We start from the raw sequence: 71,595 nt of genomic DNA, 5'->3' as shown, positions 1-71,595 counted from the left end.
GCTACTTCTGGCTTACAACCTTGGCGACAGTGTCAGCGCTGAATGTTTGATACCTAAATGAAGAAGTGCTGGTGGAAGTGGTACCTGGAGAGATGGGAATCCCCCAGCTCCCCCATGTGAGTGGGGAGGGCTGAAGGCAGGAGCAGCTCATGCTGCCACCCCAGGAAAAATATGCCTGTTTAATCCCTACCAAGCAAATTATAAAGCTTTTAAAGATCAACCTCCCCCTCTTCAACAGAACATTCAAAGCTACAGGAAGAATTGAGATGAACTAATGTCTGCCTTACAGCATCAGATCCATTTGGGCAACCACACATCAGGGCTCCTATTCGAAGGATTTGTCCCTTTGGTAAAAATGTAAACTGGTAGTTTACAGATACAGAGGAAGTTCTGCTGGTAAAGGGTTTCCAGGAAAGCTCCCCAAGCTCGGGCAGAGCCAGGCCCAGGCAGTTATCGGGGAAACGCTGGTTTCCTCCGGCTATTTATTTGAATGTATGTTCAAACGGGCAGTGGAGCTGGATGAGACACAGAGCAACGCCCTGAGATAAAGGAGGAAATCCCTTTCAGGTTCACAGAAATAGATCTGGGGGGGAATGTCATTCCGAAAAGAAAACAAAGTTTGCAAAGACTTATCGTGTGCATTTGCTCCACTTACTAAAAAGCCTCTTTTCCCGGTGGTAGTGAACAAATCTATCAGCCTAGTATCTGGAAATGCCAGAAGAAAGAGATTGTTCATATAAACACATACATTTCCAGGGGAAGTTTACTCTTCCTATAGCCAGAGGATGTTTACTTTTCTAGCGAAAGAGTATGTTATAAACCTTTCTTCCCTTCTACTTCATCACCGTTTCTCTGGCACTTAGGAGCAGACATTCCTCATTTCAAACATGAGGTTTAGCAGGTCAAGCAAAGGGGGAGCCGCAGTTGTGCATGCAAGAAAAAATAAATATGGGGAATTAAATGACTAAACAAAGAGCCTGAGTTAGAGCTTAGGGATGAGACATTCCCCAAGCGGGGCAGTGACACAGGCGGGCAATGTGATGGCTGAGGTCTGTCAGCTCCGAGAGCACGAACCCAGGGCTCAGCTCCACAAGTCGGACCTGTGACACTCCTAATGTCACAGGGGCCACAGCCTGAGATCCTCCTCCCTCCCTCCCTCTGCCATGGCTCAGGAAGCACTTTGGAACCGCAGGGAATGTGACCGGCGTGTGGTGTGCTCGGTTTGCTGATTCGCTGCAAGCAGGCTTTAGAGATCAAAAATCAATACCAACGATCTTGACTTTGGCTTAACAAAGTCCTAATGAAGTTTAATGGATGCCATTAGGTAAATCGCAAGCGCCAGCGCTATCCATCATTGCGCCGAAGTGGAGATACTTTAAAACGCATTTTAAAGTTCCTCATGTAAGTACAGTAAGAATAAAGTGTATCTCGTTATTTTTATGACCACTTAACAAGCTTCTGCAGTTTTCAGATAAGCACCCACAAACAAGAAACCACCTCTCTCCTCATCGGATACAATTCCACTGCCTTCAGATGAATCACGCCTGATTAACTGCAGGGTGAACTGGGCCATCTAAGCAGCAAAGACCCACGTTCAGGGTGAAAACGCGGCTTTGGGAAACCAGGCAAAAGCTGCAACCCTAATGTGTATGGAAATAATTCCGAGACCCTCTATTTGGACAAGCTTAAAAATATTTTTTTACCTTCCGGCTACTGAATAAAGACGAAGACAAAGAGTTTTTGATTAAGGTCTTGTTCCTGCAAAAAGTGAAGAGGACAGGAGAACCCCCTCAAGGCTGGGCTTTGTAAAGCCCAGTATGTGCTTCAGGAACAGCATATGGTTCTGTGCAGAAAGGCAAGCTGAACAGGACAGGAATCCAGGTCCATCCCTCGTAACTCAAATAAACAGGTTAAAACAGAGCTGAGCAGATACTGAGGACACCACGTCTACCTGTATCCGTGCAGGTGCTGGCTGGCAAACACTAAACTGTCCAGGAGTGTTTGCTGTTGGTGTGAGAACAACCCTCTGGGGGGGAAAAAAGCATCTCAGCAACACAGCAGGAAAAGCCAGTCGTGCACTTTGGGTTTCACCATGGAAATTGCTGCAGGTTGCTGGATAAAAACTGAGTTTCTTCCATCTTTGTGGAATGAAGAAGCGTCCAGTTAACTGAACCTACGTGTATTTTCCAGAAGAGACTTTAAAATGAGGAATTAGGTATCATCTTGTGTGCATTCCTTCCTCTTCCCCCAAAACTGAGAAAAGTAATCTCTGAGGGAAGAATTTAATCAAAGCCAGCTGCTAATTACTTTCCTGACACCAGGGGAAAAGAATGTTAGCATCAGAAAGATCTGGCAGATTTTCATGATTAATATTTGATAAATCTGTAATTGGATCGTTTGATTTTGCAGTCTCCTTTGAATAGAGGTAGAAACTTTATTGAAATTAATCTTTATGAATTCAGGCCACAAACTTCAGGGGATGATAACTCATTGATTGATTTGAGTATCTTGAAGTGCTAAACCCAGAGAGAAAATAAATCGGGATTGCCTAAGGACAAGTCAATAGAGACTGAATGTAATCCAGAGTGTTTTCCTATTAGAAGAAATAAATTACATTCTGTAAAGAGTTTAAGTTGAATTTCTCCAGCCTTTTTTTTTGCCAAAGTTCAGAGATTCAGCATGAATATTTATTTTTAAAGCAAATTAGAATTAAGTGTGTTAACATTGAATTCATAAAATAGCTGAGTAGTATGCAATAATGAGCAAATTGTAACATCACAGTTAACTAACGCATCATATTGTTTAGAATTAGATATAAAAATTTCCTCTTGATCCTAATAAAATATAGCAGAAATTCTATTATATGCAATAAGAACATTGTAGGGCTGAGTATTATTACTATGAACAACAGAAATTATTTCTTGCACTGATTTTTAGCTATTGAGTTGTGTATTGAAACCTTTAAAACTGGTTTAAAGCAAAGAGCCTGGTTTGCAATGGAAGTAAAGGCCATGTGCACGTTCACTGGGGGATCCGAACATACAGTCTCTTATTTTGAAGGCGAGAGATTAAAGTTCTGATTCCATAACCAGCTGCTTTGAACAGACAGCAAAGAAAAGGTAAAAAAATAAGAAAGAAGAATCTTAATCCTAATATTCCAATGTGGCTTGTGTGCGTTTCTCCCCTTATTGCAGCAGCAAAGAGCAATACAGCTCTTTTATATCAGCTTTAAAGGAGATTCGGGGTTGAGTACCTCTCCCCTGATATTTTTAATTCAGCATTTAAATAGTTGCATTAGTATGCACAGCACTTTCCACCTATGCAAGTAGGGAGGTTTCTGCCTCAAAGAGCTCATGATCTAAATTAAATCACAATATTGAAAAAAATCTACCTGAAAACATCACCGAGTCTTAAGGTAGCTACGAAGATTTCTCCCCGTTTCCAGTGATGCCAAGATTTAGGAGAAGGCAAGAAACAAAGAGTGACCATGAAGACAAAGATGACGAGGCTGTTCCAGACTCAGAAAACAGGTAAATAGCTTTGTTAGAAAAGCTGGAAAGCGTATGGGAAGCCATGGATTTGGTAGATATGGCATGACGGCAAAAGTGTTTGAAGTAGATGGGGAAAAAGGCAAACACAAGGATGAAAAGTAAAGAGTATAAGATGAGCCTTCCTACAAACACACTTCAGGACAGAGCGGGAGAAATGTGTCATGTTTTGGGTGATACTAAAAACAAAGAAGAAAGGATGGCAATTTGAACCCAGGTTATGGAGCTGCAAAGATGCAAAATATTCTGGAGATATAAAGGGGAAACCAGCACAATTCTGCAAACAAAGGGAGAGCATGTGGGGGGCTCTACATGTGTGGCTTGGGAATCAGGTCTGAGCCTCACTGACATTGTGTATATATTCAATGTACATTTTGAGAGCAGTGACTGATCTATTCAGCAAAACCCATAGGGCTCAACACCAAACCAGAGGTATATTTTTATATTGTTTTTCTTGGAGGAACAAGGACCCGTCCACAAGCACAGGCTGGAGCTTTCGGCGCACATCTGCCTTTGCATTCATAACCCCTGCAGTTAATTAACTTCATGTAGCAGCACGTACAGAAATTAACAGATATTTAAGAGCTCTGCCCAAGGGATTGCCTCATGGCTTAGAATGGAAAAGTTTATTTTAATGAAAAGCCGTATTTGTCAGCAAACCTCACCCCAGATCCCAATGAGTCGGCGCAAGGTGGAAAAACGAAGCTTTTTCACAACAAAATAGTAAAAATATAAAAGCCTTTGAGTAGTTGAAGAAAGGTTTTATTCGTATTTTGTAAAACAGTCATTTGAGGAAATTACGTATCACTCTTGGCGGATGAGAAGTGGCGTTGATGCTCCCACTGCATTGTCCTCAACACCACCCCCCCGCCTTCTTTTATTTATTGTCGACTTTATTGTATCTCCCGGCCGCGGGTGCAGTGGGGCGGGGGGGGGGGGTGTAGTGGCCGCCCGGTTCACGCTACGAGACTGACTCCTGGTGCACCCCACCGGTACTGCACCGCCGGCCCGGCCGGCGCCCGCGGTGACACCACGACCCGAGGAGCCCCGCCGCGACCAGACAAGGAGAAACGCCGACTGCAGAGAAACAAACAAACACCGACTGCGGAGAAACAAACACCGACTGCGGAGAAACGAAACAAACACCGACTGCGGGGAAGCAGCGGCAGCCGCGGCGGGGCCGCCACACGCCCACGGCCCCGAGCAATCGAGCGCCGAACGACTCGCCCCGCCTGTCTCCGTCTGACTCCCAGCACAGAATCCCAGAATGTCAGGGGTTGAAGGGCCCTGGAAAGCTCATCCAGTGCAATCCCCCCATGGAGCAGGAACACCCAGATGAGGTTACACAGGAAGGTGTCCAGGCGGGTTGGAATGTCTGCACAGAAGGAGACTCCACAACCTCCCTGGGCAGCCTGGGCCAAACAAGTTTCTTCTCAAATTTAAGTGGAACCTGCTGTGTTCCAGTTTGTACCCATTGCCCCTTGTCCTATCACTGGTTGTCACCGAGAAGAGCCTGGCTCCATCCTCCTGACACTCCCCCTTTAGATATCTGTGAACATGAATGAGTCCCCCCTCAGTGTCCTCTTGTCCAGCTCCAGAGCCCCAGCTCCCTCAGCCTTTCCTCACACGGGAGATGCTCCACTCCCTGCAGCATCTTGGTGGCTGCGCTGGACTCTCTCCAGCAGTTCCCTGTCCTGCTGGAACTGAGGGGCCACAACTGGACACAGTGCTGGCTCATGGTCACCCTGCTGTCCCCAGCACCCCCAGGTCCCTTTCCCCTACGCTGCTCTCTAACAGGTCATTCCCCAATTTACACTGGAACCTGGGGTTGTTCCTGCCCAGACACAAGACTCTGCACTTGCCCTTGTTATATTTCATTAAATTTTTCCCCGCCCAGCTCTCCAGCCTGTCCAGGTCTCTGATGGCAGCACAGCTTCCAGTGTCACCACTGCTCCCAGTTCAGTGTCACCAGCAAACTGGCCGACGGTGCACACGCTAATCGACGTGTCGGTGGATCGGCTCGCTGGGCCTGGGGATGGGCGGGCTGTGCGGCGGTGCGCGGGTGAGCTGGGGGCCGCCGCCATTTTGCAGGAAGAGGTGAGCGGGCGGCGGTGGTTTCGTTGCTCCCGGTTGTTCCCTCGGGGGCGGTTCCGTTGTCCTCCTCGCTCCCCTCCCGTCACCGGCCGGGCCTGGAACGAGCGGGCAGCGCTGCGGTGTCCTGTGCGAGCGTTGCCGGGGAAACGGGGGGCGGCGGTGAGGGGCGATGGGCCCCGCCGGGCCGGGTGAGGTGAGGTGAGGGGCGGGCGCGTCCGCCGGTGCCTCGGAGGCCAGTGCGTTCGCTTCTCTTGCAGGGGCAGCCGGGCCTCTCGGCGGGACGGAGCCCACCGCCTGCCATGGCCAATGTGAGTAACGCACATCCCGGGGCAGGGGGGCTGCGAACCCGTGAGGAGCCGAAGCGGCGCCACCCAGGGAGGAAACTCCGTAACCTCATCTGGGTTCCTGCTCCGGCGGGGGTTGGGCTGGATGGGCTTGCGCGGTCCCTTCCAACCCCTGGATATTCTGTGAAAACTTGTCTGTGTCATGCGGGATGCTTGCGGTTTATTACCGTTTTAAAGCTGCCTTTAAATCAGCGTGCTCATGGGGGGTCATTGATAAAAACCTCAGTTGTATTGAAGAGAAGCTGCCAAATTAATGTATACTATGATTAAGTTACAAAAGACATACCCATCATTAACCAATTGACATGAACAATGCTTTCTGACCACCTGCAAAACGAGGGGATATTTTCAAGTTTTAGATCCTTCTGAACAGAGTTTTTATCTTAATCATAGTACTGTTTAATGACTTTTTTTGAAGTAACCTTGTTGCATACGTGTTTAGTGGTGAACACATACATAAACTGGTATAGAATCAAGAATACAGCACTTAAGGAAAATCCTTTTATGTCAGTTTCTTGAAAGTATTTCTTTCCCTCACCTGGAAAATAAAGCTTTATAAAAGTACACATGCCATGGCAGGTGAGATTTATATTTTCCAGTTTAATTTTTTTAAAGTTGCATGTCTAACCGTACATTTTGGATATATGATTGCTTATATTTCTGTTACGCGTGTTAAACGCGTCATTGATAAAAACCTGAGTTGTTTTGAAGAGAAGTTGCTAAATCAATGTAGACTCTGATTAAGTTACGAAAGATGTACCCATCATTAACCAATTGCTTTCTGACCACCTGCAATACGAGGAGATATTTTTCAAGTTTTAGGTACTTCTGCACAAGAGGGAGACAGAAGATTAAGTAACATTGTTTAGAAGCAGAGTGCTTAGCTTATATCTAACTAATAATTAATAGGTATATTGTAAGTAAGAAAGTAAGCAATTATAACTAACATCAGTTATTTCCTAGTATAGCTGTATGTCAAAATTTTCAAAAATTGTATTGCGTATGTAGTAATTATGTGAATATAAGCAACACAAGAGCATCCAGTCTTTGGAGCATTTACGGAGGACGATCCCCAGTGTTCCCCAACACTGATAAAATAAAGAATGCCGCTTAACAGTATCATTGACTCTGCTGTTAAGTTTATTTCTCAGTTTCAGTGTCAGGTTGTAATTTTATTAGAAGTCAGTAGACTTGTCATTTATCTGAGTTTTAGAAGCCAATTTCTGTGGTCATTATGGGAATAATCGAATTGAGAATTAATCATAAAATAGTTTGAGTTGGAAGGGACCTTCAAACAGGATCTGGGATTTCTTTTTTTTTTTGTTGTTATTTCATTTTAATGTCCTGAGTTAAGGTGAAACACTCAGGTTCACCAGGGTACTCTCAGACTGAAGAATAAAACACCCTTTATTGATTTAGCCTTGCTGTGGAGACATGAATAATTTATTGATTTCAGTGTGTTGGGGTTTTTTTCGCTTGTGTAATGCTAAGTATGTAAATATTTGTGTAAGTGAGCTCAGCCAACATATCTGTAATTAATGCTGACATCTCCATGTTAAGTGATCCTGATTATAAGGAAAAATGTTCTTTTCTTGTAAACAACTACAGCTGACGTGTAATTACATCTGGTTTATCTGTGCTGTAATCATTATGCAAAAATCAATTTCAGTAGTGCTTTTACATAATAGAGGGAAAAACATTCAGTTGGAATCAGCAAACTTTTGTTGTTGTTATTACGGGAACCTTTTAAATCTAGCAGAGTTTTAGAACTAGACAGCTTAAGGCCTTAACTGTAAATACTTAAGTCAGAAAATCAAATGTGCCTTTATGCATTTGAGTTTTCATGAGGTCGGTAGAACTTATTAGACATTGTACATTTATGCAAAGGTGGTGTGTAAGAAACTGATGCTTACTGGCTTAGGTTCTGATACTGTGAAGAGAGTTTTTATCTTAATCATACAAATAGTACCATTTAATCACTTTTTTTAAGTAACCTTGTTGCATACGTGTTTAGTGGTGAACACATACATAAAGTTGTGTAGAATCGAGAATACAGCACTTAAGGAAAATCCTTTTATGTCAGTTTTTTGAAAGTATTTATTTCCCTCACCTGGAAAATAAAGCTTTATGAAAGCACACAAGCCGTGGCAGGTGAGATTTATATTTTCCAGTTTAATTTTTAAAGTTACACTTCTAACTGTACATTTTGGGTGTATGATTGGTTATATTTCTGTATGCGTGTGTAAATGCATCATGAAAGTTGTCAATCTGTTTCTAAAGTATGAAAAATAGATCAGATGTTTCGGTTTAATCATATCACCTGGATATTTCTTTTTTAAAAACAAAACAAACATATCAAGAAAAACCCAGTAACAGTTGTTCACATTACTACATAGGATAATATCGTTTGGCCTCAGAGTTAATCTTCACGGTGAGAAGCTACCAGCTCTTTGGAGCTCTGTTGTTGAGACCGTTTGTGTGCTGAGGGAAATAGCATTGCATCATTTTCTGGTTACTGTGTGACTGAATCAGTTTCTGATAAAATCATCTTCAGGAACTGAAAATTCTGTTGACAGTACAACTCTGTGGCGTGAAGCAGATTTTCTGCTGTATTGCAAGACCACAGAAGTCCTAAAGGTTTTATGGCGTATTGGCATTTTGATCACCTTCCTGGTATGTTGTAATACTTATTTGTAAATATATGAATGTACTGAGTTTGCAAATTGGCTGGACTAACTTAAGTTTTGCACGTGTTAAATGTTTATGGATTTTGAGAGCGAAAGAAAGAAGCTGAAGTTACTATACCTGCCTGGTTTGATGTGTGCGCCTCCTGCTATAGTTCAGAGTTGTTGGTAGGTGTAGTTTGCTGGCAAAGAAGTGTGTGTAAGCAGATGTGTACGCTTGCTTCTAGATGAAAGATGCAACATGTATCTACAGTGATGTTATCTTGTGTCTCCCTCCAGTCTTTTAAGAAGTAGGAATATAAGGATTTTACAGAAACACAGTTAATCATAATTAAGATTGTAATTTAATTATTGAGTGAGGATTTCTCTTGTGGTCCACAAAGCTGTACTGAAACTAGTATTTTTGCTAGCAGTATGTAATATTTAATTTGTTTTTTGTCTTCTCAGGTGCTCTGTAACAGAGCAAGATTGGTCACCTACCTACCAGGGTTTTATTCTTTAGTCAAGAGAGTTGTAAATCCCAAGGCTTTTTCTACAGCAGGTTCCTCTGGCTCAGATGAGTCTCATGTTGCCGCTACACCTCCTGATTTATGTAAGAAAAAGCAAATTTGTTTTCTTTGAATTCGTGTGCTGTCAGAACTTTGGACCCCATATAAATTTGGGAATTCTGAAGTCTGCTCGTTATGTCAGGGCCCTGACTTTAACTTGTGCATTGTGGTTACTTTGGTTATAGATGATTTTGATCAAATACAGATATTTATATGGGAGAGGTTTTTTTTTTCCTGTTGTTTCATTTGTTTGTTGTTTTGTTTTTCTTTCTGTTTAGATATGATGACTAAAGCAAGGCCTTGACTTTTGCAGGTCCAAGAACTGTATGGCCAGATGAAGTAATGGGTCCATTTGGTCCTCAGGACCAGAGATTCCAGTTGCCTGGTAATATTGGTTTTGACTGTCACCTCAATGGCACTGCTGCTCAGAAGAACAGCCAAGTGTCAGAAAGTCTGCCTGATCTATTAGCAGAGCCTTCAGCAAGTGAAAGGCATGAATTTGTCATGGCACAATACATAAATGAATTCCAGGTAAGAACAGTTTTTTCCTACTGATATTTCTTGTCTAAGAGAAATGTAATTAATCTTTCTTACTCCTGAAAAATGTGTCATTGATTTTTTTCTAGGTGATTTTGAAAAATGAAATTTGGCTGGGATGAGGGAGAGATTATATAGAACCAAGCTGAAGTTTTATTATTTTAGGAGAAAGACATACAGTCAAAAAAACACATGCCCTGAAATATTTCTAAGTGGTGCTTAGTGAAATGGCATTTTAGTAGTGACTTAATTATGTGGATACAGGAAAAAAAAATCTTTCAAAACTTGCTGTTTCCTAAGTCTCAGCACCTTTTTATCCAATAGAATTGGTAGTTTCTTCAGTATTTCATTTAATGCATCTGGACTTACATAGTTTGGATGGTGTTTAGATCTGTCTGCTTAGTTCTGACAACCAGTGGATCCACACAGGAGAGGCAGATCAATGTACCTCAACCTCATGTCTCACAATGATACTGTATTTTGGCGATGGCAGAGCTTGCAGTGAGTCAGATGCATTATTAACAACAAACAGCTTGATAATTGCTAGAGTGATTGCAACAAAATGTTCCGTGCTGCTGACTCAACTTTCCAGTCTTTCTGAGTTTGTGACATGGTCACACTTTGGAAGTCAACTAGCAAATCTCCATTGTAAAAATGCTGTATAGTGGGTTTTTTTTGAAAATGTGGCATTGTATTCCAAAATGCTCAGAAAACATAAGCTTCTGGTGAGCTCCCCAGATTCGGTTTTCAACTTCCATGAATCACACTTTCTGTTAAAAGCCTGACAGAAAATTCTAGTCTTGTTCATTTAATGCAAACTGGGTGCGTGTCTGCTCAGTACAGCTGTTGCTGTCCCAAATGGAAGAGAGAAACTGGAAAGAGCAGAGGCACTCCTCTCACCTTGGAGTACATGAGATTGGTGTATTAGTTTTATCTGAGTGGAGTAAACGGGCCTAGCAGCCTACCAGTATCAGAAAGTGGTGTTGATCTTTGGAAAATGGTCACAGTGTCTTGATGACAGCATCATCATTTTGGCACTGCTAAGTGTATGTACCATGTAAGTGGTGTTTAGCTGGATAGAATGGGAGTAGTAGACAAGAAATCACAATGAACTACCATCCTAGTAAGAGGAGCATCCTGTAGTTGTACAACAGCATGGTTTGTCAGGCTTAAAGTACCAATTGATCTCTCCCAGTGACTTTGCAATCGTGATGCAAGGTACATGTGGAAACATACGTGTTGAAACTGCAGTTAAAGTCAGTTGTTTATCTGTTGTGTTTTATTATTTTGCTGGGGGATTTTTTTTGCTATTCTTGAATGTTAATTTCTAGAGCAAAAAACTAGCCACGCTGTGTTTTCAGTGTCATAGTTTAGGGAAACTTTCAGATAAAACAGGTGTTAGGACTTAATTACAGTGTTGAGTTGTATATTTCTGTCTTGGAGAAACTTACTGAAATTCCTTGTAAATTATGGCATAGTTAGGGTTAGAAAAACTGTATTAAGGCATTCTACGCCTACCCCGTTTCCCTGAAAACAAGACCTACCCCAAAAATAAGCCTTAGCATGATTTTGTCAGGATTTTTGAGGATGCTTTAAATATAAGCCCTATTTCAAAAATAAGCCGTAGTTACAGTTAATTTTAAAAGTCAATTCGAATAGTGTCCAGGCAGCTATACATGTAAAAATGTAAGCATCTTTTGGAGCAAATATTGTGTAAGACCCTGTCTTACTTTCGGAGCAACATGGTACTACACAATAGTTGCTATCCCAAAGTTGTTACCACCTCTTGAGGGCATTTTAAGCTTAAATTTTAGATACCTAACTTAGAAGTGCTCCATGTGTAACATACCCACCAGAATCTGTTTTGTTGGGGTTTTTTGTTGTGTTTTGTTCGTTTTGGTGGTGGTGTTGCTGTTTTTTAAACTCTAGAACTAAAACAACAGTTACCATATAAAAGATACTGTTTGAAAACTGTTCTGCTTTTCAAGCTGTGACAGCTAACGCTGAAAATAACTGATAGTTCAGAGATCTAGAACTGTTGAGTTACTTCTCTTTTAAAGTTTTACTCTGGCTCAGGTAATGTGTGTATGTCTGAAATCTATTAATTGCTGTTGTATTGAATACCTAAGGCCATTGCTTCAGAATTATATTTTTCAAAAATTTCTGTATTGTTTAAGGCTTTGAGATAATACGGTTACTATAAAACATAAAGCTTAAAATTTCCATGTCATTTTAAGTAATAGGTTAAACCTATATATGTTCCACTTTGAAAACTGAGTTTTAAGTCTCATTACATATTATCTTTCTGGGAAACCGCTTGGGTCTATCAGTTGTCATGTAGTCACAAAAACATAGTCTGCTGTACAAAGTTATTCATGTTGTATATTAATTCATGGTAAAGTTACGATTTTCATCTTTCTCAGGGTGCTGATGTTCCACAGAAACAGCAAATAAATAATGCTGAAACTTACTTTGAAAATGCAAAGGTAGAATGTTCAGTACAAGCTTGTCCTGAACTGTTACGGAAAGGTATGTTTTCACTTTCTTTGACAGCTAAGAAATTAAAACTTTCTAAAATGTAAAAATATGCAAGTAAATGCTCTGATGTAATCAATGCCACAGAATGTGTCCTAGAGAAGGATAATCCAGACTTAATATTTTACAAGAGAAAAATACACACTGTAAAATAAAAACTGAAACTTTGTTGCTGTTATTATTTTGTATTTTGTATAAGATTCAATGCCATTTACAGTCAGATCAGCTGGGATGGGGAGTAACTTTCAGCTGCTTCTTTAGTACCAGGTAGATTCTGGAGCTAATTCAGTTTCCAAAAACCATTTAGTGACAAAATCAAATATTTTGGCACTGTTCTTTAGGAATATAGCAAATTGAAATTAAGCAACTACTGAAAGCATTGCTTTTGTATCTTTAATTTGTTCAAGAAGGAAATTATTGAAATGAAGTTGGAATAGCATTTTCTAATTTTAAGTGTGATATACTGAAAGAGGGACGAGGTTGAAATCCTGGTCTAGATGCTGAAGAGAGCAGACTTTTCAGAGAGTAAGAAAGAATGAACCTTTCAACTTCAGATTTTGAAAAGTGCTTTTTCCTCCCACACTGAAAACAAGGCTCCCTGAAGCCTCATTATGACTTTGATGCTTCACGTTTGTTCCTGTTTGTAATAACAGATGATGTAGAGAGAGAATTGTGATGGGTTTGGGTCTTTTCTGCCCCAGGAGAACTGTCACAACTCATGCCAGTAGTACGCTGCTAATACTGAGCCTGCTATCATGTTGTGGGAAGTAGATCTGAGCCTTTTCTACTGAAAGATTTCATGTAATGTGGTTTAGCCAGAAAATACGGGTCTTCACACCTCCATATGTGTGGAGATCTGTGGTGGTGTTCATTTCAAAATACTAGAATATCAGTATACTTGGGTTTATATCTTTGTGAAGAACGACACTTGCTTGCACATTTTGAAACCAGCATGCTGTTTGTGAAATACACACATATATCTTGGATTTAAATGAAATGAAGATTCTAAAGTAGAGTCAATACTTTGTCTAAAACTGAAAAATTGTAAGTAAAATGCAAGAGCAAACCGTAACATGCCCTTTTTTGTTTTTAGACTTCGAGTCAATGTTTCCAGAAGTCAGTGCCAACCGTTTGACGGTATTAACTGTCACCCAGAAGACTACAAATGATATGACTGTGTGGAGTCAAGAAGTGGAGGATGAGAGAGAAATGCTGTTAGAAAATGTAAGTAGCTGACAGTAGCAGCAGTTCATTTTTGTTTGTAGATGAATCTTCTGTGAACTATGTGTGTATTTCACAGTATCACAGTATGTTTGGGGTTGGAAGGGACCTCAAAAGATCATCTAGTCCAATCCTCCTGCTGGAGCAGGAGTATTTCGGTCCATTTCTAGCTCTGGTAGTAATACGCTGTATTTTTAGAGCACTTTTGAGCTAATACTATTTTCTCTTACTGATAAAATGGAGATAACTTTTTTCAAATTTGTATTTTATTACATTAAATGTTTCCTATAACTATTAAATTCTTTACAGTGAGGCAAGTCAAAAATATGCAAAAATATTAGAAAATGCTACAGTAAATTAATAAAGGTACTTGATTGTTGCCCTGTTGCAGTGAAAGGGCAGCAGCTGTTTTCTCACCTTATTTCAGCTTTAGTACAGTGCATTTTATAGGATTTCACTGCTCTCTCTGTTTTTCTGTGATATAATCGGGATTCCAGTATGGAGTCTGTCTGAGTGCATTTTTACTTGTAAAAAAGTAGTTGCTCTGGTTGTTTTTTTTCTCCATTCTGATAATGAGCACAGTTAATGCTTTTATCAGTTACATTTATTACAGTTTAATCATCCTCATTAACTTTGTCTTCCTGTTCTGTTGCCACTAGAGGTCTCTCTGAAAATCACTTTATTTCACATTCTTCATGTTTTTTTGGCTAAACTCCAGCAGGTGTCACTGTTCACCATCGCTGGTGTTCTTAGCACCTTGAAACGTTTCCGTGTAGTATTTGTTATATTTTTAAAACTAGTAAAAATAATCCTGTGGGATTTTCATCTGTATATTGAGGGTTATAATTATGTTTGAAAATAATCTGGTAATTGTCCTTTTCAGTCCTGTAAATTGCACATGTGGCCTGTATAAAGTGTAAGGGTTACCACAAAAAAAAAAAGGAAGAAGCAGTCTGAAGGATCAACATAAAATTACACACAAATTAAAATTCCCTTCATTTTAGTGTGTTCTTCTCTTTGAATTATTTATGGTCTGTTGGTCTTTGGCGTTGTAATCTGGTCTAATTACATGTTAATTGGCATTTTCTCCGTTGTGCACCTCCCTGTCAAGTCTAATATAGTCACTGTAGGGGTGTTAAGATGTTGGATGTAACCTCCTGGCCTAAAGGTTACTAACAGCAAATTCACAAGGAAATGGTTTGTTTGTTTGCTTCCTAAGTGGTTTGAAGTAACCTTAAAAGTACTAATTTAATGTGAGAGGCTTGTGCTGAAGTAATGAGGATTATTTGCAGCCAAATCTAAATGTTTACAGTAGTAAATCTCGAGTGTTTATTTAACTCGTTCTAACTGATGCTGAGGGGTTGTTACAACGCTGGATCAAAAGATGAACTGTGTCAGAAATATAATGCCTACAAAGCTGTTTTCAGATGGCTTACTGATATTTGTGACTTAATTTACACTTGAAACATAGTTAATCATCAGAACCGTCCAACCTCCAAATACAGAACATGTTACTGGAAAGGAGAAACTTCTCTTATTTTGGACCATTAAGGGACTGAAGCTGAGTAACTATAATAATATTTCTATAAATTTGAAACCTTGAGCTGCCAAGGGCACTAATTATAGAGAACAACCCAAATTTTATAAATGCAAGTAAATAAGGTATTACATTTATTCTGAAGCTAGAACTATTTCTTTTTTATGAGTTTAGGGATTTTCTTTTGTGTTTTGAGGAAGCTATGTGAATTCTGTTTGCATTTTACTCCCACTCAGCGTATTCGGCCGTGTAGATTTTTGCACTTGGGTATGTTTTTCTGAGTGTGTGGATGGTTTTAGAAGCATCATTTATCTTGGCGTTTGTGGGCTTGGGTTTTTTCCTTGCTCACCTTGGCAGGTTTCTTCTGTTTTCTGTGGGCCCTTGCTGGCCCTCATGAAATGGGTTGAAATTTGCTGGTCTAGGTGATTAAAAGCACACAAATGAGGTCTCCTGTTGATGATTTATCTGTGGAAAAAAATATGCTGTGTAATCCATAGGTAAAAAGTTTGCTACAGAAATAGAAGCAGATTCTTTAACTTTTATGGTTCATTAAGAACTACATGATACTGTCCTGCTGGCTAAGACCTTACAGCAAAACTATGTTTTTCATATATTTATAAAAACATATTTAATGCTACATTTAGTGTCAATTTCGTAGAGTTCAGGTGAGATCTGTAAACTTGTGGAAATAATACAAAAATACCTGAAGTAATGGTTGACTTCTTAAAGAGGATCACAGCTATGATTGTGATCTGCATGAATAATCAAAGCAATTATATTATTCCTTGTACAGGCTGTTAATCCATTACTGACTGGCACAAGGAACACTTAAAATCTCATATGATTGGAGTAGCCTGATGTATGACATTAATTTTAATCCTCTTGGTATGATTAACATTTTTATTGAAGGTATGCTGAATTTCTCATTTATTAATAGGGACCAAAAGAAATCTGTGCTTGTTCATTTTCAGAACATTTTATATGTGTTCTGATGTGTATATGTATGTAATAAAAATCTCATTCAATATCCTTTTTTCCCTTTGTTTTCTTTAAGTTCATTAATGGTGCCAAGGAGATTTGCTATGCAATTTGTTCTGAAGGCTATTGGGCCGACTTCATCGATCCATCCTCGGGACTGGCAGTAAGTCATGTGCTGTGTCCGAACTAGCAGTGGGATTTGTATTCTATGTGCGTTAAATCCAGCATTTCATATGGCCCAAAAGCTGTCACTGTAGGATAATTCTTTTCATAAATTAACATAGGATAGTAACTCTGAACTAGTTCTCGGACTGTGACAGCTGTCATGGCTCTTGGCATTTTGGAGAACATTGTTCAGCCCTGAAGTTGAGTTTTCGATAACTGTAAAAGTTTTCTGTGTGAAAGCTCTTGGTCACTGCACAAAATAGGCTGGTTAATGCCCCCCCAAGGTAACTTGATAAGTCCTGACACCATTTGTGTGGATGGAGGGTTTTAAACAATCTCTTCACTATAGTTAATGATTGTTACACAGAAAAAATGAATAGCTTGTTCCTGTTGAACAGCATTGGTATTCATTGTCAGATTACACCAGTTCTCTGGAGGAGCTGGCAGTTTCTTACCAAGACATCTGTGAAACATCAAGAGTCTTAAAACTTACAAGAGAATTGAGAAAGCTTCTGTCCAAGCATGAGCACACATGTGCTTTTGTCTGAGAACTAACTTTAAACTGCATCATAGTTGAACATAGTCATCGCAAAGCTCAGTTTTTATTTAAAAATGCTGTGTAAGGCAGTGATTTATTGTGTCAAGAGAGGCAAATAGATTTAAGGGGGGATGTTTATAAGGTGAACAGGCAGTTTAAGCTGCGTATAGTGCTTAAAAGCTTCCCAGGAATTCCATGCATTTAAGAAATAGTTATGGATTGAAAGTAGGGTTCTGTCTTTGGCCTCCAATTCAGCAGTAACGTCCTTACCAATAACCTGTTCATCAGGCGTAGGGATTTGGTCAGAAACTTTCTCCTGAGATAAAGTGACTGAAATACCCATTTCCAATTTACACACATTTTTGCTCTTCAAAGCATCTTTCTTTATAGGGGGCTTATTGAAAAGGTCCATGTCTTTTGCTGTTTTACAGTGTGGTTTTATCCTTAATTCCTGTAGAAATAGCAGAACCTTTCCAAAGCATTTGAGGGTGTTTTTTAATGTATGATTGATTAGACATTCAAACACACTGTCAGTGACAAAGGGGAATCTTTAAATATGGGTTACCAACATAAGCAGACGTGCTCTGCTTAGTTTCCTGTGTAGATTTCATGAATAAAACTGTGCATAAAATTTCTTCCGACAGATATAACTGGTACTTCTGGGCTTAGGTTTTGTTTTAAAAAGGGGTAGTTCTGACACTTTAAATGTTCTTGGACATCTTGACTTGACAGATTCTCTTTTGTTTCCACCTAGTTTTTTGGACCTTACACAAACAACACTCTGTTTGAAACAGATGAACGCTACCGCCACTTGGGATTTTCCATTGATGATCTTGGCTGCTGCAAAGTTATTCGTCATAACATCTGGGGTACTCATGTGGTTGTAGGAAGTATTTTCACTAATGCTGAACCTGACAGCCCTATCATGAGGAAACTAAGTGGAAACTAGCAGTCATCAGGGTTTCGCAAGTTCTTACAGCCTTTGCAATTCTTTTACTTGATGATTCTCTCTAAGCATTGTCAGGAAATGGTCCACTTTAAGGTAATCTAAGGTAATAAAGTAGCTATTATTTATTTTAGTCTTTGTGAATGTGTTCACCACATGTGACTTTGAATATTGACAACATTCAAACAGGTACTTTTATGTGCCATATGAATTTTAAGCTGTGATTTTCATCTTGAATGAGTTTAAACATACATGTACACAGCTATCTGCATATCCTTTTTTAATATGACCTTACAAGCCACACTTTTTAACCAGTTTGTCTTTCTGTGTCTAACAAATCTGTGCTCTTAGTATTAAAAATGCAGATGCCACTGAAGTTTCTCAGAATTTTGGCACTTTCTGGAATAAGTAGGTGGCAAAAAAAGTGGAATAAGTAACAAAATTGTTCTCCCAGAATATAGAACTTAATAAAAACTGCAGAAGTTAATGCTGGACTAATCATTAATTTGCTGTCCTAAAGTGAGAATAATGAGATGAGCTCTCAGCCATCTCTTAACTACAAGTAGGGGAAGTGTTCACTTGACTCTTACATCCAGAGACTCAGTAAATAAATAAGTCTTAAATTACTCTAGAACCAGTCATCTCTTAAGGTTCTTTGTCTTCATGTCGCTTGAGGTTTTATTTTCTCAGTGTTAGCTAAATATATTTAATTAGTTTATATATGTAAATGTAATTTAAAGTGGATTTTGTAACTTTCTTAGGTCATTAAATACATTGTGGAAAAAAAATAACAGGGCAATGCTTGGATATCATCATTGTTTTTCTGTACTTGGATGCAATTTAGACTTGTCTCTGTGGAATTTTGAAATGCCTACGCAAAGAGCAATTATGATCAATTATTGCAATTATGATAAATTATAAAAATATTTCAACAGGGAGGTTTCAGTAAACTAGTTGGTCTCGTCAGGTATCGTAAAAACAATCAGGTCAGTTGAAGTTACTGGAGGAAGAATAGTGGAGAAAATTCAAGGCACCTGGAAATACCAAAGCCTCACTACAGAGACTAAGTAATAAACTTGATTTTAATCTAATCGCAGTCAGTTATTGAGCCATTTGTTAATGCACCACTGCAGTAGCTGTGCCAGTTCATGCAACAACAGGAATCGTTCAGTCCTGACTCTTGTCTAAATGCAGTGCAGCTTTTGTTTGGGTCGTGGCTGCACAGGATGTTGATCTGCCAGCTTTAGCTTCCTGTCACACAGCTGGGGATTTTAATCCTTGCCCCTTTTTCCACTGTTAACTATTATGGGTTTAAAACTTGTTCTAGGTTTTGTAGATGACTTCTGTTCCTTACTCAGGGTCTAAGCCAGTTCTCACCAAAGTCTTTTTATTGATTTTAAGAGGTTTAGAACTTTACCAAGTGCCTCAAATCTCTTGTTAACAATTGCTGCGCGCCCATAACTCTGCTGGATCACGGAGGTGGAAGTGAGGAAGACTTTCCAGAGAAGTGAGTGCTGTCTGTGCTAAACTCACCCTAAGCCAGCAATTTGGATGTTATCTTGCTCACCTACCATCACCCTCATCCCTGTGAGCTCCAGCCTGCGCACATTCCGGGGTTGAAGTTGAAGTTAAGTGTGTGGCTGCTGATTTGTTCATCGTTCTGTCATGGAATTCGTGCTGTATTTCCAGAGCCCAGGTTCGTGACCTCCACTCTGCTGTCCAAGAAAGCTGTATTACTTCCAAGTCTTTTTCTTTCTCATCAAGAGGATTAAAAAAGCTTGAGAAGCTGCAGTGTGTCTCATCTCTTTGCAAAATACAATTATTTTGCAGAACACAAATTAGCTCATTTCATAAAAGAGGGTTAGTGTCTCACTGGACAGTAGATGACACTTACGGAGAACTTTGGGGAAATAAATTCTATGAAATGGTTTGCATGTATTTTAACTGTCTTGAAGACTCCTCATGCCGTCTTTTCTTCATGTGACTTTGCTGTACTTGACCTTACGGTGTTTTGGAAAGACTGGGAGCTGTCAGGCAGCTATTCAAATTAAGCTGAAGATGCAAATTTTTGAGTTCATGTTCTTTGAAATTTTGTCCTGTAAAGGACTCTTGCAGTGGCTTTTCAAATGACTTCAACCTGAGGCAAAAATCTCACAAGAAATAGTGGAGCTTTGCATTGACTTCACTAATACTAATGTTTCATGCCACAGTTTGGGGGGATGTATGATTTCCTGATGGTTTTTTCTAAATAAAATGTTCTCATACAGACTGATTCTCAAAAGACGCTAGAACTGTTCCAGTTCTAATTCCCTCGCATCTATATGGACTGTTAATTAACTTACTACTATGGAATAGAAGTTTTTGAAGGCAGTGTAACTGTACTTCTGATAATGAAAAGCAAAACAACTCTCAGTGTTACAAAATGAATTCCTTTCTAGGGTAAAGAAACAAACACTTGAGAAGAGCCATTTCTATTTAGTAAGATCACACCTGCTTCCTTAGCAAACATCACTTCTCTGTGGGAAGTACTATTTTCTTAATTAATGAGAGGCTATGCATTTCTAGATGGTATTAATTACCAAATATACCAGAATTTATTTTTTCCAATAAATTCCATAAAAATGTATTTGAAGTGGTGATGCTGTGCACCGCAAGAGCAATGCTCTTTGTGTAGTTAGATTTGTAGATTTGTAAGCATGTTAGTTTACATGCAGAATATGCTTAAAATGATGCAAGTCTAGATGTTATTCATAGCAGTCAAAAGGCCAAAGAAATGTTAGAGGTGAAATGTCTGTCATTTACACACCCTAATGTATGTGTAAGGAACTGAAGCTGAATGTCTTTTCACATAATTCCTGGCAATTCTCTTTCCACCCAAAGCCTCCTGGAGTTGAGATTCAGTGATCGCTTGTATTTGGACTCTGATAGAAATGTCAAGTAGCAAGTACCAAAAAAGTTCTGGTTTTCAGTGCCTCGAATGTTCATGTTTAAGCTGTGCTGGAGTAAGAGCTGGTTCTAAGAGTTGTGCAGTTGCCTAAATAGCACCAGCTGACTGGTGGGTAGGACAGGACGGTGTTTTAACAGAGTGAGGATTGTGTATGCAGAAGTCCATTCCCAGTCCTCTACTCAAGCACTTTGGTTCAGTTCAGTGGATTTATGGACTTATTCATGACACATCCTCGTGTAACAGTGCAGATTTTAGAACTGGGCTTTATAGTCAGCTGAGCTTAACTTGTAGCAGAGCAAATAAAGTGGTCTTTCTCTGATTCATTAACACTGTGCAGTCTGTCATGTGGAGGGAGCGAGTACAAATACTGTTAGTGATGTGGAGCTGAAATGTAATAGCAAAGTAATTGTATGACTTGCCTCATGCCTGGTCCTTTTAAAGCCTCTTTTTATTCAGAGTTGCTTATTTTTACTCAACATTCTCAAAGCTGTCATTCAAACTAGTGCTCATTGTGTGTATATTTATAGAGAAGAGGAGAAATAAGCCAGGTAATCGAGCAGCTCTTGTTTATAAGAGCATAAACAGTGAAGAACTCTGTTCTCCTTCCACTAGCATCCACCTGCCTGGGAAAAAACGGATAATCCAGAGGGTCGCAGGGATCTCTTGGGGGACAGAGCCCCTTTGCTTCGACTGCCGTCTTGGCTGTGGGCTCGTTCCCCTTTCTTGCTAATTGTGGTGTCATTCAACAAGAGATGCTCCGGTTCATAAACCCGCAGGAAAGCAGGGCTGTAACTTTAGACAGCTCCAGGCGGCTGATCCAGAAAGGTGAGGCCGCAGGACATAAACTATTTTGTCACGGTAACGTGCATAAAACTTTGTCTGTGAGCTCGTCTTACTCCAAAAGCTTCTGCCTGATCAGGCTAAACACATGGCAGGAATTGCATATATGGTGAAAAAGCACATAACTTTAGAATGACTTGGTGTGCAGAACATCTGTTGCTGCTGTTGCTCAAATAATTTGAAATAAGTGTGAAGTAGCAATACAGTTTTTATACTCGGAGTGATTTCTGTGATCCAAGGCTTCAGATAAGGAGGTTACTGTTATGTTATGAGATACACAGCATATATATTTCTGAAATAATCTACTTTAGATAACTTATGAAACCACAGTGTTGCCTCTTAAAAGTTGCCCATGTGACTGTGTATATTAAATTAATTCCTTCCCTTGCTATTGAGTCAATGTTTAGTGCACACTGATAAGAATTCTTACCTTTGATAGCGACTGAATGACAGCGATGCCCAGTTGGCATCACAGCAAGGATGTGGAAGGAGAATCAACTGTATCCATGTGAATTAACCGCGGAGGCCTGAAATACCTCAATCCAAAATGAAACATCCCATGTATGGATATTTTTACCTGTTCATTCTAGCAAAACAGGACGATTTCACACAAAATTTTTGACCATTTCTGGATTTGTTTTTCGATTTTTCTTACACAAAGCCAAAATCCATACACAGTTTCTGATGTTACTTCTGAATAACCCACATATTCATCAGTACTTAATTTGGTACTTGAGCTGTCCTTATGCACATGGAAGTTGTGGTCAGGAAGACGCTCTGGTTTGCGCTTCCCTTTTCAACAGCAGAATTTTACACTGATTTGTTACGACCCACTAGGAAATCTGTAGAGATAACACAAAGTTTAAACAAGTATCCTGTACACACTGAGCTTTGATTAGTCGTTAAATCAGGCTAACACTAGGACTGTGATGCAAGATAATGTAGCAGTGAATTATTTCCTAATGAAGAGAAGGCAGAACGTATTAGAGCTGCTGCTCTGGGACTGGCTTGCGTGTGCTGTTGTGGGGAAAACCCCTCACTAGTATATATTAATACTCACGAGGTGGTAATATTGGTTTGCTTTTTAGTATCAATGCTTCATTCTGTGTCGTTGTTCTAATTGGATGCATTTTTTTATTGTTTTAGCTTGCAAAAGCATCGCTTTGGAAGGTACTTGCTTGTCACTAGGCATGCTGTGACAGGGAACGTGATGGATGGTCCAAGAAAGTCTTATTTATGCAGTTACTGTGTCAGGAACAAGCACTGAGGTTGGTCAGAATTCCCAGCAGACTACATTAATTATTAATAAGATATTAACACAGAGTAAAATTCCTGCGCTTTAAGTTATTACCTTTCCTTTTCGAGCATAACTTCATGACTTTAGGGTGGTGAAGTACTGAATTTTGACCCTGCTATTATTGTCCAAAGAGCTTCCACCAGCCATCAAGACCTCAGCTGCACCTGAGCGCTAATTCCTGCCACTGATACACCCTGGCCTTTTTTCTTCTTTAAGCTTTTAAGGGCAGTTGGCCAGCTGCTTTAAATTAATTCATTGAAGCCAGCAGACCTGCTCTAATTTCCACCAAATAAAGGTACAGCTCATTGTACTTTAATGCATCAGGGAGGGTTAAACATTGCCATGTGTTTGTGCTTTCTCCTTGCTGCTCCAAGCAGGTCACTTGGACCCTTTTGTGCCCTTAATTTGTCGTGCAGGCTGGCACTTGCAAAGGGAAACTTCTCCCTAAAGCTGGAAGTTCTCCAGGAGCTACATGCCCACATGCACACGCGCACCCGCGGCTCGCAGCAGCTGCCTGGTGACAACAAGAACGGCTTCTATCAGCTGCAAGAATAAGTGATGTGTTGGCTTTTTGCTCTGTTATAATTCTCTTTGTTTCCAGGGGAGTAACGGCATCTGACAGCCGCCTTTGTCAGGAGCAGATCTTTGCCACGGCTTGATGATATTTACCACTTGGGTTTATTTTAGAGATGTGAAGTCTGGTTTTGCCCTGTGAGGGTTTTCTGTGCCTTGTTAATACGCAACGTTTAAGCTTAAGGTGTATAAACCAACACATGCCTTAAAGCAGGTGACTGAGACTGAATCAGTTGCTCGTGATCACATTCTAAATATTACACTTCAACACAAACACTCTTAAAATAGCAAATTCTAGCAGCAGCACAGCAAACAAGCTCTATTTTTTAGTTAAATAGAAAGGGCTGGTTATGGGGAGGCGGGTTTTCAGCAGGTGGGTAATTGGGGCTCAATGATCTGCAGCTGGTTCCCCAGCCTTGGTCTGCTCTGCTCATCCTCCTGCAGCACAGTCCTGCAGTGGGGGCTTTTGTGCTGAGCTGTGGAACTAATCCTGCTTTTTTTTGGAGAATTTTCACCTTGATGTGGGTAAGTTGTGGCTGTGAGATGCTCTCAGACTTCTGGTTCTGAATGCTGTGAAAATAATGTAAATTGCTGTATGAGTACTTGGGTCATGAGGCAGTGAAGACCCTGTAAGTGTCCTGCACTTATAGGAAGGAGATTAGACATCTGATGTGCTCTTTGCTGAGAAGCTGATGTGGTGATGGGAGAAAGAGCCTCAAGATATTCAATAAAGTCAAGTTTTTCTAAACTACTTGGTGATTTGCAGTAACTGGGGTTTCCTGAGGGCTGACTGTGCTGCAGAGGCTGCATGGTTCCTGCTCTCCCCAGAGCTGCAGCTGATAAACTGTAGCGGTGTCTTTGCTCAGGAAAACCTCAAGTTGAAAAATCTTGATCTAAGTAATTCACTAATTAGAGTAGAACTTAAAAGCTGGAGTGGAGCTGATGAGCTCAAGTTAAACACGGTTATAATTTTCAGGGCTGCTTTGTGTGCTGGCAGGACTTAGATATATTTCTGTTTGTGTTTTGTTCAGTGGTCTTTGTTCCTTCTAAGGGGGAGTGTTGTGTGATAAATGTGTTTTAAAGCCTGAAGTGCCTGAAGTTTCAAGGATATTGAAAAATCGAGGTTGGTGATAAATAATGAGAAGACCCCGAGGTGCGGGAGTGAGGCAGATTTGTTTGGAGGCCTGGAAAAGGAAATGAGCGTGTGAGGGGAGAGGGCAGGATCGTTGCTGACTTGGTACTTTGGAGTCTGGCAGAGAGAGGTCAGAAAGTTTGGGATTTAGAGACAGAAGCGTAGACAATAACATTAGTAATTCTTACAGGCAGGGATCAGAGCAGGAATCAAAGGAAACGCAGGTATTTAACTCCATCCTGTTATTATGAAAGTTGTTCAGAGCAACACGTGACTTTCAGCTTGGGAGTTTCCTCCTGGTTGTGCCGCAGTTTGGGTGATGGGGGACCCCCCCGTTCCTGCCCCTTCTCCTGCTGCTCCTCTAATCCCCACCATCAACACAAACCGTGACCATGGGGTTCCTAGAACAGCTGGGCCGAGTCCTGCGTGTGCAGGCGGGACTGCTTCAGCATCCCGCCCCTTCCCGAGGGGACTCGTCCTGCTTCGTGACCCAAATGTTCCACAGAAATGGGAACCAGCGCGGCATGTGGTTTGAGCTTTGCAGCCCCCCAAGGCCGCTGCTCTTCCACTTGATCTCATTGAAGATGTGAGAGCCATCCACCTCCTGTTGCTTTTGCCACTCTTCTTTTTACTTTATATAAAACCTCTGTAATCACTACCTATATAGTTAGCTGTCCTATTGGGAAAAGTATTTATTAGGCACTTAAGTGCAGGGATCCTGGGCTTTATGGGCCATAGACTGTCCATGTTCAGCAATGGTCTGTGATGAAGTCCTTTTTCTTCATACACATGTACAGCCCTTGTTTTTTTTGAAGAGATATATAGATAGCTGCATGTCATATGCTATATATTAGTATAAATGTATGAGGTACTTACAGACAGATGGATAGTAGCGTGCCTGCCTGACTCCTACACGAGTTGTGGTTTTGTGTGTGTGCACATGCCAGAGACTGAAAATCTGCCTTTGAATGTACAAATCTTTTATAAAGCAGGATTTTCACAACTAAAGCTAATAGATCAGGTTTGCTGGTATGCCACATAGGTAACTATAAGATATTTCCTCTCTCTGCCAGCCTTTTGTTATCATTCAGGTTTTCTGCTGGGTCTGATGCTGAAGTCTCACTGAATATTTGCTGTTGGAAGGGGCCTTGGGAGGCTGTTGGGTCCAAAAGGTTCAGAAAACTTTTATCTCCATGAAAACATAACTGAAAAAAAGCATCTATTATTTCCAGATTTCTAGTGTAATGAATGAGGTTTTCTGCTACACAAACACCCACAGTGTGCATAAGAAATAGCTGGGTTTTTCTGTTGATAAGCGAAGAAACCGTGGTCTTGTCTGGAGTGAAGCCAAAGGCTGGTGGAGCTCTGAGCCCAGCACCAAACCTGCAAATCCACATTAAAAATGGCACTAAATAATAGTTGCAAACTGACTGTGGCTTTTATTTTCTGCAGTGCCTTTAAAATAGCAGCTCTTCTCCTTGGCAATGGGAACTCTTGCTTTCATTTTATTCAGCGAGGCTCAGGCTGCTATTTCAGGAGCTGCACAAACACAAAGGTCTCGTCGGTGCCGAGTCTGACAGGGAACCCTAACAGGATTATGAGACTGAAATTTCATGCAGCTGGGTGTTATGCTTCACTGAGAAAATAATCTTTACCGCTAAAACCGGTGTCTGGCAGGTTGGAAGAGTCTTAAGAAAAGAAAATGGATTCTGAGGGCTGGACTTTGGGGATGGTTTTGTGCCTAAAGAGACACAGTGATATCCCAGAGTGACTAAGTGATGGCTGGGAAATTAACTCATCAGGATATATTTCTCTTGGAGAAAACTCAAAAATTTGGTTGGTGGAATGCTTTTGGGTGATAACCCATTATTTTTGGTAGTGAAAAAGCCATGTATATGTATTATACCCTACTTTGTGCTTAGCTTGCTAAGACATGAGTGTGAACAGCAGGAAATATCCACCCCAGGTGGGCAGCTCTGTGGCCAGAACAACCGACTTTGCGTCTTTCTGTTCCCTGTGACAGCTGCCACGGGCTTTGGGTGCAGCTCTTTTATTTACTAATAAATGCCGGTACAGGCTGCATGGCACACACCCTCACAGCAGGAGGATTCCTTACATTTTTACAGGAAAAACCTGAACAAGTTACCCCCTTAAAATAGTTACTTAAGCTATTGTCCTTGCAGCAGCGGGTAGGGGATGGGACTTGGCTGGCAGCCCCGTGCCACCCTCCCAAATTAAAGCTTGAGTAGGAGGTTGGGGTTTGTCTTTTCTAACACACATGGACTGACAAGTTGGGGTTTGGCCTGTATTCAGCACAGCTGGATAGGAACATCCATAGCATAACTAAAACCCATTTAAATTTTACAACGTTGAGTAGTGAAATGTTTGTAGATGTCCGTAAAGCCGGCTTGCTCAGGTTGCGTTTCAGAATGAAAACCTCTGGCAGAGTTTTATTTTTGGCAGCTTGGTATCGCTCGCTCTATTTTTCCATTTGTTTGTATTTATTGTGCATAGAATCTGTCACGTTGAGGACGTCCAGCCTGCTGGTTTTAGCCTAAGACTTGTAGGGTTGATCTCCGTGTGATGAAATGTGTAAAGGTTACGTGTCTAAAACCTGACAAAAACCTTAAAAAAGGAATAGGGAAGCTTAAGCTCCATAAATACATATAAGTTAGTTGAACTAGATATATTTGAAATGCTTTCAAATGTAAAATATCAGTGCTAAAGGAATGACGTTATAGGATCAAGCCGGGAGTTGGGTGGCTGTTGGAGTCTCAGTGGACTTTGGGATTAATGTCAAGGGAAGTTGGTACAAGAATTGATCAAATAATGCTCTAATGAGTTTGGCACTCTAAGTGTGTATTAGTAATAGGCGACAAAAATAGGAAGCCTGTTTTGACATGCAGCAGAAGAGTAATGTTGTGGGATGTGCAAGAACCTTGATTCCAAGGGTTAGTTCCCATCTTGTTTGTTTAATTCTGAATCGATGCTTCTTTGGGCATTGTCATTTCTAAGGTTTGCACCTCCAGATCATAACCATTAACTTACGCTTGCCATTAATTCCATAATATCCATATTTTAAGTACATTTTCGCTCTTTCCTTTCCACGAACCACGTGTAGGCCTGGTGACGCCATTTACCAGAATCAACTTGTTGGCAGTTTCTGGGTGGAAGGAGCGAGTCGTGTATTCCTCGGCTGGGAATGTATGGAAACCTCCAGCCCTTAGCGAGACACTTGGGGTGTAACTGGTGCTGGTTGCTTGAGCCTCTTTAAAATGCTTTCACAAAAGCTTTGCCTTGCCAGTCCAAAATAGGGTTTTTGGGGGACATTATGCTGGATTTTGGTGGGCAATGGAGAAGCAGTTCCTGCATCTCAAAACCAAAATGTAATTAAATAATAATAATAATATCAGTGCTTATGGCTCCGGCAAGCAGGAGGTTCAGCATCGCTTTGGGTGCTGCAGGGCAGAGGTACCAGGCGGGTTTTGCACAAACTGGTTGTTTAAGGGGAGGAAAAGAGCGACACAATCAACTCGCGTTGTCTTTACTGACAATTAATTCAACTGCTTTGCAGCAAATGGAAGTGAAGTGTTTGTAACTAACAAACGTCTGCCTTCTGCTCGCTGCACCCGTGGGGGTGATCCCGGCCCTGAGCAGGGAGCGCGGCTCCCAAAGGCACCTCTTGCAATGGGATAACAAACTCTTTTAAGGCACATTTTTAAACAAAAGCTGCACCAAGTGCTGAACCTCCAGAGAGATACTTATTTTAATACTAAGTGGAAAGTCGGGTGCTGTAAGTGCTGTAGTTAACTGTGCTACTGTAAAATGCATTTATTCAATTTAGAGCTGTGGGAATTGGCCCAGTCACTACTGTTTTCCTTAAATATACCTTTGCAAATGTTGATTTATTATTTTTTGGCCTTTTCTGTCTCTTCACCTGCATCCAGGAGAGCTCAGCTCAGCCTCTGCCCCGCTCGAACAGCCTTTATCAGCAAAACCCAGCCAATTCCCTTCTGTACACATAGGCAGGTAATTGTCAGAATATCCCATAATACAGCTGTAGAATTGTATCGCTTTAACTTTGAGTTACACCTTCTTCACGGTGCCCATCAATAACTTAGGCCAAAACCTTTCATTAGGCACATGAAGTTGTTCACGTCCAACTCAGTGTTGGTTGCAGGAGTGGAAATGATAATAGAAATCACTGCATTAAAACCTCCAGAACGTGCTGGGATTAAATTAGCGCTGCAGCACAATTATGGAGCAGGGAAAGCTTTCCCGGAGCAGGAGAGGGACGGGAAGATCCAGGGCTCAGTAACTAAACAAGAATCTCTTCAGACTTATTTATTTAATAATTATTTAATATTTACTTAAATGGCCAATTTAAAAAAGAACAGGTAACAAATAACCATGGGAGCTCAAGAGGAAGAAACTATGGGAAAGAATCAGTGGGAGTTAAAACCAAAATGGTCTTAAATACAGATATTTATATTTTTAAAGAGTTTTTTTGCTGGTAGGACCCCAGGGGAAGGAGAAGGGGCCGGGGGAGCAGATGGTGGCCCAGCACAGGGGACGCTGTTATCACACACCTCACGCATCGTGTGAACATTTAAAACATTTATTTATACAAATGTACAGCATTTACAGGAGTTAAAAAATTAGACGTTTTAAAGCAATATCACATATATAGAGCCTAAAAAAATAAATACGGTGCAGCTCAGCATTTCTGTGCTTTAAACCCTCCCCCATGTGCTCGCAGTCACCTTTATTTGCTCTTTTAAGCCCAATGTCCATCATCCTTGTGCCACAGCTGGAGGCAGCAGCTCAGCTGGATGGTGCTCAGGTCCTTTTTGGGGAGCACAACTGGGACACACTGGTGAGAGAGCACAAGAGCTGGGACCTTCTCCAGCGGTAGCGTCGCTGTGGTCAGAGCAACAGAACTGCAAAATATATGGGAAATAGAGGGAGACGACATACAGAGATGCCAGAAGATGTTGGTGCAAACTTGGCTGTAACTGGTGACCGAGGCAACCAGGAGGTAACATCTGCTTCTTGCTGCTGGTCAGTTTTCTTATTGCTTGACTCCTAAATGCATGTGGATAACAAGTCCCAGAATTAAACCAGAAATCCTTAGAACCTCCAGCTGAGCTGCCACCACCAGCCTGTGAGCCCTGAGATGGTGAGGAGGTCCCCTTGAGGTTCTACTGGTGGCCACATGCAAGATGGCCCAAGGCTTGAGCCCACCTTGGCTGAAGAGATTAGCAAGATGTTCCTAAGTAATCTCGGTTCTGCATCCCGCTGGCTTTCCAACACATCTTCTCTAAGCACACATCTTGGCCAGCATTCAACCCCTGCCCCAGGAGAGCAGCTGAACGCCCGGGTGAGGTCCTTCCAGACTTAAACTCTTCCATTTTGCATAATTAATAAATACTTAAATTGCTGTTGGAGGAGTCACATCCCTCTCCACCTCATTCTCCCCACCCCATAAGTACCTCGCACGCTCGAGTGAGCTTGCACAGGAGGGGACGGGCTTTAGAAAGGCTGCAGGGTTGGGCTTGTTTGGGTCTGCTAGAGCTAGGTTTAACTTGCATAAAATAAGAGATTGCAACTACCCTCTTAATACTAGTGCTCTGTGAGCAGGTCGGAGGAGAACCGAATGACGTCAAAACGCAAGATTCGTCAGCCTTTCCTCAAAAGTGTTAGTTTTAGATAAAAAGAGGAAAGACACAGTGTTTGAGGTTCCGTTTTCATAATGAGAAAACATCCTCAGCAAAGCACACGGAGGTTCCTTCCCCAGGGAAGGCACCTGAAAGCAGCTTCTCCTTCAACACCAATAAAACTCCCCGGAGCACGAGCAGAGCTCACTCCAGAGGCCACACACCTCCAGGCAGCATCTCTGCACACTCAGATCTGCAGTTTTCCACCTAAAACCGGTATGTGACACCGGTGCTGCTGGGACCTTCCCGGAGCCCTTGCAAAGCATTTACATTCCAGCACTGGCTTCCTTCATTCGCCTCTCCCCCTGTAACTCACCAAAACAGGCATATTGTAGCTCGATACAGCACAGGTTACCTTGGAGCATGATGAGCCGAAAATCAGCTTGTAAAGGAACAATTTATAAGGTTAATTTGTTGTTTGAGGTGGGTTTTTTTTGTTTAAGTAAGTTTGGTTTAACTTTAAGTCCATAGCCACCCTGCTTTTATTACAGACCTTGCAAAACAAAGTTGATTCTTTTTCAATAATGATGCAAAACAGTTTATATATATATATATAGATATATCTGATAATTTATATATTACAGGCTTACCCACTTGCAAAACAACCATTTTGCCTGGCAATATCAGTATTAAGAATCTTCTAAACACTTTGGATCCGACTCATTATACAAAAATAAATATTGCATATGTGATTTTGGAGCGAAACAAGAAACAGGTCACTGAAACAGCTGTAGCTTGGAGCAGTCCATACACCACAGTCAGAGGGCATTAAATACAATAAAAGAAGCTATTCAGGATCAGGGGTGTTTCTCAGGCTGGAATGGGTGCCCAAAACGTGAAAACTTGTAAAGCCCCAAAACAAAGAACCTCTTGGCTCAACCGGCACCAGCATCTCAACCTTCACACAGCTCCCTCCTCCCAGGGGAGGGTCAGAACCCCCACACACAGACTTTCTTTTCTAATCATGCTTCAGGAGCGGAGTTTTTAGAGCGTTTCTGGTTTGATTTATAACCCGAGGTGATTTCCTGCCCCTCCTGGTGGGCACCTTTGGAGGAATCACCTGTGCGAGGCGCTCACCTGCTCCAAACTGCTCCTGCTCCCTTGTGCTCATCCCTTCCAGCTTCTGCTGCCTCGCCACAAGCTCCTGCCCTCCCCGAGACGTCTTATTTACTCTGCATTCTAAAAACAGGTTAACGAGACACCGGAGTTAGTGCTGTGACAATGACAACGCGGTCAGTTGAAGACGTCCCTGCTCGTGGCTGGATGAACTTTGAAGGTCCATCCAACCCAAACCAGTTCTATGGTTGTATAACAAGAAAAGTTTCAAATGTGTAAGTGATGATAATAATAGCAGCTGGCAGGAATACGGTACTTTTAAATATCATTTCTTCATGAGGAAAAGATGGACATTAAGAAAAGTGTCTGTATCAGTCTCAGCCATGGATTCTGGGAACATTTGGCATGAGTTTCTTCAGAAAACAGTAGTGAAACGTGATGGTTTTACCCCCTTCAAGTACATCTACATCCCAGGCTCACCACTCCATCGGTAATAAAAACAAGGAGGAAAACCAGCCTTCCAAAGCCAGCTCAGCAGGGAGAGGCTGAATGTTCACGCAGCTGTTGTCAGCAGCTCAGCTGTGCGTCCCACGGCGTGCGCCGGTGTCACCAGCGCGGGGACAGCAGCCCCAGCCACAGACAGGCCGCGGTCAGCAGGACGGGCTGCGAGAGCCGCCGCGTCTTGTTGAGCGGGGACAGGGTGGTGAACACGGCGTCTGTGGCGTTCCTGGGCAGGGGCAGGTTGCAGATGGTTCCTTCGCAGCACGACGTGCAGACCTGCGCAAAAACAAACAAGTTGTAACTTCTTATTTGAAAGACACCAACACCAACGCAGAAAGACACACAGAAAATAATAAGACACCTGCAAAGGAGCGCAGTGACCAGTCTGATTATTTTCCCCTTGTTTTTCCTCCCCCCACCCTCCCCTTTTATTTATTAATGTACTTGGAGAACGATTTCACCTGCACAGGAACAACACTTCGGCGGATACAAGGACGACACATCCATTTTGAAGCTCTTATTTTCTACCCCAAATAAGCAAACTGCTGAAAACCAGTGGTGGTTGGTTCACATAGAGCTCACAAACCAGAACTCAAATAAATAACTACTTGCTTATTCAAACAGGGTTTTGTTGCAGGTACTCGTTTCAGTAGGAAAACCATGAGCATTGGTCGCAGAGCAGAGAGGACATGGAGCAAACACGAGGCAGCTCTGCAGGCCAAGCTCCTCAAACCCCTGAGCTACTGCCGTTTATTTAAATGCTCTTTAAAGAGATTATTCTTTTATTCTGGGAGAGCTTATTCCTTTGTTTCTGTAGCAAATGGAAATGAGCTGGAGCTCCTTAAGAAGAGAAACTTCATCTTTGACGATGCTGATTTACCCACTGAACCAGTCAGATTAATGGGCAAAGGCCAGAAGGATTCTGCCAAGTTTTCATATTAAAAAAAAGGCAACTTTTGTCCTATACCTTGTATTCTTCGTGCTTTACATAGGTGCATCCCGTAGCCAGACAGTCCTCTAGGGGCACACAGCGCTTGGTGACCGACACGCTCTCCCCCGTGACTTTCATCATGTGTTGGCTGAAGCAGTATCTGGTACCTAGAAGGACAGAAAAAATGTCTTTACCTGGCTAATTTTGTCATAATCTACTAATAGGAAGTAATAAAAAAGATCTCTTAATTTTTTTAATCTTGGGATTTAAAAAAAAAAAATATTATTTTGATGTATTTCTTGCAATACATAAATGTCAGTAAATATGGGCACCCCCACCCCAAGCTCTGGCACGGAGCTGAGGTTTCAAAGCAGCCCGGAACATGCAGGTTTGTTCCCAATACTCACAGATAAATAAACACACATATGGTGGATAATAAAGTTACAGCGAGAGTTTCATATAAACAAACACACAATGGTGTGCGCCAGCAGCTTCACAAGCATGGCCTTTAAAAAGGAAAACTTTTGCAATACCTGTTTGTGCCTCAAGCTGAGCTTTGTTTGCATAGGTTTCATTTTTTAACTTGCTTCATGGACAACCATTAAATGCCCCCAAAAAATCTATAAAACGATGCCAAAACACCCAGCGGAACAGTGAGGAGGATGGATGGATTTCTCAGTTTCCCAGTCTTTGGGAAAAGCACCATAAAATGGGAAAAGCACCATGAACCGGACCGTGTCCCCATCACATCTCCTGCCCGCTGAGGGCTCCCCCATCCCCAGCGACACCATCCTCCTCCTCCTCTTTCTTAAGCTCGTCCTTGTCCCCGTGTAAAGCACACAGCAAATCCAGAGCAGAATGTGCTGTGGTTGTCCCCAGGTGTAAAGGACTTCCCATGTGTACTTGCCATGTTTTCGGCGTTCAGCGACAGCCGGGCGAGATTGCCACAATAAGCAATAAAATTCAGTCATCTGAATTAATATTCAAATAAGATTCAAATACGCCATTGCAGCATGAAAGTTGATGCTCAAGGACGGCGGTGCCCAAGCACGCAGGACACTGCGCGGCCACGGGTAAGGATGGGTCTCCATTATACTGCATTAATAACAAAATATAATAGATTTCCTCAATTTTGCAGCTCTAGAGTGTCTTTAAAGGCACTTGAGAGCCCAGCTGACCACAGTGTAACATTCAGTTACACTTTCCATTACAAAAGGCTTTGAAAATGAGGTGGTTGCTCTACGGGATTATTTGGGGGACTTTCAGGGCTATTGATTTACGCTGACCCCGGTGTGACAAAGTGACACCATCGCCTTTTCTTTCGCATTTTTTCTCTCCCTTATAATGAATTTCATTATACACAAAATGTGGTTTCCTTTAAGTCCTACATTATAGTTAATGAAAATATTTTGTTTTGCTTTTAATAGCATCGTCTCTAAAAAAAAAATAGCAAATAGCACCACTTAACCCAAGCAAACCAGCTTTGGGGTCACTGCGGGGAAGGTGACGGCGCCACCGCGCCCTCCGACCGCCAGAGATGAGGGAGCGACCCGAGCAGACAACCCGCTCCGAGCCTCCCCGCGGTCACCCCGCAAACCAGCGGCTGCATTGCTGCGCCTTCCAAACATCGCGTTTGAAAATTAAAGCAGCAAAGAAAACAGCTGGCTCACTAAAAGCTTTCCCATCTGTCGGGCAGGAGCGCTGGGGACCGTAACCAGCAGCGCTGCTCTGCTTGAACACACCCGATGAGTTACAGACCCACCAAAGCCTGGTTTTCCCCTCCCCTAAACCACCAGTAGGTACTAACTTCACTTTCCAGATTAGCCTGTCTTTTTGGGTCAAGTAACTCCAGCTCCTAAAGGCAGATCTCAGAGTCTCACAGCAACCTGCAGGTAACGCCAGCCTTACTCATTTAAACGCCACCGACTGCTGCCCAAGCAGGGAGCGGCCATGGCCACCGGTCTCATCTGATGCCAGCCAGCCTGATCTCAGCTATTGCTATTGATGTTGTGCTGATTCGAGCTCAAATCAAAAACATTCTCAGACAGATAACACGCTCTGACACAGCTGCAAACACAGCTGGCTCGTCCCTGCAGCGCAGGTTCTGCTCTCTTTTCCAAAATAAATATTTTCGGCAGGCACTTGTGATGTCTCACAGCAGATCACAGACATCCCGGACAGATGCTGAACAGCAAAGCCGAGCCTACAGAGAGCACCAGGGGAGCACTGAGCCCCATCGCATCCTTCTGCCCATCAGCATTCTCCTGCCCATCGCATCCTTCCTTCTGCCCATCACATCCTTCCTTCTGCCCATCACATCCTTCCTCCTGCCCATCACATCCTTCCTTCTGCCCATCGCATCCTTCCTCCTGCCCATCGCATCCTTCCTCCTGCCCATCAGCATCCTCCTGCCCATCACATCCTTCCTCCTGCCCATCACATCCTTCCTCCTGCCCATCGCATCCTTCCTTCTGCCCATCGCATCCTTCCTCCTGCCCATCGCATCCTTCCTCCTGCCCATCACATCCTCCTGCCCATCACATCCTCCTGCCCATCACATCCTTCCTCCTGCCCATCAGCATTCTCCTGCCCATCAGCATCCTCCTGCCCATCACATCCTTCCTTCTGCCCATCGCATCCTTCCTTCTGCCCATCGCATCCTTCCTTCTGCCCATCGCATCCTTCCTTCTGCCCATCAGCATCCTCCTGCCCATCACATCTTTCCTTCTGCCCATCGCATCCTTCCTCCTGCCCATCGCATCCTTCCTCCTGCCCATCACATCCTTCCTCCTGCCCATCGCATCCTTCCTCCTGCCCATCACATCCTTCCTCCTGCCCATCGCATCCTTCCTCCTGCCCATCGCATCCTTCCTCCTGCCCATCGCATCCTTCCTCCTGCCCATCACATCCTTCCTTCTGCCCATCAGCATCCTCCTGCCCATCGCATCCTTCCTCCTGCCCATCACATCCTTCCTCCTGCCCATCGCATCCTTCCTCCTGCCCATCACATCCTTCCTTCTGCCCATCGCATCCTTCCTTCTGCCCATCACATCCTTCCTTCTGCCCATCAGCATCAGCTTCCTCCTGCCCACAACTGGTTCCCACCCTGGTGAGGACACAACCCCCGTCCAACCCACGTCCAGGGCCTCCTCAGGGGCTGTGGACAGTCTTAGTGTTTGTGTCTCCAAAAGAGAAGCAGTAAGGGTTGATCTGAGGATCTCACCGATGCCTGTGTCTGATATTTTGGTGCCTGTATCTCAAAGCCCTTTCTAGGCTGTTCCCAGCTTCAGAGTCCAATGATTTATGAGCCCAAAATACCAAAAATACCTTGAGGCCAGCTGAAAAGAGGCAGTCTCGGCTGCCCTGAAGCGTGGGCTTGTGCCATGTGCCACAGAAGTGATTAAAGCAAGAACTGGTCCTGTACTCACCAGTAAGAGAAACACAACCCTTAAATAAACGTCAGCCTGATTTAATTTCCAGCTGAGCTAGAGGAGACAAAAAGTCCTAAACTTCATCCAGCACAGACAGAAAAGCTTAAAGGATTACTCATATCGCTTACACATCTCCATGATGAGGGGGCTTACAAGCGGGAGCAGCGATCGCCAGCATCCGAGTACACATAAGGAATAATGGGGGCTCAGTGCTGTCCCCGCGGTGGGGACAGCGAGCGGTTGTCATCAGGTAGATTTCAATTAAACGCCAGCACACAGCTGGTTACCTCGGGGACAATAGACGTCGGGAGCCCACCGGTTGCATTCGTAATTATCTGCCGCCTTTTCGCAGGTGAAACATTTAAATCCGTGAGGATACGGTGTGGCTGAAAGGAAGAGATGATATTCAGTTAAAACGAGCCAATTAATCCGGCTCTGCTGTGCTTTTCAGAGGCACACAGCAGCGTTTGTTCTCGTCAGACGTATCTTTCTACAGGTGTACCTGTCAACTTCGTCAAGTTGGTCCCGATTTGTAAACATCCCGCCAGCAATAGCAACGCGGGAAAGGCACATACGGTACAATAAGGACTCAGTTCAGCCGTGTTTACCTGGAAGAAGTGCCCGCTGTGGACTTCAAAGGCAGTTAATGGGAGCAGGGACTACTTATTGTCATGGTATCAGCACTCACATCCAATACTGCTACTCTACCAGTGCTGATAACAAAATATCAGATGGATTAAAATACTTCTGGAAGCGAGCTGCTGCCGTTTTGGAAGGCAGGCTGAGGTCCCCAAAGGAAAGAAAATCAACTTGCTGAACCCTCCAGTTTTGAACAGCAGACCCTGTCCTGATTTATCTCAGCAGACGAAGAGAGCGTTAACTCCTTAAGTGGTCTCCTGGCAGGGCTTCTGTAGCACATTCAATACATCTTCAAGATGTTGCCACCAAAAGGTCACGGTTATCTCCATGGGGTGAAGTAAGCCGGACCTCCACAGCCTCATGTCTCACCTCCTCTTCACCTCGTGCCCTTGCCCATCGGCTCTGGGCCAGCCCCATTTGGGTAGGATTGGTGAAGCAAGAGGCGTTTGCTGCTTTTCTCCCCAGGCTCCTCTGGGGAAGGGCCAGCAAGTCCCCTGGGAACATCTCTGGTGGGGCTGGTGGTGCCCTCAAGGAACAGCTGGGGCTGGGACAACACAACGGCACTAATAAATTCACCCCTCTTCACCCTGCACCTCTGGCAGGTTGTGGTTGCAGCATGAAACTGGAATTTCGTCTTGCTTTTTAAAGAATATACATCTTTCAGGCAAATTGGGAAAGGTGGTGAGTTTCCTCTGGGAACAGGTGGCAGGTACAGCTCCCCAAGCGCTCCCTGCTTGTAGAATTAAATAAGCTTGTATCTGATGAAGGGAATAGACTGGTGAAGGGAGAGCCCGTGGAAGATGTGAAGATACGTAACTTTGCCATAGCACGGCTCCAGGGAGCTGCTGAAATCAGTCAGGAGCAGCTGGTGCCACAGCTGCACACGGTCACGTTGGCCCTGGCTCACGGCCATCCATGTGCCCGGGCAAACCGCGTGGCCACGGGTCCTGGTCTTATGGCCAGAGAGATCACTGAGGAACAGAAAGCAGCGACCAAACAGCTCCTGACATGCTCAGCAACTGCCCATAACCCTCTCTGTCCTTTAACCCCTTTGGGAAGGAGCAGTTTGGTTTTACATCAACCAGTTTTATGAGTATTGGGGATATTTATGTAATTTTTGCTCAGCACTCAGCGCAACCCTGATGTTTCTGCCGCCTTAACACATAGAATCATAGAGTGGTTTGGGTTGAAGGGACCTTCCCAGCTCCCCCAGTGCCCCCCCTGCCATGAGCAGGGACATGTTCACCAGCTCAGGTTGCTCAGAGCCCCGTCCAGCCTGGCCTGGGATGTCTCCAGGGATGGTTCAGCCACCACCTCTCTGGCCAACCTGGGCCAGGCTCTCACCACCCTCAGGGCAACCATTTCTTCCTCATGTCCAGCCTGAATCTCCCTCCTTTAGTTTAAAACCATCACCCCTTGTCCTGTCACAACAGGCCCTGCTCAAAAGTCTGTCCCCATGTTTCTTACGGGCCTCGTTTAAGCACAGAAAGGCTTCAATTAGGTCTCCCCAGAGCTACTTTTGGAGAAGAGGAGACTGAGGGGTGACCTTATTAATGTTTATAAATATATAAAGGGTGAGTGCCACGAGGACGGAGCCAGGCTCTTCTCGGTGGCAAACAATGATAGGACAAGGGGTAATGGGATCAAGCTGGAACACAAGAGGTTCCACTTAAATTTGAGAAGAAACAACTTCTCAGTGAGGGTGGCAGAGCCTGGCCCAGGCTGCCCAGGGGGTTGTGGAGTCTCCTTCTGTGCAGACATTCCAACCCACCTGGACATGCTCCTGTGCGACCTCACCTGGGCGTTCCTGCTCCAGCAGGGGGATTGGACTGGATGAGCTTTCGAGGTCCCTTCCAATCCCAAACATACTGTGATACTGTGACACTTTTCTCCAGGCTGAACACCCCATCTCTCAGCCTGTCCCACAGCAGAGCTGTTCCATCCCTCTGATCATCTTGGTGGCTCCCCTGGCCCCTCTCCAGCAGGTCCATGTTCGCCCTCGTCCTCAACCCCGCGCCACGGCCACCCCGGCTCGCAGCCCATCAAAGGCGCCTTACTGGAGGGGTGCAGGTAGACGATGTCCTTGGCGGTGAAGTCGCGGGGCCGGGCGGCGGGCAGGCAGCCGGCCAGCAGGCCCAGCAGCAGCGTCCGTGCCAGCGCGGGCTGCGGGGCCATCGCCGGGCGGGGACGTGCTCATGCGGCGGCCGAAAACGTTCACCTGGGCAACGGGAGAGAACACAGAGTCGTTCGGGTTGGAAAAGATCATGGAGCCCAACCGTTAACCCAGCACTGCCGAGTCCACCACTAAACCCTGTCCCTAAGCACCACGTATATGCATCTCGCAGTGCAAGACTGCTCTGATGCAGTGGGAAGACCAGTATCAGACCCAAGGGATCTGTTCGTGTCAGAGGCTGCATTCCTTCCCCATCCTTGAGCTCCTCATCTCTTCCACAGCGATGTTATTCCACGTACCACCCACAGCTCCATCATTTTAGCCACTCTTGAAATGAGCAACAACAGAACGCTCGTAACTGCCTCCTGCTTAACACACCGCGTGTTAGAAAGTGCTCTGAAAGCAAGTGTTGTCTAGCATGCTTTCATTAAGTTGTTAATTAGCGAATTTTACTGACATAAATCACTCTTGATTGTGCACTGTTGATGCAGTTTTACAGCATAAGAACAACACTTCATCTGGTTTAAGGTCAGAGAATTAACATCCATCCATCCATCCATCCATCCATCCATCCATCCATCCATCCATCCAATATATTCCCTTCAAATCACAACAAGTCACCTCAACTTGCTCTCACCGGCTCTTGCAGAAGAGCCCAGGGAGTGCATATGCTGCAGACTCCTAGGCATGTCGAATTGCTGGTATTAGCTATATTTTAGCTTTTTTGTTTTGCCTTTTCAAAAACCTCAATAGGACATCGATAAAGTCATCAAGGCCGCTCTGTGTCAAGATTTAACTACTTCATTAAGAGAAAACTGCAAAACTGAAGAGTTAGACTGGGAAGAAGGGTAAGGACGTAGCTGGAGACCCATCGGGATGCCCAGGGGAGCAGCGCTGGGTCTCCCACACTCCAACACAGGCTGACACCCTTCAAAACCACGTCTTTTCAGCAAACCAGAAGCTCCACGTTACTTCCCACTCTCAGGAAAGTCGAGGAGCACTGGCCGCTGCAGCTCCTCTCTTCCTTCAGCTGGCGGCTGTTAAAAACATAAAGCAATTATTGCATTTTCCTCATTTGCGCTCAAAGGGTCTTACTCCCTGTGTGATGCTGTTGACAAACAATGCAGTGTATTTTTCCCGCGTCCCTAAGTGAAGGGAACTAATTTAAACACCCACTGCAGTACCACTCGTGAAGCCGTCCCCAAACCAGCCTCCTTCGGGAGCATCCCAGGCCCTGTGCCCAGGCTGCGCGGAGCCCCAGGAACGGACAGCACCAATGCATCATTAAATACACACCTCCTATTATTACAATTCCTTAAAAATGATGAAAACTTGGCTTCCGAAACCAAGCAGGACAGGAAACCCTCAAGAGGACGCGGCTGCTGAGCCAGACGGGAGCCGCCGGTTTCGCTGGTCACTGGCACCCACCCAGCACACTCAGCATTCGGGCTTTTTCCACCCAGATTGACCGAGAGATCTGCAATACCCAAGCTGCTATTTCCTAAGCAGCTAGGAAAGTGTGGTAGCTGTTATTTAATAAATCTTTTTATAAAACAAATGTTATATTTTTTTCAGGAAAGATGTTCCAGGGGTGGGGATGTAACATTCCACCTCTCCATCCAAATATTTGTCCTGCAGCAGAGGCCCTCACAGGACCAGCAGTGTGGTGGTTGGGGGGGACTGTCACCATCCTTGGCTCTTATCTGAAAACCGCCCTCTTATTAAAACACCATGAAATCCATTAAAATAGTGAGGGAAACAGATAACACGTAGCGCAGCGCATTAAGCTTTGTTGTTTTAACCTTACGAAGGGGGGAAAGCCAATTCCCATGGGGTTTACTCCACAGATGCGCATCAGCCAGAGGAAAATGAAACCCTGATTAGAAGCAGAAAGGAAATAAAACAAACCTCTCCCAGTCACGTGAAAGATGAAAGAACAGGGAGCAGGGGGTCTGGAGGAAGAGCCGATCTGGGCGACCAAGGGGTACGCGCGTGGATTCAGGAGTATTCCACATTTTTGAGTTCCACGTGGCTAAATAAACACAGACCTGGAGCTTAGCTGGACAAATACTGACACCGTCCTGATGGTCCTGGAGCCATCAGCTGCATGAGGTAGATGTGCTCCGGTATGGAGGGTTTGCTTTCAGGACACATGTCTGTGCAGAACACAAGTCACACGGGATGCTCAGCACAAGGACACAGGATGTTTCCAGAGAGGTGGTGGCTGAACCATCCCTGGAGACACCCCAGGCCAGGCTGGATGGGGCTCTGAGCAACCTGAGCTGGTGAAGATGTCCCTGCTCATGGCAGGGGGGGCACTGGGGGAGCTGGGAGGGTCTCTTCAACCCAAACTCTTCCAAGATTCTACAAACCCAACCTCAACCTCTTCAACTCAACCTCCCTCACTCAATGTCAACCTCTTCAACCTCCTTCACCCAACTTCAACCCCACCTCAACCTCCTCAACCTGAGCTGGTGAAGATGTCCCTGCTCATGGCAGGGGTGGCACTGGGGGAGCTGGGAATGTCCCTTCCAACCCAAACCTTTCTACAATACAGCAACTGCATGTCACTTGTGGAAACTGCTTAATAGTCATCCTGTTAAGATAATGAAGGTTTGGATGACAAAGGGGTTTCTGGATTATTTTTTGTCCCGGACAAAACAAGACAGATTTTACGAGCCCCATTATTCATTCACACGGTCTCAGCAGCAATTCTGTGTTACAGTATGAAATAATTAGGGCCCCCATCCCAAAGAGAGGAGCTTCTCATAGCTCGAGGTGAAATCTCAGCAGCAAGCTATCATTAATGTATGTTATCAGCACAAGGGGCAAATAGCAATATTTCAAGTTAAAACATAGCAAGATTAAAACAATTGCAAGAATCATAGAATCATTTAGGTTGGAAAAGACCCTTATGATTTTCAAGTCCAACCGTAAACCTGACACTGCCAAGTCCATCACTAAGCCATGTCCCTAAGAATCCCTCCCAACTGCAATAAGAAATTAATTTGTTGCGTTTTCTCACCACAATCACAAAAAAGAGCCAGTATTTACAGCACTGATCAAAGTCTTCTGGTTGAGGACACAGATTTTCCATACGCGCTCCCTTTGATGGGACCAGCTGCTTATTCAGCCCGTCTCCCAATGTCTGTGTGTAGCTGTTGGTATTCGCCTGGTCATCAGATTCAGAAGACAAGTGGTTGTTAGTCCTGCCTGCAAGGGTGGCAGAAACCCACCAGCTGCACGCTAAAAATACCCGCATCTCCTCGTTCAGTAGCTTAATTGCCAGCACCACTTCTAATGAGTCGCAAGAACCACAAATGAACGTATAGAATTCACTTCCCCACCTGTGTTTTATAGGTTTGAAACAGGTTTAATTATAGGTAAGGGATTAAAATGTAAAAAGCCCTTTGTGTTATAAACCAGCCCTGAGCAGGCCAGCCCGGCCGCGGTTTTTAACTACGGCAGTTCCTGAAGTATTTATTGAACAAAACCAACCAAACATCCACCACTGCTCTTCAGACCCAGACCTGTACATGCATAGATAGAATTAAAATAGACACTTCCATGTACGCAGAAGTACTTATTTGATATTTGACACGTATTTTTAGTAGGTATGCATATTTCTGTCTTCCACAGGGGACAAAATACATGGGCGAATATACCACGTCCTATTATCTGATTGAGGAAATACTCGATGTAATGCTCATATTTCACAAGCAGTGGAATATCAAAAACTATTCTGAAAAAAATAAAGCACATTCAATAATTCCTGTTCAGCACACCCATTCTCTCTGTTTTTACACCCCCACAAAAATAACATGTAATCGGGTTTTGTTTTCAAAGTTATATATATACAGATGCAACCATCTTAAAACCTCAGGTGTTTAACAAAAAAATTGCTTCCAGTTCACTTTTTTCCCCCCAAATCAGCCCAAATGATGTTTTTCTGCAAAGACAGCCACTCTTCATGAAGTCTACAAGCCCTAAGAAGCTTCATCAAGGGCACAAAGACTTTTTCTTTTGCCTACGAGCCCCTTTTAGTTCATGGCTCTGAATCCGATGCCGGCTTGCGGTCAGGGGAAATAGTCACACGGTATTTAGATCATACGGTCTGGTTAGGAAAGGTCCCGGGCGCTGACACACAAATCCTAGTTAACTCAATCTTTCCAGCTTCGGCAGCACCTTTCAGACGGACAGACGTCCCCGGCCCCGCTCTGCAGCGGGATTTCTCCTTCCTGCCCTTTGCCCTGACACGGCGCGTTGGGAATTAAGCAGTAAAGTCCCTATTGCCCATTTGTCACCTCTCATTAGGGTGGCAACATGTCGTCCTCGCCGTCACCAGCGCTGGGGACAATGGAAGGTCCCCGTCCTCCAAGAAGGGACTGGAGCCCTCAAGCAGAGGTGCTGCTGGACGGCAGAGCTCCGGTTCTGGGGGAGACACGTTGTCAGTTATTTGTGAGGACATATTTGTCCCTCTTGTCCCTCTCACAAGCCCAGAAGAAATCTGCTAACTGGCCTTGAACCACCACCACCACCACCACCACCACCACCACCACCACCACCACCACCACCACCACCACCACCACCACCACCACCACCACCATCATCCCTGGAGGGGTTTAAGAGATGCATAGATGAGGTTCTTAGGACCTGGTTTAGTGACAGTGTTGGGTTAATGGTTGGACTCAGTGATCTTGAGTGTCTTTTCCACCCAAAATCGTTCTATGACTCCACGACTGAAGGCCAGGAGCTGGACTACTGCCAGCTGCAAGGTCGCAGTAAACACCGCAGAATTCCAGGAGAAAATAAAAGTCAGATGCCAAGTCTTCCCATACAAACTTTTGACCCAAGCCAGGCATGAAGGAATTCCTGGTTTGCGGGCATCTCTGTGGTTCTTCTCTGCCTGTAAGTATGGCACACACTGCGGTGGTCAGGGCCCCCCCACCTCCCTCCCACAGGAGATGAATCATTTGGTTGGAAGAGTCCTCAAGATCATTGAGTCCAACCATAACCCACTCCTGGCACTGCCCCACGTCCTGAGAACCTCATGTCCGTCTGTCCAGCCCTCCAGGGATGGTGACTCCAGCACTGCCCTGGGCAGCCTGTTCCAATGCCCCACAGCCCTTTGGGGAAGAAATTGTTCCCCAGATCCAACCTCAACCTCCCCTGGCGCAAGCTGAGGCCATCAAGCATTGCCCTGCTGTTCCTGGGCACCTGATGAAGATGGAGGGTGCCCAGTTCCATGGGAGGTTGATGCTTCTGCTGACATCTCGGCTCCATCTCCCTCCTCCATCTCCTCCTTGCTGTCTGGGACACATCTCCATCTTTTACAGCTTAATACCTCATTTCATCTTGAAGATATTTTCTCTTATCTCTTCACTTAAGAGAGCCTCCACCTCAGAGCGCCCTAAAGCAACGCTTCTTTCAGGCAGATAAAACAGTAAAAGCAAATAAAAGCTCCCTCTCAGCAGGCAGTAGACACATCAGCCCTAAAGTACCAAGCCCAGCATGCCCAACCAGCAACAGGAGCTGAAGAAACCACAGCACAACTAATTTGCTCCAAGTTACACTGTGCAAGGTCAGCTGGACCATCCTTTGACTACGTTATGATGATTTTCCATCAGTGACAAACCGAGCCCAAGGAGTGACAACCAGTGTGACAGTGCTGGAAGATCTGTTCCTGGATGCAAAGTCTACCCAACAGTGATTCCTCATGCACATCACCAGTGGGACTTTGCCAGCAATTACAAGAATTAACTCACTGCTCTTTGCGTTTCCTCCTGCTTTTCTTCCAGTCCACACAAAGCTACGGGTTGGAGCTTCCACGGCTGAATCTACAATAAATGTATCTTTTGCATCTCTCTACAGCTTCAAAAGAAAACCCCAAATCTCCTTCTGTGTAATGTCATCACTGCCCAAAGACAAATCCAAATTGCAATGGGAGGTTTTCCACCCTCCAGCTGTGCAGGATCCTGGACAGCAACCCCAGAGACCGTTTGCAACTTTCCCAGCTCTAACTGCAATTTTCCCCCTCTGCCTCCGTCCTGCTGAATTTTTATCTCTTTCCCCCCCTCCGCCCCATTCTGTTTATTTCCTGCCTTTTAGTTCCTACCACACACGTCAAAAAGGTTTTGAACAAAAACGGGAATTCATTTGAATGGCCTTCAAATCCAGCTTGCCAGTTAGAGAATTTGCTTTGCGGTTTGGCCCTGGGGATGGTTAATTGCACATTGCCCCCCTGGTAACACGGGATGCAGTAAAGCACACGCAGCTTCTAACTAAGGAACCTGGAGGAGCTCTGGCGAAGGGGTTCGACACCTCTCCTCGGTTACACTAAGCAAGAGTAATTAAACAACCAAAACACAATTAGTGCACAAATGACTCCCAGAAATGTGGACGATCTAATCGCCTTGCTGCTAATTGCCAAGCCTGTCGTTCATTGAGCTAAAAGGCTGGGGAAGGGAAGGGGGGTACAATATGTTCCCTCTCACACCATCTTCCCCCGGATGCAATTCCATCCTTAACAAGATGTGATTTCACATCCACATGGCTTCTATTTTCAACTTGTATTATTGATATTTTCAGCCCAATTAAAGAAAGCTGTGCAACCCCCCATCTTTTAATGAGTTGGAATAAAATGTCACTTCTATTCACGCGTCCCCAGAGGACAGTTTGGCTGCAGATAAATGCAGAAGAGAGATGAAACAGATACATTGCACTTGAGCATTTCAGATATTTACTACTTGGCATAAATGACAGAAAAAAAAGCTTAAAAATCAGGCAGGCCATGATGCTTATATGAGAAAATACAATTTATGCAAATTGTCTGAGAAAGAGAGATATTCAAAGTTAGACATAATTCATTGCCATTTCTCTCCACCATATATAATGCAACGAGATGGACGCGGATGCTCTAATAAGTCTTTTCAAGCCCTATCCCCCAGGTTTTCACACGGCATAGATAGAGACAGCAACTCAATGGGATGCCCAGGATCGGGATTGGGCTCAGTTTGGGAGCCAGTGCTCACCCCTCCCATGTCCCACAGCACACGGGCTGACCCCAATGTGTGGGGAGCCCCCAGACAGTTGGGCTCCGCGCTGATCGAGGATAAGGAAACCACATGTGAGCACAGAAATCCTGGGATTTTCCTGCTAATAAGCAAAAAAACCTCATTTGTCAAGTTCCAGTGGCAGCGGCTCAGCGATTGGGATCATCCTGGACCATCTTTCCTAATCACATTTAACCCAACGAGCAAGAGCATCCCAGTTAAAACATGGGAAGCGCTGATGACGCTCAATGCATCTGCTGGGAAAAAGGGAAAAATATCGCAAAATTACCAAATAAAAAAGTAGCCAAAGGGTAAGAGATGCCAAAGAGACAAGTGAAATCAAACAGAACAGGAGAATGTAACCCATGCTTACAAAGAGGCAGATGGCAAATGATCTGACTTGCAACCAAAATGTGAAACTCTTCCATAAAATAGTTTTCTAGTCTATGTACCAGGCTAGCAGATACATGTACACAGCAGTTTTAAAAGAATTAGGTGATCCCACTGTGCTTTTAAGGTTACATTTTTATTAAGTCCAGAAAATTGCAACAGTCTAGAGATCAGGAAGATCATCAGCGCAAACTCAATATTTCTAATGGATCAAAGGAACGAGCGCTCAGCCTAAGGTCAGTCCTGGGTAAACTCACACAACGGCCTAATTGTGCTACGGCAACAAACATTCACGTTGTAAAAAATTGCATGAGAGGGTTGGTAGGATTTTGTGGAAAAAGGTCTCCAAACAAACCCATCGGTTTTGAATGGGCAGGATTAGGTCTCTGGCTGTGAAAGGAGACTGTTACACACAATAATTGGGGAGAGAGCAAAGCCGAGAGCCAAAGCACCAAACCCTTCTGATCACAAAAATGAGTTCTACCCAATTAACCAAGCATGCTTGGGCCAAATTAAAAAAAACAACAACTTCGTGACATCTCAAAACCTAATTGGTGAAAAGAGCATCTTCAAATGAAAATAGTTATTTTTGTCCCACTTCCCTGCAAGGCTCCGTTCAGCACTTTTGTACCAAAAGTGTTGACAACAAGAAACTTCTTGCATTAAAGGCCGACGAAGACGTTAAAGAGCGAGCTGAGATGCTTGCCTGTCATGCAACAAACTGTGCTTTAATAAAACCATACATCAATCTGCACCATTGTGTGGTCGCCGAGCCGGTGCCTTCCCGAGCGGTTTGTGACAGTTCCTGCTCGGACATCACCCCGCACATTTGCCATGCTAGATTAGGCAGCGGCTCGCAGACCGCGCGGCACCCACCCAACGCCAGCGCCGGGGAGCGCACACATCAGCCCTCAGAACACAATACTGCGGAAACGGGATTTTTGTTACTATGAACTAATTCAAAACTTGAGCTTTTCCCCCACCAAAGAGAGTTTTGTCACCAAAAAATCAACGTAAACCAGATTGGGCCGTTACTCTTCCCCACGACAGGCGAGATATTAATGAACTCCCTTGCTTTGCCTATTCACGCTGTAGTGCCGCATTTTTTGTTCCCCAAAACAATTTAAAACATTTATGTCGTAGTTAATGAACACCAAAGTGTTATTGTTCCACACAGACGGGGCTGGGGAGGGCTCTGCTCCCCTGGCAGTTCACCCAGAGTTCATGCCATGTTTTATTTCCCGACCCGCATCTGAATCCCCGTTGGCACCAGGAATCACAAATACGGGCGAGACACAACGGGAGGGGACACGCACGAGGACAACACGCCTGTTTTTACTCATTTCCAAAGAGTCTCTATCCCAAACCGCGCTGGAGAAGATGCTGCAGCAGTGTTGGCAGCCAACCCTCAGGGAGATAATTGGGATTTGGGCCGCTATTCCCAGTTCCGCGCTTTGGGCACCTACGTAAAGTTTAACGAACAATGACCCGAGCCTCGCACAACAATCCGTTCGATAAGTATCTCGTTCTCATTTTTCTCTTGCTCGTGTTTGTGTGCGTCTGCTTCTGGTCGAGTCAGAGGTGGCACCCGAAACCAGGTTTGTGCATCAAAATAAATCCGACCTTTCTCCCGCGCGGTTTTATTTGTGCTGCCGCCCTTTGCTCCACAAGGACTAGTACAGACTTGGTAGGAAATCTCCTCTTGCAGAAATTTCCATAATTAATTTTGCTTTTTTAATGTAACTAATCTAATTTCATACTTTACACCATGCGATACTGAAATTCAAATACTTTTCTTGTCAGGCTTCACTCAAAGTTATTCCATTGCTATCCCCCTGATTCTAATTCATATTTTATTTGGTATAAACATCAGAAAATCTACATGTCATTAAAGTCACACAAAAGAAATCCAAATTAGAAGTGACCAATTAGCGTTCTTTCCACTGTCCAGTTAATCCATGGAGTAAACAAGCACTACCATCATTCATTCATTCAGATTTTCAATAGCTCTTCCAGAAGAACAAAACCCAGCACAACCCAAACCAAACAACCCCTCCTCTGCTTCACAAGACTTCAAAGTGCTATTTGAATTCAACGGCCAATTAATTATTTGGCCCTTGCCGTCACGGGAAAAAAAAAGCCATTTAATTACTTTATTTTTCTAACTTGTTGATGAAAAAACAAAAGCCAATTAAAAGACAATTATCATCTCCACTCTGATAGGTCTAAATGGCATCCTCATCTTAGCCACCGCTCCCGTGACCATTTCAAGCTTCCAGCACCGATCCGATGGGTTCCAGGGGATGGCTGTGAGATGGAGACCCGGGTGTGCTCCCCGGTACTTATCCGCACGTACGTGGCCTGCGAGCCCATCGCCAATACAAACCTGCCTTCTACAGAAACTCCTTTACCCTTTGCTTTTACAGAAGCTTCTCTGCTGTATTTACCCCCTCGTGTTAACACCATTACAATTTACGGATGGACAAAATGCTCTCGCTGCCACCGGACTCAACCAGATCAGTGCAACCTGCTGAGCCGCGGTATACACTGAATTCATGCTGATTTTAATTCATCTTTCTGAAGCTAAAGCGATCCGAACCACTTTGTTGTTCAGAGTTCAGTTTGGAGGCGACTGCCTATAAAGTGAATTAACTTTGGGCAGAAAACTCCCGAGATATTAATTCCCCGTTGTACCAGTTTCCTCAAGCATTTAATTTTCCATTTGGTTTTCATGCCAGCTCTGCATCCTCCCTACATCTCACTTGTAGCTAATTACTGTCAATCATTCCTCCATTTAACTGTGTACAAATCGCATAAGCGTTATATGACACAGTTAAACAGGAGAACATTCCCATGATCATTAATTATCTGCTAACATGTCACGAAGCTAATGCATATATTTCTATTTGTTCTTTTTTGATGATGGTAAACCAAGATACTGCACAGAGGCAAACACTTGCACCAGAATCACTGCAAGCAAGCACCAAACCAGGCTCTCATCCTCCTGGATTGCTCACAAAAACAGACCTATTCATTTGCTAGGAATGTCAGAAAATTATTGTTGTTGTTAATTTTGCCGTTGCTTTGGTTTTGTCTCTTTAAATTTTGTTTTGAAGTTGTTTGGTTTTTTTTTTTTTGTCTTCCAATTGTTACTTTAACCTGCCAGAAGTAACCACCTGGAGCTCACCCGTTACTGACCGTTGATTTGTGGTTATCTCCAAATAGCAGTGGTGCACCGAAAAAGTCAATCTCCCTGAAACGATGATGGCTGGCTGATCTCTTCTGAAAATAACAACATTATATTTGTATGTTTGGGCATAAATAATGCATTTGTGGATAAAGGTGGCTAAAAAAGGGCTAAAAGGAAGAGGAGCACGGTGCGCTCAATCCTGAGAGTCATGGGACCACCACCCAGTGTCCATCGTAACAGCTAAACCCGGTTCTGGTAATAAAAACAGAACAAAGAAAATCAGGAGAGTGCAAACTAAAGCAGGAGCCAGGACCTTGGAGTGGGTGTTGCCCAAGATCAGCAGAGAAAAGGACCACGAGTGAAGAGATCAGGGTGACCATGATGGAGAGAAAACCATATTAATTGAACAATTTTACCCATATTTCTTCACATTTCACCCAAAGAGAAAATGAGGCAAATGCAGAAGGTCCTGGGCCTGCCGTCCTGCCTCAGTGGCCCCGCTGGCAGAGGGACACACCTGTGCAAACAGGTATGGGGCTTGCTTGACTCGCCTCGCTGGGGTGAACTGGAGCGTGCACCTCCAGAGGTCATTGTGCAGCTGGTCACACTGGGTTGGTATGTACTGCTTTCATATCATCGGTTCACTGGGTGGCAAGTATTCCCCATGATATTAAATCATGTGTTTGGTAGGGGTAAGTGGGAGCGGAGGCAAAGCTCCGACTCCATCTTCAATCTGCTCCATCAAACCTCCTGGAGATGAAGCTTCACTGCAGACTCCTGCGTTATCTCCTCATCTGCTCTGCCTTTTGCCCCATCCAAACGCTTCATCATCTTGGCATTAGAAAGTCCACTTTCCCAAGGTACAGAGTGTTTACGGAGAACCATCAGTAATCCAAGTGTCTGCCAGCTAAGAGATGTTATCTTCAACATAGCTGAAGAATACCTCAAAAATCATGCTCCAACTCATCTGCCTTAAACGCTCACCTACAGAACATGCTAAAAGCAGCCGTAGTTTTCCAAACGTGCCCCCCTGATTGAACCAGTTGCTTCATTTTCGCACGTGAATCATCTGGCATTCCACAGGCCACAATAGACGGCTTTCATTATGTCGCCGCTGACATTTTTGCTGCTGGAAGGCCGTGATTTACTGGTTTTCATTAGACCCGGTCTCCACTCTCAGTCCTACCTCCCGCTTGGTGAGGAATACAGGTCTGATCAGCGGAACATCGATCTGACTGGAAAATACGCTGCTCTTCATCTACTAATTTCTCTAAAATTGACCTTTTCTGACAATTATTATAGTTCAAGTGCTGACAGTGAGCATACGCCGCTATAAATAATGAGCCCAGAGGACATCTCCTCCTCCAGCCTTGGAGGAAAATCAGCTTCTAGCAAAGACACCCCACGATCACAGCCACACCGCTGCTATATTTTTACCACAACAAAACAAAGGAATATTTAAGATGAAATAAAACCATTTTCTTTAAAACATTTGAACAGAAACTTTGTACAGTTTTGGAGCACGAGGCCAATATCAGCATCAGGTAGTGGGGCTAATACTACCTTTTTGAGGGCTGTTTTTTCCCACAAAGGCATTATTTGTCAAAACTGGTATTTTCAAGTCACCTAAAAGGCTCCCAAAGTCCAGAAAACATGACCTCACATTTTCAACTCCAAAATTTCATCATTATACATATTTGCCATTGTGCAATTCTGTAACGTTCAAGCAATTTTCCCAAAAGCCGCCTTTCTATTAGAAGCCAAACCAGCCCTCTCATTGTCTACAAGTTATATTGAGATAAATTATAAAGATAAACGTTCATGAGCACTGAAAACTGAAGTGTTGATGGAGTGAGAAAAGCTCAGCTCGTGCACAATGGGTAATCCAGATCTTGTGCTTCTCATTCTTTGGACCTACCATGGACTCATCTGGTCCTCCACCAGAAATCAGATCAACCAAGGACGCAAGGGAACTTGTCTGATCACAGGAATTCCAAATTGCTTTCTACAGCACTATTTTAGTTAATTTCTCTCTTATATATAATTGAGACCTCATGAAAAATTAAATCAGGCCCAGGCACTTCTAGAGAACAATGGCTTTTCCAAGAATATTATATATAAAGCACAGATTACTTGACAACATCTCTAATCATTCCCACCATACTCACCAACAAAGACACATTCTGGCACTGAAAGATTTATTTTCCGCAATGTCACATTACATCCCAAGTCACTGGCTGGAAAACCATCTACGTACTTAAATCCATTTCGAGTTCTAACTAAGGAAAATAGGCATTTCTGTTCTCTTTTTCAGTAAAACATGAACTGACTGAAAATATCTCAAACTTCCACTTGCAAGAAAGACATAAACCCCCCCCCAAAACACAAACCCACAGCAGACCGGAGAACCATGTCCAGAGAACATTCCCCTTCAGTATCTTGCATCTTTTCATATAATTTTTCAAGAGTCATCCCACTCCCCTTTCCTATTTGTTTCCTATGAAAAGCAGCTCATTATCTGTGATTCCTTCACTGGTAGATCCCATTTCCAATCATTACTCTCCAGAAATAACTGATTGGGGTTAAGAGGTCTGGGCCAAAAAAATAAAAATAATAAAAACGAATGCTTATCTAGAGATGCCTCTCTCATATATTTCTATATTTTCAATTAATAGGCAGTACCTGTGCAGCAAATAAACCCCCTTTAAGTAAAGCGTATCATTCAAGGTATGATAGGATGAGAAGAAATGACCTCAAGTTGCACTGGAGGGGTTTAGGTTGCATATTGGGAATTTTTTTTCCCAGAAAGGGTTTCTGGGCATTGGAACAGGCTGCCCAGGGCAGTGCTGGAGTCACATCCCCGGAGGGTTGGACAGACGGACATGAGGTTCTCAGGGACATGGGGTAGTGGTGGACTTGACAGTGCTGGGTTAATGGTTGGACTCTATGACCTCCTACAGGCCTTTTCCAATCAAAATGATCCCATGATGCTATACACACACATATATATGTACCGTTATGTCAAAAGACGCTTTGCCCGCGGATTTTGCGCTCCCTAATACAATGGGGATGCACCTACCCCAGACAACGAGGGCCAAGGGGGTGGCCACCGGTAGTGTACACACAGCTTCTGCTCCTGCCCAGCATTTGGGTTCACCGGTAGCGGTACATGAGACAAAACCCATGGGGTTATCTCAGTGATGACACCTCCACGCTCCTCCCAGTGGAAGTGTGCAGGGCTTGTATTTCGGTGTACAGCCTCGCTAACTCACAGAATCACAGAACGGCTGTGGTTGGAAGGGACCTCTGGAGATCATCTAGTCCAACCCACCTGCTAAAGCAGGTTCGCCAGAGCAGATTGCTCCAAAAACACGAGGAAAACAGAAAATCCCAGGAGAAGACATTTCACCTGTTCTGTTTGCCTCTGGTTCTCTGGTGCTGGGTACAATGACATTTGGGTCAGCAGAAGACCTTCCACTGACCTCAAATTCCAGCTCCATAGGCCTGCTGTGGCAAGACAAGCATCCTCCTGCAAAGCCCGAGCGGCGGGACCCACCGGCCCTGGCACCTCCTACACCCACATAACCTCCTAATTGCACCCGCAATTGCGAAAACACGATAAGAGTAAGTTTCCTCACACCCAGCTCACCCAAGCCCTGGAGCCAAAGCAGCGGCGTCAGGTCTGGCACCCAGAAATCATCCCCCTGTCACCCACCACCAGCCAGGTCCCTTGTCCTGCAGCATACAAACCCCCATGCAATACAATAAACGCTTTTGAAATAAAAGTATACCTTTCTGCAGAGAAGGGAACAGGTAACCGAAGAAATGTAGGGCTGCTGAGATGCGGCAGGATAAGGCGGGCAGTAACCAAGCCTCCCAAACCAGGGGAACTGTATCTCTCTGAACTCCTTATAAAGTTATACAGCAGCGTGAGAAGCAGCAGGAATTCATTAGGAAACAGGTTTCCACGTCTGATCGGGTGTCTGCTCTTTCTGCTACAGCTTTGTTTACAAGTGAGACGGGCACCCAAGCTGGCTCCTTCGGAACAAGCTGACACCCATCGCTCTGTGTGCTGCTGCGGAGGAGAAGAGGAAACAGGAAAAAAAAAGCCAAAAAAAGGGACAAAAGAAGAATAAAAAATAAAATAAAACAAATCTCACCCCTCTACAGCGATGTTTTCCTTCCAGCTTGCCCACTATAAAAACCTACAACTTTGCGGGCTAGAGCAGTGAAAATTATTCACTCGAGAAAACAAAATAATCAGTGGTTCAAGTGTTTGCTTTATATTCCTTCAGCTAAAATAAAATCAAATCAACTTTACTCCAACAACAAAGTAGCTACAACTCTTGCAAGCTAAATGTCCATCTGTTCTTATCTTCTAGCACAGGTTGATTATTTTTCTAGCCCAAGTGGAAACGCGTGGGATCTCATGATTACAACTGTGCCGTAAATCAGCCAACGCACAGATCAGACGAGTTTTCAGCCCCCAGCAGCAGGGACGGGCAGGGACCGTCCCCAGAGCACAAAACCCTGCACTTCATCCCTTCTTGCTTATACTCCGGTATCCAGATCCCTGTAACAGCTCAGAAAACTTTGTCTTTCTTCTTTAAGCAGAAGAAATAAGAAAAAAAAAAGTGTCATCCAACCGTCCCTTGTTATGAGAGAATTGCAGAGCTAGTTCTATTTTTGATTTATGACGGGAGGGTTTGGTTTCTGCGAAGCTCCACGCTGCTGTGCCAGAGATATGATGTCATGTAGCTACATTTCTGATTCCCCGCCGGTTTGAGCAGAAACATTAAATGGAGCCAAAATGAGCTTCCTGTGCTAAACTGGAAACAAAAGAGCATTTTTACAACACTGCCCCCGGGTTAATAGAAAGATATGTGTCCAACTCAAGGCATCTTATCACACTATCAGCTTCTATATGCATAGAACAAAACACAGCATGGGTTCTTACATACTGGAGCTATATTTGAGTCCATGCAGACAGACAGACAGACAGACAGACTTCAGGACGGGGCGGGCAGCAAAACACCAGCTCGGATCTGCCCTCACGGGACGTTCCTGCCCAGCTGCTCCTGAACCAAACGTGGACAACATGACATGGGGTACGAGATGTAACCCAAGACTCCAGCTGAAGATGGAATCATAGGACCATTTTGGTTGGAAGAGACCCTCAAGATCATCAAATCCAACCATTAAGAGTCACTATTTGAATTATTATTAAAAAAAAAATCATTTGGATCTTAATTTAACACCACTGCCAACGAGTCCTGATAGCTGCACATCACCAAGTGTTTCAACCGCAATTAAGAGTATAATTATGGGTCAGATTTGGAGAGAAGCTGCTTAGTAGATGTTACGACCCACACCAAGGCCAATGGCTGCTCAGGTTTAACAGCGTTTTACCTGCATGAACCCCAAGGATGTCCCATGTTTGGTGAGTTTGACAAGATGGACCTGAACCCCAGGAGATGGGTCAACTAAGGACTGATATAAATACACTTAGAGGTACAAGGAGACTCACTGCCCCAATGGAGACCGTGGTTACAGCCTCACTGCCAAATAATTAATTTTAATGGGACTATTCTGAGACACGGTGCCCTGAGCGACACCCATCTGCAGGTATATCGGATTTGAAAAGAACAAGCAGGTATTAAAGCCTTACTTGAAACTCTTGAGAAGGAATGGCGCTCAGACAGATCCAGCTAAGACCGCTAACCGGGGGTCTGGCCCTGCCAGATGCCGTTGGCGGCTTCTGAAAACACACGCAATCGTTTCAAGACAAATCACCTTGAAAATAATCCTCCCTCAAGAAAGCTTATGACAGCCAACAAACGTAAACTGTTGTCAGACATCTGTGGAAAGAAGAGGATTGTAAAGATCTTGGAAAAGACAGCGACCCGAGTGAAGAACAAAGGCTGGCACCAACAAACGCAGCTATCAAGTATTCTGTATCAAAATGGACAAAAATCCAATGGTTTTCAGTGTGAAAGATGCTGTGTGCAAACTGGCAGGCAGGTATGGGACGAGCCTCAGAAACGGGAACCTCTGCTGCCAGATCCACCAGAACGTCACTGCACGACAAAGGCCACAGTGAATCTGGACATCCAGAATACATCATTTTTCCATCATCTGAAGCCGTCTGAGAGCTTATGAAATGCAAGAGCCTGTTCTGCTTACAAAGAAAGCTTCATTTTACAGAAAATTGCTATATTGTTTTTTAAATTCTACAGATAACATGTGCTGAAGACATGAGCAGAACTTGCCCCGTTCGGTACCAGCAGCAGCTCAGCTCCTCTTTGGACTCACAGTCAACAGTTAATCAGTAGGACACGCTGGTGTCCACAGAAGCTCTGTGTAGCTTTCCACAGCCCTATACAATAAATACACCAAGATATTTGTACAAAAACAACTTTCTATTCATGGTGGCAACACAGGAGTGTAGCTGCAAGGCTTAAAACTTCTTCCCACGACTCATCCTGTGAACGGATACTAGATACAAAACACTAAATACGCAACGGTCTTGAATCAGAGTTGGAGTTGGAATGATCGCAGCAATGAGTGTCTCGATAACAAAGCAATAATTGTAATGTTGATCCTAATTTTTGGACCTTCAATATAATTTTCGTTCACTGGCACAGCGGACAGAGCCCTTCACATTTATTTTGACTGCCAAGCCAGGCAAACAGCCTCACAGCATTAGAATGAGAAGAGGAAAACAAAGGGACAGACATACAGCGCTACACACCTTGCACGGCAACAATTTGGTGCGTGGACCAAAGCGCCAAAACCTGTACTAATCACCTTGAGCTCATTAATTTACAAAGCTTTGGCCCTGCTCTAGTGGCTGGCAGATGATCAAGCTCTTAGTTGATGTGATTCAAACTAATCCACTAAAAGGCATTTAAGATCCAGCTAGGAAATAATTATTTTCATATTATTAGAAGTGCTAAAAAGTTTTAACGACATCAGAACTCCTGAGGTGAGAGAAACGACACCCAGCTCCATATGTGAGGATATCCCACCTCAAACCCCACCGCCAGTCAATGCTGTCACCACGTCACCCAATGGCCACCCTGCCATTGCTGAGCCCTGTCACTGGAGACGGGCAAAATAAATCAACCTGTGGCAATCCATGCTGCTGCATCTCTCCCTTTTTCATCCTTCTTCCCTTGATCATGTCACTGGGTGCCTTTCCGCTCCCGTCTCCATCCAAAGCAATGCACAGACCCATGGGTGGCATTTGGCCAGGCTGGACACGGACGTAGAGGCTGAGGAATCAGTGAACGCAGGCTGGAAGCATCCTCCAAGTGCCGCGGTTAACGAAACACTGCGGCTTACGTTAGTACCTCATTCGACACACACACACACAAATAACACACACAAAAAAATGCCCCGAACCCCTAAAGTCCCCCAAACCCAGTAGAGAAAGAGAGAAAAATTCTAGGAGCCCCAAGACCCCTAAAGTCCCCCAAACACAACAGAGTAAGGAGGAGAGAAAAGTTTTAAGTGCCCAAATAATAGAAAAAATTAAATTAGAAACCACCGTAAGAAACCAAGCCCCATGAGACATGGAGCTCACGGTCTGCAAGGGGCAATGCGTGTTGGTGCTTGGTTTGCTGTCAAACTGGCTCTTAATCAAAGGGGTTTATTCTGTTGGTTCCAGAGAGCAAGAAGTTTGTTGTCTGAACACTAAACTAGATAACAACAAATGTTCTTCCCTGAGAAAACAGTGTATGTAAAATTCCACCTTTGTTAAGTGAGTAAAAGCCCATTGGTTTAACGATGCTCTTCAGTGCCTGAGCTGAAATTTGCTGAATAAAGCGGTACCGTAGGAAAACACTCACAAGGACAAAAACTAGCCAGAAAGTGTTTTCCTTTTTGCCATTGAAATATCAGATCTAGACCCAAGGCGTGCTGAGGCAGAAGCTGTTTAAAACCTCTTTTATCTGGGAAAAAAATACGAAAATCGTTATAAGAATTTTAAAAAACAACTTAAAACTGCAAGAAACTGTATTATATGTTAAAGTACTGTACATTTTGGCATAAGCAAGCTAAACTCTTGTTGAATAAGACTTAGTAGCAATTAAACTTTCATACTTACACAGCAGCTTGCCTGATACTGATAAAACAGCTTGATTTTTTTTGCAATCCTTGAAGACTAGCAAATATAGATATCTATATACACACACATACATATATGTGCATGCACACACATCATTGAGCAGAGAGAGAAGATAAAACAAGGAAGACAAGTCACTTCCTGGGCTGGGAGGAATCAAGACATTTTTCACTCCCAAACGACTTGCAGTTGAGTCCCGTGGATGCTCCGAGGCCCCGCAATTATCATCCGCCAAACGAGCTCGTTCAGAAGCGACACAAACCTACCCAAAGTCCCGGCCGCTCTCCCAGCGCTCGGGGTTCAAGTTCAACGGCACCGTTGGCTCCACACAGCCAGACGGACCCCGAGCCCTCGCTCCATGGGAGACGTTGACCACGCTCACCAGCTCCTTTTATCCCGCTGGGGGCTGGAAGCTCTTTAAGAGAATGAACCCATCTCAAGAGATATTAACTCTTCAGATCCGCAGAGCGGCATCTGCTTCCTCGGCAGTTTAACCCCAGCGTTTGTCTGGACGGAGCGCTCTAAAACCAGCTGGGATTTCTACAAAGTCCGGCCCTGTGCTGGTTTGGCTTTGGACTCTTGTTATATTAACACAAGGATTCCAGGCAAACAAACTCTTTTGGTTAAATGTTTAAGGCCAGAAAAGTCTGCAAATGCTTTTGATATCTCTTCCTCTTCAGCATCCGCAAAAACAAACAGTTCAATAGATGTAGTAAAAATAAAATATGTAACAATAACTTAAAACTCCATTAAATGAATAATAGAATAGTTTGTGTTGGAATGAACCTTCAAAGGTCATCTAGTCCAACCCCCCTGCAATGAGCAGGGACATCTCTAACTACATTAGATAGAATAGAATAATAGATGAATATATTAATATTTAAATGCACACAATACCACAATGACAGCATTAGCCAAATTGGTCATGGAAACCCACTATTGCTCATATCAAAACCACCTTTATCTGAAGGTTTGCCCCTTTTATGAAAAGTCAGACCGTCTATTTTATTATGCCACAAACCTTATGTGGCGACACTCAAGCAAATATCATTTGAGATGGGTATTTATACAATATCTACGAGTCTAAATCAACTGCACGTGCACATCAGAACCACCAAACCCATGATCCTGCCCAAACACGCTTTACCAATCAACTCAACCCGAGCGAGCATCGCTGTGATTGGGGGAGCCTGGCCAAAAACAACCACGAGCACCACGTGTTTCGTCCCCGACAACATCCACGAGGCAGAATTAAACACATCGCGAGACAGAATTAAATGTATCACGAGACAGAATTAAACGTCTCACAACATATCAGTGGCCACCCCATCGGATATTGTTTCTGCTCACTGCGTCCAAATAAAGCGCACGCACTCGCCTGAGAAGCAAGCGCCGGGTCAAAAGGCTCAAGTTTAGTTAGGATATTGAAATTCAAGTTGAAATTAAACTGCTGCTTCTTGGCATTTTTGGTTGGTCGAAGCCAACGAGACCGTATGACTTTAGCAACAGATGCGCAGAGCGATATCTTAAGATGCTGACGTTTTATCAAGGGCTTCCATTATTCTGGAGACAAGAGCTATTGTTTCCACTCACAGCAGCGCTATTTTGGGAAGCTGCTTATACACGCAATTACCCAAATTAGTTTTTATTCAATTATTCAGAAATAACATCTGAAAAGTAACCCAACTGAATCCACTCACGTCAATATGAAACAGCAAACACGTGGAAATCTGCAGAAGAAAGCTTAGGGCTGACAAAGAGAAATCCAATGGTTTAAGTGAAGAATATTTCGGTTTGACTGTCCATTTGTCACGTTTACTTCAAAATATCCATCCTACAGCTGATTAAACTCCTGAAACTCCTCAACCACCCAGATAAAAACCCACTGATTTCCATGGCTGTAATGTGAATATTGTGGCATAAAAGGCCAACAACCTGGAATCACCCCAACTGCGCCTCCGTACCAGGGCTGGGAAACAGTGCGGACTTGCACTGCAAAGTGATTTAACCTGAAAACCTCTGCAGGAATAAAGCAACGATAGCAGTGAAAGCGAATGGGGACTGGAGGCAGCAATTCCCAACTATTTTGGAAGGGAAATAAAAAATAATAATAATAAATCAAACACTAAGACAGTGGCAGTTCATATAAGTTCCCGTAGAAAGCTACATTTTTGAGGAGTTTTTTAAATTGCCCTTGGGCACTTCACAGACACATCTAATAAGCTCAAAATTAGGCAGGGTCATGAGTATGCAGCCTTCAGCATTGCTGAATATAAAATATCGGGGAAATACCACTTGCCTGACTTCCAGTTTTGCAGAATCATTTTATTCACTGCACTATAAACAGATTTCTGAATGCCAATAATTTGGTCTGTTAATCTTTTGCATGGCATATCCCTTAGTATGGAAACACCCTTGTCAATGCAAACCCCCTTAATTCTATAAGCTGCCTGATGCTGAAATATTTACATTAACATTTTGCTGGCCAAATACCTTCAGTATACAAAGCAATCACCCAACAGTGAGTCAGTTAACTACCTACAAGTCATAATTAGTCTGTACAGCTAATGAGATGAAAGCGGATACACACAAAAGCAGTAGGTTGACTGATATAAAGTAATTACAGGCAGAATTCGATGACAGAAATTTATGTAATTCTATTAAAGGAAAGGCAGATGCATAGGAAAAGAAGGAAAGATCAGATAAAACTCCCAGAATTTAAATAGAATGCTAAAGGAATTTTATATATGATATGAACACAAAAAAAGGACAACAATAAAACTTTTACTTATATTTGACTCTATTCCTCCCATCTCTTGCTATCACATTATATAGTTTATACAGAATATTTAGCAGTTTCTACAGCATATTTATCAGTTTATGCAGCATATTTAGCTGTTGATATAAAGGACAAAGCAGCGAGGGGAGCCCCTGCAACAGCTTGCTCAGAAATACCCACCGGTGGAGGAGCACGCGGGGTATTCTATGTCCTCATCTTACGTACATCCCAATATCTCGCTTCAAGGGTTCCATGAAGAACTTCCCGGGTGTCAGGGCAAATGAAAGCCCTGGCACAGCGTCCCTTCCGAGAGCGCCTCGCTGCGCCAACCCCATCAATGGCAATACTGCGGGTTCAGACCAAATCACGCCCGGGTCCGGAGCGGGGAGCACGTAGGCGCTCATAAACAGCAGCATTGTTTGTAGAGACCTTTCCTCTATTATAATGCTTACCGAGCGATAAACCGCTATTTTATTCAGTAGAAAAACGTCACGAAATGTTTAAGAAGCTAACAGTGCTATATGGTCCGTGACGAAGCCAGCCCTGCAGAAATACACACACGTTTACCATGAAACCCTCGCGATTTCCACAGCAGCTTTATAAAAACTGTATTAGAGACAATAAATGACCGCATATGCGCAACAGGCTAAATACTGGCGCTTATGGAAAACGATGATTATTGCTGCGAACATATGGCAACCAAGGGATAAGAGCGACGGTTCTCCGTGAGTAGGTCACAGCGAAGAACACAGTAAATTCACTGGGGAAAATGGGCATCTGAAGTCTAGTACAGCTCCAGTAGTACCTGCCCAAAAGGGAAACTATGGAGAATTATTCACTTTATAAGAGAAAGAAGGGTTTCTAACAAGCAAGCAGTCTCGTGATTCAAACTAACCCATCCTCCCAAAAAATAATGGAATCCAAAATATTTGTTTTTAAAAGACGAAATAAACACAAATATATTTACATTTGTGCCCCAGTGATATCACTAGAGGGTATTGTCTAATGTAGAAATCTGTTCAGAAAGCCAAAGAAATACCAACAACCAGACCTTCCTGCCCACTTTGTGCTGCTCTCAAGCAGTAAATATCTTCTTGCCAACAGATCCCCATCAGCAATCGAGACACGCCATGTTTTACACACTCACCACGCCACACACCCCAGGATTTAAACAAGACTTCGGTTTCAAGGCAAATGACTTCATTTGAACGAAATACGTCTCGCTGAGCTTTCTCGATCCAAACCATCAGCCACACCGGTAGATGCTTCAATCTCTTTGAGTTGGGCCGTTGTATCACTTGACCCCTGCGAGTTGTTCTGCCTGTTCCATCACATCAATTTGACAGATACTCAGTGTGAAGTGGGGGCCCAGAAAAGGAGGGGGGTTATAGCTTACTGTGCTCAGCTTCACACGCAGCTAAATAATATCTTGAAGTAATTATTTTAGCACTCCTTAAACCGCTGTACTTGTCTATCAATCCAGTTTCTAATGGTAGTGGGAAGCCTGGATAAATCAAGGGATTCAGACTTGGGTTTCCATTGGAAAGCCCCAGTCCTACTCATGAGAAACAACTGAAAAAAACCCCAAATTACTCTATTTCTAGACTACATCGTAACTTATACTTTGCCTTTTACACCAGAGAGTCAGAGGAAATCAGTCTCAAGATCAGGCACGCGAATGCCAGATAATTAAACAAGTGGATCACTGACGCATAAATAAAGTTTTAGATTTACGGCGAACAATTCTTCTACTGTAATAGCACCAGGATGACTTCTCAAATGTTTTTTTATGTCAGCACTGCCCTAAAAAATCCAATGGAAAGTCGAAGGGTCGGATTCCCTCCCCAGGCCCTACAAGAGGCAGCTGGGTTAGACCTGAGGACAAGCCTAAGAAAAAGCCTGTCCCTTGGTGTTCGCGTAACTCACCAGCAGAGCACCGAGAATCACTTTATCCGAGCAGTACTAATGAGCTAAATCACTATTATTATTGCAGCGATCGCCCACGCGTAAGCACCTCACCAATGATTTATTTTTACCTTGTTCCACAGGAAAGCAAACGCGGATCTAGCGAAGAAACCGCGTCCTGACGCCTCCTCTTTGCCAACACATGGATCCCGCAAGTTCATCGCTCGCTAAAGCAGAAATACCTAAATCTTCCTTTCAGTTGTCCTTACGGACGGCACCGCTACGTTTCCATGCCAGAAAATCCAATATCCTCAGGTCTGAAATGCGGAGCCGGGGGCAGGAGCTCCCGACAGCGCGGCCCCGAGCGCTGATGCAGCGAGATAGTCCTATCTCTGTGCAAAACAACCTCTCCATAGCAATGAAAGCAAAAAAACCCACTTAAAAAAGCAACAAAGATCATGCTAAAGGTATGTTAATGGCCACACTGGGGATCTCCACCCAGTTCATACTGAGATCTGTATTATTTACCATTAGTTTCCACAGAACAAGCTCTCTGAGGCAGCTTTAATTTATTTTTTTAACATATGTTTTGCCTATTGAGGTTCACAATCCGTGATAACCATCAGCTCTCTGCTCTGGCGTGGCCTTACAGCACATCTCACACAGATAAAACAGCCAAACCACAGCCCTTGTGTGCAGCCTGGACTCCCGATGCTCCAAAAATCAACACATACCCACCTAGGACTGTACCCGATTAAACACAACAGATACTCCTGCACGGAGTCTCACAATTTGGGCAGCTTTTTATGCATATCCATTATCCAAAATATGAGATAAATTATATGGATGTATAAAAGAACTACACAGCTTCCCTATTGTATTGCCAAGTGATACAATTTGGTGTTTTCCATCACACTAGCCGTAGCATACACTACAATTAAGAAACTTAATATTTCCTACAAAGAAAGCATATTTTAGCAACTATGGCTAGAATTGCAACCACGATTTTGTTTAAGAATTAATTTAATATTTTACATAGTGAAATTTGTTTAAGTACCAAGGAAAAGAGGGAAGCTCTTTTACAGCAGCGCTGCTGTTCTCTTTTGCAGACTTGCAACATATATAATTATTTCATTTGCTTGCACTTGCAAAACAATTTGTCAAGAACGAAATTCTCATAAGTGGACTCTCTCAAAAAAAATATATTAAAATTAGACTTATGATCTCCTGCCAAATCCAAATAACCCCAGTGGGGAGCGGGGCAGGACCAGCCCTGAACCGCCCCTGCCCGCTCCATCACCTGCATGGCAAAAAGTGGCCATACAAACAGCTCCCCCCATCCTAAGAAATAACAAACCCCCCCAAAAAAAGAAGAAAAAAAATGTAAAAAGGGTCTGCGGTAGAGGGGGAACCATGGGGGGCTGGGGGGGTGTGGTGCTGTCAGCCCAAAAACTGGACCCCCCCCTTGCAAGTACAAGGTCCGGTTCTGCTCCCTTGATGGAGCCACTAAACAATATATTGAGCTTAAATAATCATCCTGATGGCTGAATAAACTGAAAACATCCAGATTTAGCTTCTATTTTGCACAACACGCTGGTTGTTTTTCAAAGCACACAAGTGACTTTTAAACTAAAAAGATCACTTTAAAATAAAAAAGTGTAAAAGACAGAAAGAAAAGATTGTATAGAGTACATATAGGGATGTGTACCTTTGCAGCAAGTGTTTTCCGTCCCGTGGCTCAGGGGGTTTCCATGGCGGGCTCGGCAGAGCCGGCGTCCCCGGGGCGGCGCAGCCGGTCGCTGTCCCTGTCGCTGTCCCCGTGGCTGTCACCGCGGCCCCGCTGCCATCGCCCGCCGGCCGCGGGCTGGGGACGTCCCTGCCGGGGCCAGCGGCGGCCACGCCGCCGGCTCATGGACCGACCCTGCCCGCTGCGCCGCTCCGCTGCTGGGAAAAAGCGAGATTAGGATCTCCACCAGGCACAGGTTGCGCCGAGCTCTGGCTCTTCTTTTGCACTCCATTAAAAATTAGATGCTGGGTTATTTCAAACAGATATATACATAACAAAAATTATGTTGTCGCTCTTAATTTCTTACGCAAGTCGCATCTGTTTCAGGAAAAAAAACCAAACAAACGGATGATAAAGTGTAAATTCAAAAGCACGAGGCACGAGCAGCCAGAAGGGGGGAGGCATCGCCTCCTCCGCAGCGCAGAGCCAAGCGCTGCTCGCATATGAGACGCAAAGGCTGCGGGGTTACCTTGTTCCCTTTTCCGCTCCGAGGGGCCGACGCGGCCGCTCACGAGGGTCAGCGGCAGTGATCTCTGCCTACCTGCTCCGCTGGGAGTGCCTCCCCGGCGATGAATCACGGCGCGTTATCCCAGCGTAATGTTACAGAACGCTTTACTCAAGCAAAACTCCGGGTATGAGGCTGCGGGTTTTCATCTCGTGCCAATTTCAAGTGGGGTTTGTTATCATTGAAAGAATGTAATTACGTGTATCTCCCTATATTCGAGTCTGTTTCCCAACAGACTGCACATAAATACCTACATGTACTTAGGGAAGCATGACATCACATTTTAGCTCAGTCGAGTGGCTTTTAGATAACGAGCAATACCCCATCCCAGAGAATGCGAAGATTAGATAAAATATTGAATAAAAGCCGTGATTTTCAGCCGTTTGTTTGCACATGCTAGCTTAAGGTTTAACATCACAGTTTAATTCGTTTCAGCACATTAATTAGTCATGCAGAAAGTATTCAAAACCAGGCTCAGCAGCAGTTCATCAGAAAAGCATTACTATGAAATGAGCATTGGCTGCCAGTTGAAAGCTGCTAATAAAAGCCAGGAATGCTCCTGCTGATGGGAGAAGCTACACAACCTGTCCCCCCGCTCCCCAAAACCAAATCAGGGCAGGGGCACCACCGGTCTTTCCTGCTCCACGCTCTTCCCTCTTGCAACGTTCATGGGAATATCATCCACAAAACATAAGCGCTCTCAAGCAGTTCTCCGACACAACCAACCAGATTTTTGTCCCCTGGGTTCTGAGCACTGTGACATGTACGCTCCTACCTATAATTTCATTTTTTAAGAGTTGCTCTGTTGACACAACCATTGTTCGCTCACTGGAAAGGCTGCAAAGTCAGACCTAATTCTTGAATTAGTTGCTTATTATTTCCCTACGTGACATCCTGGAGATGTCTATGTTTTCCTCTCGGAGTTAATACAGTATAAATATTCATTTCAAAGATTCTTTAGAGTTTTACAGGAAAAATATTGCATTATGGAGCGCTGACTCAAGGTCAAAAAAATTGAGGGTAGACCTCAGACATCATATATCCCATATATCCCATAGGTCCCTCAGACCTCAGATATCCCATACATCAGATAAAGGCAGAAGGAGGACTTGAAGAAAGCACCGGGAAAGAGAGGAAAGGTTCAGCAGAACAGGTGATAAACACAGAAGTCTGGAAAAGCCTTTGAGGGACCAAGGCCCAAAGGTGCTGCTGGCTGATGAGCTGCTCGGGGAGGGGATTTGCAGGCAGCTCTGGGTGTAAGTCCTTGGCCAGGGCTGGGTGTGGAGGCAGAGAGCTTGTGCTGAGCACGCAGAGCTGCGATGGAGAGGACAGGAGCCAGAAAGGCCACGGGAGGAGGAAGATTTGGCAACCCCAGTTAAATCCGGGGCATCACTTGGAGCAAGGAAGGGCACCCGGCTGGGTTTAATCACCGACAGCATCCTGGGGTGGCTGGAAATCCAGCTGCAGCACAGCAATGCTCCTCCAGAGATGGCAGCCAGCCTCACCCCCCAAAATGGGAGAGAAATCACCTTGTCAGGAGAGCAAACAAGGCTCAATGCACGGAACAGGCACCGAGTGTTGCTAACAGAGGGTGGACACCCTGCGACTGAGGTCCTGACTCAGCTCAAAGATCATCCTTCAGACCAAAAAACTCTAGCCTGATACAGAGGATTTAATAACACATTGATAAATATTTGCACGTTTATTCCCACAAATACCATTATAACAGGGACAGACTCATCTGGCTGGAGCTTCCAGTGGTTGTGGATCATCCCAATGAATCAATCACGATGACACAGACCAAAAGTTCACTGAAGACAAAAGGAGCAGCAAGGCCATGAGGTGGCATCGCAAAGATGAAAACTGTAAAAGGACAGGCAAGAAATCCTGCAACAGTATTGGGATTATTAGGGCTGAAAGTCTCATAAAGGTCACAAAAGCCTTGTGTTTCTGTAGGGAGAGCGTGAGGTCAAAACATCTAATTGAGAAGGGTTTTTAGAGTCAATTTATTCCAACTCACTCCCATCAGTATCTGTAGAAGTGATACCTACCTGACTATGTGCACATATAAAATAGTTATTTCAAATGGCCTGGAAACTTTGTACGTAAAACCATTGTTAAAATAACTCATAACATGATGTAAGTCATGAAATAAACACTGAAGCATTTTAAGACTCCCACACGGACTGAAGGATTAAAGAAATAATTGATGTTAACCATGCGAAAGCCAGGTAATTTATTGTGAAAGACACTTATTTTTTCTCCTCGGGAGGATTCCTCCCTGCGGCCAAGCATCATACGCTCCCCCTGCTGAGGGTTTGAGCACTGACGTGGGATATTTAAGTCAGGCTTAAGAGCAGCGATTAACCACAACAGTCCAGGTAAGTGCTCTGGTATCTCACACAAAGTTAAGTCATGTAATCCTGAAGGATCAGAAGCCACCTATTAATAGTTATTATTAATTAATTAATGTTAATTCTTTCATGTAATCTTTTGACATCATAGACAAAACCATTCAGCACCATGAGTTCTGCTGATAGCAAATCCCGGTTTTGTCTTTTAGGTTGACTCAATGACATTTGTTCCTTTCAGGGCTTTTTAGTGCTGTGACTCTGCCCTTGTGCACTGTGTAAAAATAGATTTGAATTTTCACATGTCTTCAGACACTTTTTCATCGGCCGGGCATGAAAACACGTTGCTATTTAACAGTATCTTCAGCGCAGCCCTTGGTTTCTGTGCCAGCTTTCAATGGGTTTCATTCACCCGCTTGCTTGTGCTGGTTTATGAATGTTCGCTTCAGAGCTGGGGAGCACGACAAACCGTTTCATGGCTCCTCCAAGCAGCGGGGTGCATTGCGCCTCTTAGCACGGCTACTTCAGATCCCTCTAATGCCCCATAAACTCCAGGAAAACAGCTAAACTGGGACCATTATCATTTCATTCTCTGTATCCATCATGACCCACTCCAGTTTAGGCACAAGGCTGAGCTTTGCATCTGTATCTCAGAACAGTAACTCCCCTGTTATTAGTGCTATTTTTAGTTCTCCACCACTAACATCAGACAGAACACGTCTGCCTAAATTAAACTTTGCTATATCCTTTTTTAAGTCTTCTGCCAGTTTCAATCACCTTTATATCTTCACCAAAGCCCTGCCAAGAGCACCCAGGCTTTTTGTGTTTCTGAAACAATACAGCGACTACTGCAGTAGCAGATAGTCCTCAGAAGGCACGCTGCCTATGTTCTACCACCTCCTAGATTTAGACCAAGATTTTGGAAGATAAAGCCTGAATAAATCATTAACCTTTGGTGGAGTTAAGGCTGGAAATCCATGATCAGGCTGTACAAAGGCCAGGGTATGACTGAGATGCTCACACACTTCATACCCCTGAGCAGCTTTAACAGACCACCAAGGGGAAGGAAGGGGAAGGAAGGGGAAGGAAGGGGAAGGAAGGGGAAGGAAGGGGAAGGAAGGGGAAGGAAGGGGAAGGAAGGGGAAGGAAGGGGAAGGAAGGGGAAGGAAGGGGAAGGAAGGGGAAGGAAGGGGAAGGAAGGGGAAGGAAGGGGAAGGAAGGGGAAGGAAGGGGAAGGAAGGGGAAGGAAAGGGAAGGAAAGGAAGGGAGGAAGGGAGGAAGGGAGGAAGGGAGGAAGGGAGGAAGGGAGGAAGGAATGCAACAACAAAAAAATAAAATTAAACTAAAAAATAAAGGGATAGCAAAATGCTACCATGCTTCCAGGTATCCTGCGTCTGGATATGTTACAATAATCATTTTGCTTGTTGATGGGAACTGAGTCTCCACATCTTCAGAGAATCGGAGAAGGTTTGGACACGAAGAGGTACTTTCCCAGCTATCTCCCATTTCCTACAACCCCAGGGAACTGGGGTGTTTGTGCGCTGACCCCAGAAAGCTTTGCTCTTATAAACCAGCATCCTCTGCAAAAAATGTTCACAATCAGTGCCAAGGATTTTAGACTTTCCATCAAAAGAATACACTGGAGAGCAGCGCATTTTGGAACCGCAAGTTCCACTGCTACCAAAATTCTGCCAAACTGTCTTATTGGGTAGAAGATTCGAGGGCAATAGCTTGGAGATATATTCCAGGTTATTGGTTTTTTATAGGCATATTGCAAATGTAAGGTTTGGGTTCCTGCATGCCCAAGCGGTGCTCGGTTTCACATGGAATTAGTGACGTAATTAACAACATTTAATAATGCCCAACAGGTATTCAGAGCCAGAGTAGGATGAGCAGGCTAAGTGGGCGCCTTTCTATGATATCAGCAAGGCTGAATTTTCCAGTCCTACAAAGGAAATTAAAGCAAATATCTATGGTGTCACTGGTCTCGAGCATTTGGAAATTACTTTCCCAGTAGTAAAACTGGGAATACACCATTAAATCCCAGCATTTTATAACATGCAGAACAGGACATACTGGGCATTCTTCTATCTTTCCTTTGACTTCAGGTTTCCTCATTTAAATATCACTTGAAGACAGAGAAAAGTCTGATAGTTGTTCTAATTGCAGCCCATCTAACCCCCACCCCACACCAAAGCGGTATCAAAAAAAGGGATTTCAGACCAGTTCAGTATCCCCTCATTTTCAAATATTATAAGAAAGACTGAGATGAAGGGCAGGTCAAGAAAAGTTGGAGGGAAAAAGGAGAAGAACTTCCAAGTGCAAGGAGGTAACATAACGTGGAGAAATCAGTGCATGGGGAAGGGAAACGGGAGATTTGAGATCAGGAATGTTTGAGATGATCCACAGAAAAATCCCTGTGTCCTCAAGGACCTGCCATCCTCTGCCTGCCAAGAAACCACGATCTCGTAAGGTTTTAGTCCATGGCCAACATGAGTTGGGTTTAAAGTAAACAAATAAATAGAATAAAAAGTATAAATAAAGGTGGCCAAGTCACCAAGGAACACAAAGCAGAAGCCAAGCAGCAACCACCAAAATACTTGCACGCAGCTACGTCATGTTGTATATCCTAACAGGAGGTATTGAAGGTGTGTGGCGTGTTTTAACAACATGCTCTGCAATTTCTAAACTGCGGTTTCAGCATGGCCGTCCTGCCCACCAAGAACAACGCTTCAGCAGATAACTGGTGGGGTGTTCTTCCTCCGCTGCCAGGCTTTGCCAGGAGACACCTCTGCATCAGGAAGGGAGTTCCAGGGGTGGGTTATCAACTGGATAAACTATAGGTGGGAGTCTCTCCACCAGATGAAGGATGCTCCGTATAAACTGCACTTCAAGATCAGCCGCAGCCATAAAAAACGAAGCAATCATTAAATAAAGCATTAAAAAAAAAAATTAAAAATAAACACAAACACATTTAAAAATAATTTTTTAAAAAGTAAGAGTTACTGGAGGGTTAATTTTTTTTCCATATGCCTTTTGTTTTTAGTAAAGAGCAGAGAGAAAAGCGACAGGCGTGAAGGAGACCCTGCTTGCCTATTATTAACTGCTAGTAGCGCCATTAGTTTATTTACTAGAGTGAAAACTAATAAGGAGACTAATGAGAGGTTTGGGTTGAGGCATCGCAGTGTTTCATTACAGTCGGGTGGAAAATTGGAAGTGAACCCGATAGCTCCGCGCTCCATTAACTCTTTCCTTTGGACCTGTGCAAAAATGCAAACACACATACTCCTGTTTCAGCCCTATTTGCCAGGAGAGCTCCTAATTATTATGTTTTTAAAACAAATTTAATCCCCCTAGTAGAAGATTTCTTGCTGTTTTTCCTCTTTATGCCTTTAAAATTTACGCCTTTAAAATTACACCTTTAAAGTTTGTTTACCATCAACATAATAATAGTTAATATGCCTGTCGTGGCTTTGATCAGGGTCCGCCAAAGCTTGGCAAGAAATATAATCACTTAGCGTCCCAATCCTCATGGGGTAGGGAGTGGGATATGGCAGTGGGATACGGCAGCATCACTTTTCCTCCTTCCACGGAGCAGGGAAATATTAATTCCTTCAGAAACCTGCTCGGAAAAGACAAACGCTCCATCCAACTCCAGAGATGGGGAGAAGATAGAAAGCAAAATGTGGCGTCTGCTGGGGCTGGGTAAGGAAATTAAATTCATTTGCTTGACGAGTATCTTAGAAACTCCAATTTAAGTGAATACAGCAACAGCACCGCACAAAAAGAAAGTATTAAAATATTCTGGAAACTTTTCACAGATATAGAAGAAACAGGTAAGATTTCCTAGAGTTGAGGGTGATGTAAATTAGAAGATCTTTTGACTGCGTGATGTGTTCACTCCTGGTAGGGTTTGCTAAATATAAAAAGCACAACTCTATGTCTTGGGACTGGAAACCGACCTGAATTTTTGGCAAAACCACAATCCCTGTCCCCCCAACCCATGTATTTCTGTATTTCAAAACATCTGAGCTTGCCAGAGATGGACCCTTTGGTTTCTTAGGAGGTAAAAAGATCACCTGGAGAAGATCCCCAATAATTTCTGATGCCTGTAGCTGGCTATTTGTAACAGCTGGATCCTCAAGTACAATGGAAACACCCATATATAAGCTCTCAACTCTCCAGTGTAAATAGGTAGAGAGCACAACCGAGACTTTTTTTTTAATGGATTTAGAAGAAAATACCAAAAGTGACTAACCTGACAAGTTTTCTATTCTTCCCTCAGGGAAAAGGTCTTTCAGCAGGTGCAGATTAGCAGAAGGCGGCACAAGAAGGTGGTGCAAACGGGACACAGATGAAATGGGAAAAAAATCACAGTAGAGTAGGAATAGATGTCCCTCCCATGGAAATGGTGGCAGAAGGCATCAATGAGCTGGGCAAAAGCAAGCAGCTCTGAAGCTGCAAAATAACACACAGGCTGAACACTGGCCTCTTCCTTTGACTGTTTGTCTGTGTTACTAAAGAGTATAATATCAGGAGATTAACTGATCAAGACCATTAAATTAATATCATTAAATATAATAAACATATCAATACTTTA

At 43.8% G+C, this 71,595-nt stretch overlaps 2 protein-coding genes across 8 annotated transcripts; one reads left to right on the top strand and one right to left on the bottom strand.

Moving 5' to 3' along the window:
* The first annotated feature begins 5,610 nt into the window (after window positions 1-5,610).
* On the top strand, window positions 5,611-19,943 carry MMADHC (metabolism of cobalamin associated D). Of its 4 annotated transcripts, none has more exons than XM_082055595.1 (8): window positions 5,611-5,645; window positions 5,900-5,950; window positions 9,118-9,262; window positions 9,532-9,749; window positions 12,179-12,284; window positions 13,384-13,514; window positions 16,103-16,189; window positions 17,484-19,943. In XM_082055595.1, the coding sequence occupies exons 2-8, from the start codon at window positions 5,942-5,944 to the stop codon at window positions 17,676-17,678; spliced, it is 891 nt and encodes a 296-aa protein (XP_081911721.1). In that variant the 5' UTR covers window positions 5,611-5,645; window positions 5,900-5,941; the 3' UTR covers window positions 17,679-19,943. The 4 variants fall into 4 exon arrangements, with proteins under 4 accessions (XP_081911721.1, XP_081911722.1, XP_081911720.1 ...); XM_082055596.1 differs by lacking the exon at window positions 5,611-5,645 and adding an exon at window positions 5,653-5,801; XM_082055594.1 differs by lacking the exons at window positions 5,611-5,645; window positions 5,900-5,950 and adding an exon at window positions 6,287-6,565.
* Window positions 19,944-28,776: 8,833 nt separating this feature from the next.
* Window positions 28,777-62,541, bottom strand: LYPD6 (LY6/PLAUR domain containing 6). 4 transcript variants are annotated; one of them, XM_082055872.1, is made up of 6 exons: window positions 53,705-53,824; window positions 53,336-53,619; window positions 38,797-38,957; window positions 36,388-36,486; window positions 32,706-32,836; window positions 28,777-32,014 (listed from the first exon to the last, which is right to left on the bottom strand). In XM_082055872.1, the coding sequence occupies exons 3-6, from the start codon at window positions 38,912-38,914 to the stop codon at window positions 31,844-31,846; spliced, it is 519 nt and encodes a 172-aa protein (XP_081911998.1). In that variant the 5' UTR covers window positions 38,915-38,957; window positions 53,336-53,619; window positions 53,705-53,824; the 3' UTR covers window positions 28,777-31,843. The 4 variants fall into 4 exon arrangements, with proteins under 4 accessions (XP_081911998.1, XP_081911999.1, XP_081911997.1 ...); XM_082055873.1 differs by lacking the exons at window positions 53,336-53,619; window positions 53,705-53,824 and adding an exon at window positions 62,485-62,541; XM_082055871.1 differs by having other exon boundaries at window positions 53,336-53,719.
* Between the last annotated feature and the right edge of the window lie 9,054 nt (window positions 62,542-71,595).

Source organism: Streptopelia decaocto (assembly GCF_964273445.1).
Source record: "Streptopelia decaocto genome assembly, chromosome: 6".
Taxonomy (NCBI): Eukaryota; Metazoa; Chordata; class Aves; order Columbiformes; family Columbidae; genus Streptopelia; species Streptopelia decaocto.
The sequence above is the reverse complement of the archived record's forward strand: the minus strand, read 5'-3'. Positions and strand labels throughout refer to the sequence as shown.

Excerpts from the sequence above, each read along its gene's own strand:
- LYPD6 (XM_082055873.1), bottom strand. The coding sequence starts at position 38,914 with ATGGCCCCGCAGCCCGCGCTGGCACGGACGCTGCTGCTGGGCCTGCTG. Across the intron at positions 36,487-38,796 it reads CGTCTACCTGCACCCCTCCA|CCACACCGTATCCTCACGGA; the intron begins GTAAGGCGCCTT and ends TCTTCCTTTCAG. Across the intron at positions 32,015-32,705 it reads TAAAGCACGAAGAATACAAG|GTCTGCACGTCGTGCTGCGA; the intron begins GTATAGGACAAA and ends GTTTTTGCGCAG.
- MMADHC (XM_082055593.1), top strand. The coding sequence starts at position 8,114 with ATGAAAGCACACAAGCCGTGGCAG. Across the intron at positions 9,750-12,178 it reads AATACATAAATGAATTCCAG|GGTGCTGATGTTCCACAGAA; the intron begins GTAAGAACAGTT and ends CATCTTTCTCAG. Across the intron at positions 16,190-17,483 it reads ATCCATCCTCGGGACTGGCA|TTTTTTGGACCTTACACAAA; the intron begins GTAAGTCATGTG and ends GTTTCCACCTAG.